This window comes from Helianthus annuus, chromosome 7 (genome assembly GCF_002127325.2).
Source record: "Helianthus annuus cultivar XRQ/B chromosome 7, HanXRQr2.0-SUNRISE, whole genome shotgun sequence".
NCBI lineage: Eukaryota > Viridiplantae > Streptophyta > Magnoliopsida > Asterales > Asteraceae > Helianthus > Helianthus annuus.
In genome coordinates, this window is record NC_035439.2 from 137,748,435 (window position 1) to 137,820,523 (window position 72,089).

The 72,089-nt window shown below is 36.3% G+C and overlaps 5 protein-coding genes and 1 long non-coding RNA gene across 27 annotated transcripts in view; 4 read left to right on the plus strand and 2 right to left on the minus strand.

Annotated features, from left to right (window-relative positions):
- The first annotated feature begins 11,774 nt into the window (after positions 1-11,774).
- On the plus strand, positions 11,775-13,288 carry LOC118480464 (protein JINGUBANG-like). The gene has a single exon (XM_035975331.1). It carries the CDS (start codon positions 11,801-11,803, stop codon positions 13,142-13,144), a length of 1,344 nt encoding a protein of 447 aa, XP_035831224.1. The 5' UTR covers positions 11,775-11,800; the 3' UTR covers positions 13,145-13,288.
- Positions 13,289-24,044: 10,756 nt separating this feature from the next.
- On the plus strand, positions 24,045-26,004 carry LOC110868758 (oxygen-evolving enhancer protein 1, chloroplastic-like). Its single transcript, XM_022118011.2, has 2 exons — positions 24,045-24,433; positions 25,118-26,004. Exons 1-2 carry the CDS (start codon positions 24,200-24,202, stop codon positions 25,871-25,873), a joined length of 990 nt encoding a protein of 329 aa, XP_021973703.1. The 5' UTR covers positions 24,045-24,199; the 3' UTR covers positions 25,874-26,004.
- Positions 25,387-28,101, minus strand: LOC110868757 (pentatricopeptide repeat-containing protein At1g20230). The gene has a single exon (XM_022118010.2). The coding sequence runs from the start codon at positions 28,088-28,090 to the stop codon at positions 26,030-26,032; it is 2,061 nt and encodes a 686-aa protein (XP_021973702.1). The 5' UTR covers positions 28,091-28,101; the 3' UTR covers positions 25,387-26,029.
- A 27,035-nt stretch (positions 28,102-55,136) lies between these two features.
- Positions 55,137-60,672, minus strand: LOC110868756. Of its 22 annotated transcripts, none has more exons than XR_002552727.2 (12): positions 60,023-60,666; positions 59,738-59,793; positions 59,417-59,506; positions 59,262-59,307; positions 59,122-59,177; positions 58,908-59,000; positions 58,700-58,830; positions 57,844-57,907; positions 57,687-57,753; positions 56,753-56,852; positions 56,325-56,374; positions 55,137-56,188 (listed from the first exon to the last, which is right to left on the minus strand). XR_002552727.2 is itself a non-coding variant. In XM_022118009.2 (8 exons), exons 1-6 carry the CDS (start codon positions 60,130-60,132, stop codon positions 58,773-58,775), a joined length of 402 nt encoding a protein of 133 aa, XP_021973701.1. In that variant the 5' UTR covers positions 60,133-60,672; the 3' UTR covers positions 57,225-57,397; positions 57,687-57,753; positions 58,722-58,772. The 22 variants fall into 22 exon arrangements, 2 of the variants coding, with proteins under 2 accessions (XP_021973701.1, XP_021973700.1); XR_002552721.2 differs by having other exon boundaries at positions 59,113-59,177; positions 60,023-60,665; XR_002552730.2 differs by lacking the exon at positions 59,122-59,177 and having other exon boundaries at positions 55,137-55,439; positions 56,059-56,118; positions 60,023-60,664.
- A 6,191-nt stretch (positions 60,673-66,863) lies between these two features.
- Positions 66,864-69,596, plus strand: LOC118480465. Its single transcript, XM_035975332.1, has 7 exons — positions 66,864-67,024; positions 67,806-67,944; positions 68,336-68,603; positions 68,672-68,756; positions 68,859-68,983; positions 69,049-69,130; positions 69,207-69,596. Exons 2-7 carry the CDS (start codon positions 67,816-67,818, stop codon positions 69,319-69,321), a joined length of 804 nt encoding a protein of 267 aa, XP_035831225.1. The 5' UTR covers positions 66,864-67,024; positions 67,806-67,815; the 3' UTR covers positions 69,322-69,596.
- A 295-nt stretch (positions 69,597-69,891) lies between these two features.
- The window catches only part of LOC118480466, a 7,411-nt gene continuing 5,213 nt past the window's right edge, over positions 69,892-72,089 (plus strand). Inside the window, exons 1-2 of the long non-coding RNA XR_004862842.1 lie at positions 69,892-71,741; positions 71,862-72,089. The exon at positions 71,862-72,089 is cut by the window's right edge and continues 5,213 nt beyond it. This is a non-coding gene — a long non-coding RNA (uncharacterized LOC118480466). The remainder of the gene's footprint in view (positions 71,742-71,861) is intronic.

Below are 72,089 nucleotides of genomic sequence, written 5' to 3' on the forward strand. Positions count from 1 at the left end.
ACCCTTTTAGAGGTCTATTACCCACATAAACACCAACACATAACTACCTTTGATTCGACATAAGACTGAGCCATTAAGGATTTATCTTGAAGTCAAACCGTAGTTACGACGGTTTGATTTTTAGCTATATTACTAAGTAAAACTAAACCACAAAGGATTTAAACGACTTACAGAAGCTTGAACACGAAATAGGATGCTAGAATAAAGCTTGGAAGCTCCAGAGATGATCAAGAGAATGTGTTTGAAGTGTGGTGAAACTTATGCATACAATGGGTCTATTTATAGTGTACAACTTGCCTCTTGATCATTACAACACACTAAACAAATGAGTATGGATGATGGGCAGGTGTCACTAGGTGCTATGGGTCGAGTAAGGGGCGCCCATACTTCTGGAAAACCCATTCCTACATGTTTTACCGCTTTAAACAGCCAACAGCCAACTTTCTGTCGCTGGGCATCGCTTACGGACCGTATGGCTTAGGCCTTGCGGTCCGTAAGCCTGGGGCGGAAACCAGCTTACCCTTTCACCCCCTTACGGTCCGTAAGGCAGACCCCTTGCGGTCCGTAAGGGTTTGTTTTTAAATCTTTTTGAAATGATTACTAAATCTTAGTAATTAATAACGAATCTTTGGTAATTAATAACCTGACCTTTCGGGTTTGATGGGGTAACTTTGCGATATGGCCCTCGATTATTTACAACTAAGGGCCTCGTGTTATTTACCCGCATCGTTAAGTCCCCGGTTATCTTGTAAATTATTCGGAAAGTCTTAACTCTCATTATTGACGCTTTTAACCCCTCTCGTACGAATTTGATCATAACTTTCTCGTTTTAAAAAGGAACTTCGCGGAATTTATATATTATATTCTAGTGAGCGTATTTTACTGTTACAAGGCTTTGGGTACGTCAAAGGGTCACTCAGAGGTATAATTAAACATGTTGACACAGTTAACCCCCGCAGCTTGAAATCTCTCACTTTCTTCCGCGTTTCGCTTCCGTACGATCCATGATTTATTCGTTTGAAGGTACGAGCATCTTTTAGGGTCATTATACAGTACACTTACTCTTGTTTGACATTTATAACCCTCGAATTTACATGCTTTCAAGGTTTATCAATATTAGTCCTTTATTAATTATTAAATGCCACGTGGAACTCAAGACACGTGTCAATACATTATTGGACTCAAAATTTCGAGGTGTTACATAAAGCCCTTGGAGTAAGTTTGTACAACGAAAAACCTATCCTAGAAGATTGGAGATCCCATGATCTAGGTTTAATAGGACCACCTAACTGTACGAACTGAGGTCACTGTGGGGGAGTACCTCAACATACAAAGGGAGTTACAAACTTCCTAGTCCATTCCTACTTAAAATCAGTGATATCAAGAGAGGTTAAGCATTTGGCTTTTAATGATTTGTAAATCACCTATGTTAGAGAGAAGTGGGGTCGCTTCGAATGGAATTGGGGGCACAATTCCTAGAGCTCTCGCAGAACCAGGATGGTGTTCCATGACCATAACGGACACAACTATGAGGGGTTAGCCAGACCAGGAAGAGTAATGTATGATGTGTAATAAGGTCTACATATAAAAGGGTTGGTTCTAGGACATCACGTCTACTAACTGCTAGGAGACTAAGTATATGTCACAAAGGAGGGTTCAAAGGGAAACCTACCTATCCTGCATTACTTAACCGCTGAAATCTTATCATGACACATGAGTGTACGGGACGATCTCCATTCATGTGGGGGATTGTTGGAAATTTTATAAATAATATTATATTATCAGTTAATATAATGATTATTTAATAATTAAGCCAAGATGAACGAGAGATCTTGTGCATTAAGTTTGTGTGTTGGAACTATAAACATGTGGGAAATTGAGCTTGTCCCACATAGGTGGAGAGATAAATCTTTTGTGGGTTTATAATTAGAATTCTCTACACGAATGTATTCTTGTGTGACAACTCACACCCAGTGGTTGCCAGGAGGATGCGAAGCACCCGACACGCGCACGCGCTCGGGCTCGGGACCAGGACGAAGGCGATGGGCGCAATGTGGCGCACTTTGCACTTCGCACGCTCGCATCGCCGCAAGCCGCTTGGAGCCACTTTTACTATTTTTTAGATGCGTCTTGGTTCGTGTGGCTTGAGCAAGTGGTCTGGTGACTGTTTAGATTCCTAATGGTTAAGTTGAATTAGGTTCTCATTGAATTTGAGACTTAATTTTTTATTGAATTATGTATTCAATATGACATTAATTTTATTGAATTATGTATTCAATATGACCTTTCATATGGAATTCTAAACAACATTATATACAAGTTGTGTGCTTTGTCTATGAAATACAGAAATATAGAAATTCGTATGGTTTATAGCACACAGAGAGAATTTCCTAACTTCGCATCCATGAGAACTCTTGTTTCAAGTATTTTTTCAGGTGCTTGGCTATCCCCGGCAGTACGATCTGCTCAGGCTGTTGTACCCTGGGAAACAGACGGGTTCACCTGGGTGGCCCGGAATCTGTTTTAAGGGAAGCGTGATCTTCACGTGCCTCAGTCACCATCGTTTTATGTTTTCCTTATTTTGTTTTGTAATATGTTCTTAGTTTAGTTTAAATTTTTTGTATTGTATTTCCTTTCAGTTTGGTTCAGTTCTTCTTCATGTATTGTAATCAGAATATTGATAAATAAAATTCTTATTTTATTTATTTTGTGAACGATTGTCCTACATGTACATTTTGTAACCATTTAGTCATTTTACATATTTTCCTCAAAACCGAACCGAAATCCCACTAATCAAATAGTTAGTGATTTTGTATTATGGTGAACATGTTATGAGATTTATGGGAGGAAGATTATTTCCTTATTCTATTTCTGAATTTTCTGAATTTATAAGTTTTACATTGATTTATCCGTTTAAGGGCATTACAATAGCCTCAAACATCTATTTTAATTCCACAAAAAATAATAAATATATTTGAGCAGAAAATAGATATTAAAATTATTAAAAATTTCTGTTTTGATTTTACCATTTATTTTTCCAAAATTTATTTATTTATTTAACATTCATCTATTCTTATAACAACCTAGTATAATTAATGCATAACACTTTATAAAATGACAATTTTGACACTTAGAAATCCTTATTTTACATAAACATTATTTTATTATTATTCATTGCATAAATAGTAGTTTACATATAATCATAATAACAAATTTATATGATTACTAAAACAACTATATAAAAACATTTTCATTTGATCATTCTTATGAGGCTTTATCCTCCTTTCTTCATACCATTACGTTTCACTTCCTTTTTATTTAATCTTTCATTTATACTTTATTCCCACACTCATATTTTTATGTTTTTACCCTTTTAGGCTATACCTCGTTTGCTCGCCCTACTCGTACGCTTGTTCGTGACTTATCTCGGTTTAACTTCGCAAAATCGTGAGTATACATGATCTCTTTTTTACTTTTACACTATTTGGGATGAAAACATATGCATATATCAAAACACTATAAATTGCACATACTTATTCAGATACATATCCACTTACATGTTCATTGGTCTATATGCTTTACATGATACATATTTGTTTATAATTGTTCCTATGCAAAATTCATTAACCTTGCAAAGCCGCCCTTGACATGTATAGCACCATAGGATTGACAACCCGTCTATATTCCCTTTTAGGCTATACTTCGTTTGCTCGCCCTACTCGTACGTTTGTTCGTGACTTATCTCGGTTTAACTTCGCAAAATCGTGAGTATACATGATCCCTTTTTTACTTTTACACTATTTGGGATGAAAACATATGCATATATCAAAACACTATAAATTGCACATACTTATTCAGATACATATCCACTTACATGTTCATTAGTCTATATGTTTTACATGATACATATTTGTTTATAATTGTTCCTATGCAAAATTCATTAACCTTGCAAAGCCGCCCTTGACATGTATAGCACTATAGGATTGACAACCCGCCTATATTGATCCTCTCGGATCCGTGGTCATTGTTAAGTTTACTTAGACTTAGCATTTCAGTGCTAAGGACTCAATCGTCTTAAATTTAGGTTTGAATTTTGCCTTTTGTACTTATATGTTACATATTGCCATATTAGATATTTTTAACATGTGGATTATGCCTTTTTCATTATGCTATATGTGCTAAACTTGTATACTCGCCAACTTTTTGTTGATCTTTAATTTGACATGTATTCAGCTAGGGCTGTAAACGAGCCGAGTCGAGCTGAGCTAGACCCAGCTCGAGCTCGGCTCGAACTCGATTCGAGCTGGCTCGGCTCGAGCTCAAATTTCAAATCGAGCTGAGATTTGAGGCTCGAGCTCGACTCGATTAGAATTCGAGCTAGCTCGGCTCGACTGAGTCTAGCTCGAACTAACAAAGAACCGCAAAATTTACTACTTAAAAAGCCTTTAAAAATGAATTTCTTCATAGACTAAGGGCCATAATTGCCATTTAATTTAACCATATGGCTAAATATGCAAGTATAAAGAGTTAATTCACTTTGTAAATTGTCTTTATCTTCTTTTATAAGAGAGATATTCCCTTAGTTTTTGTTTTGTAAGCGATGTAGGACAAAAAAATGAAGGATGTAAACCTTATCGAGCCAGCTCACGAGCTCACGAGCCAAGCCAAGCCAGACCAAGCTCGAGCTCGAGCTCCGCTCATTTACAAACCGAGCCGAGTTGAGCTGGCTTGTTTACAACCGAGCCAATTTTGAGCCGAACTTTCTTCGAGTTTTTTTTCGAGCGAGTTTCGAGTGAGCTGCAAGCCACGAGTTTTTTGAACACCCCTATTTTCAGCCGATGCTTGAGACGGTATTGCAAGAATGAGATCACATGGGGTTTTGGACCTAGACTATCAGTTTAATTCAAATGTTGTGTTATCTTTATCTTTAGTTTAACAATGTGTTTTCTTTCATGTATTGTATGACAATTTCAGTGATTAATATATATCATTTTAGTACTATGATGTCTTTGAACAATCTACTACATCTCGCTCTGATATTTCTGCCATCGGTTAGGGTGTGACATCTTGATAATGGTGCAACTAATGAAGGTCAAAGTGAAAATCAATACCAACTTTTGAGAGGGACTGATTGTTCTAATCAGAGTAAGACGGTGGAGGTGGTGGTGGTGCTGGGTTGACGGTAGTGGCCTACCCAGAAATTTTTTTCTGGGGGTGTGGAAAAAATTTAAAGATTTTAGACCCCTAGCTATATAAAAAAATTTGGTTCATAGGGGGTCGGATCGGTTCGGGTCATGTAAAACCAGTAAACATAAACAAATAAAGTTTTGCGGGCCGGATCAGATCGGGTCGGGTTGGGTCAATTTCAATTTTCAAATAATCAAACCCTATTTTCTAACTTCCTATCACATTAACAAACAAAGTTTCAAGTAAAACAGTAAACAACATAAAAACATTTGTAAGTAAGTAAATTAACAACAAAAAACCATCAAAGTTCAAATGCTACCTACTTCTATTTCTCCTAATCATTAAATAAAACAACAAAAAAACTTATCTAAGACATAACTTGGTCTTTAACTAGAAGAATCCGACAAAAAAAGTGGTCCAATCCTTTTCCTCTTGAGAAATCGCATCATAACTTCTCTAGGCATGATTCTTATCACATATATATTTTCTCCGTAAGTTCATAAAACAACAGTAAACAGTTAAACAAAATAAACAATCATGTTCAACCAATACAATAGTCCATAATTTTCAATTTTAATTTTCAAAAATTCAAGCCCTAGTTTTAAATGTTGATTAGTAATCATTTTAAAAAACAAAGCTTAAAATAAAACAACAAAATAATTAAATAAAAGTTTAGAACAACTAAAAAAAACATAAAAAGATCAAACCCTTATATCCTAATCACCACATAAAACAATAAAAAACAATTAATAAAAAAGGATAAATCTTTGTGTTGGGTTGGGTTGGGTTTGGGTTTGGGCTTGGGTAGTTGGGTTAATAAAAATAGATTGTAGATTGAGTTAAATAAAGTGAATAAGTGGTTAAAGAATAATTATACAAATTGTGTTATATACTTATATATTTATAATAATTAGTGTTTAATTTTTTTTTTTTATAAATTCATACTATTCTTTTCTAAGGAGGGCGGTTGAAAAATTTCAAGGGGTGCGGTTGAAAAAATCAAAGGGGTGCGGTTGGGATTTTCGACGAGAATTAGCACTATAAACCTTTTTTCAAGGGGCGCGGCCGCCCACCCACCATCGTGGGTAGGTCCGCCCTGGTTGACGGTGGAGATAGTGTTGGTGGTGGTGGTGGGTTGAAGATCACGGGGGAGGTGGTAGTGGTGGATTGAAAGTGGAGGTGGTGATGGTGGGTTGACGATGGAGGTAGTGGATGTGGGTTGACGATGGTGGTTGGTTGAAGGTGGAGGTGGAGGTGGTTGCGGGAAAATAGGTCTTTATGTGAAATTAAGTTATTTTGGGTTCTTGTTTGGAAATTATCGACTATTGTATGTTTGAAGAGGGACTTTTTACAAAACAAAGTGTTAAATGTCAATGTGAATTCTTGAAAACTATGATTCATGACTATGCAATTTGTGTATGAGTGTATCTATATGTTGTGTTTTTATAGAGAGAGAGAAAGATAAAGGGAGGAAGAAGAAAATGAGGGATCGGTCATGGGTACATTTTATATATATTTTCTTCCTTTTTTAAATTGTTCAGGGGTAATGTAGTCATTTCACACACACTTAACTGAGAACTTAATATATGTTAGTGATACGGACCATACGAGTGCAAAAATTACAACCACTAAGACCAACTGTAATTAGTAGAGCCCTGAAATCAACTTTGCAATATTTGCAAACCACGGAAACAACCAAACATTTAACTCATTTAGAAAAAGAACACATTTAGTATGTATGTAGGTAATCAACACAATTTATACATCAATTTTCTAATTAGCACAACTATGATCTATTTACTTAAAGCATCACATATATAAAAAAAATCTAAATCACATGAAAATAACATGAAAATAAGGATATTGTAACTAACAATTTTATATTTTATAAATTCTATGTTAAAGAATTATCCATAAATATTAAATATTGGGAGTTACTATATTACCCTTAATGGGAGTTATTAATTTATGTCATGTGTTGAATTATAATTGTTTTTTTTTTCGATTTTTTTGTATATGATCCTAACAAATACTAGAATGTTAAGGTCCTGACAAATTGGTATAGTGGCTAATCATTTGCTTTCCCTCCTTGAGGTCTTAAGTTCAATTTACACTAGCATCACTTTGAAGGATAGTGGTGGCGGCAATGAAGTTTAGAACTAAGCCTCTCTAGAGATTGCCAGTTCGAAACCGAGCCGAACCAGGTTTTACCGCAGTTGGCCATCGGGCGGGTGGGTTTTCCCCAGAACTGGTGACTTGGTGGCTCGGGTATGCATCCAACTCTAACTGTTATGGGAAAGGAGACGCATTTGCTCGAATGAGGACATTCTAGGATGCTTATCCGGTGATTTAGTAGGCCGTTCAAAAAAAAAAAGAACTAGAATGTTAAGATAGCAAATGTACTTGAAAGTCACAACTAGCATACATGATACTCTCGGGTATGTCCGATACCAGACAGGTAATACTAGAAAAATACTTGATGAGTATCGACTCGAATATGAGACCTAGTTTTATAACCAGGTATGAAACCAAAATTATTTATGCTTGTCTCATTGTCATCCCTATTTAAAAATAAGGATGGTAAAAAAAAACCAAATTTGATGGAAAAACCCAAATATATTAATATTTGTATAATCTTAAAAACAATCTGATTAGAATCAAGAGGGGTGAATAGGTTCATCCAGTATTTATCTTAGAGCATTCACATTCACCTTCCTAAATTATGTGAGGGGAGTTTTTATTTTATGAAAATTGATTGTAGATGATAGTAAGCAGATGAGAGAAATTATTATGGTTCATCTGTAAATTTAAAGGGATATTGTTCACATTTTATAATGTTTTAATATATTTTAAAAATGGTTGTTAGTGTAAGAGAAAAAATATAATAATAAATGTATTAAAAAATATTATTTAATTAAAAATGAGAGAGAAAAGATTATAATTTTAATGTTATAAGTTATAACATTGATAGTTTTTGACATACATAATTTCCATTTTTTAATTCTACCACTCTCGCCTTCAACATCACCTTCAACATTGTTATTCTTCTTGACAAATAAGTTGCTTTTATCTATCAACTTTTCAAAGTCTTCACGAATATCATAATTTGTCCTATTACTTTTATTTCGTACGGTTTGTTTTTAAACATCTGGTTGACTGGTTGTTTTTAACGAGCTTGATAAATTATCGACGTTCATTTTATCCATCTAAGTTTATTCAATAAATAAAAAAAAAACCAAATTAATAAATTCTTCAATCGCTTTGATCAAAATGAATTGGTTGATATACCGAATTTTTAAGAAAAATTTAATATATCTTGATTGTAACCTTTGACCGTATTATACTTTATTCAATTCCTTTTGATTGTGATACTTGATTACGTGATATGGGGTAGGTTAACCAAATTGTTCAAGTATAATTTCTTCCACACGTTAAATTGATATCCCTGTTGCCGTACTTTTAAATATAAAATCGATGGTAGGTTATTGAATGATTGGGCCTCTAATTATTTTATAAATTGGTTAAATCCTGTATAGTCAGGTCGGTCTCTTCCTCCTCGTTTGGCCTCGGTCTCCAGGAGGACCAAACTGAGACCGATTGGTGTCCAATATGGGAACTAATTAGCAACTTAGTTTGGGTGTCGGTCTATTTGGTCTAGGTATTGGGTTTATGCGGTCTAGGTATCGGTTTTATTCGGGTAACCCAAAATCCACTCACCTTATAACAACTATAAAGTTTATACCAAGAATCTAGAACTTATTGCTACAACAAACTTTAAAGTTGAATTCCAAATTTAAAGTTTGCGTTAATGACTTGTACATCATGTAATTAGAGGATAGGGGCGTCCTCCATCACTCACCACTCACGCATCATTCACAACATCCAATTAATTTTCGCCATATCATCGAGCTTGGAGAATGTGTCCAATAGAGTTGCAAGGCCAATATATGAGAGGGGATCACAGATACCCGACAGTTATGCTCGAAGCGGTGGCCTCTCAAGATTTGTGGATTTGGCATGTTTTTTTTGTGATCCACCAGATTCACAAAACAACATCAATGTACTCCAACAATATCCGTTATTTCTTACTCAATGAAATGGAACTCCACCAAAATGCCCATTTTACATGAACCACTTGTACAAGTGTGGATACTATCTTACCGATGGAATCAAACCTACTTGGTTCATGTTTGTGAATCATTTCCATATCCTCACATTCTAAATAAAAAGAAGTTCAAGAGGCAACACAAGGGGGCAAGAAAAGACGTTGAACATGCTTTTGGTGTTTTAAAGTCAAAGTGAGGTATACTTAATAGACCAATGTATGCTATGAGTGTAAAAAAGATTAGGTATGTCGTATATACATCACATGATTATAAAAGACGACAGAAATGCGATTGCATTGGTACACATTCGGGATCCTCCATTCGAACACGTTTTTGATGATAGTGTTTTTAACGAGCTCATTGATGAAGATACGCATTGGAGACTATAATATGATCTCGTGGAGCATCTTGGAGAACAAGATTTACCCTACCTTTTGACGGATTCCGACGACGATTAGTTAAATTAGTTTTAGTTTTAAAATGTCTTTTTTAGTGTCAGTTTTATTTTATTTTAACGTGTTGTCTTATTTTTATTTTAATGTAATTTTATTTATTTTAAATTAATGTAATGTCTTTTTTAATTATATGTAATTTTATTTTGTTTAAAATATATTTTATTTATTAACGCATAAATTATAGAAATACAAAAAAAAAAAAAGAAATGTACTCCCCACATGGGGAGTATAGCGTTTGGTATGAAAAAATAGAAGGCGAAATGGAATTAACCATTCTGATGGAATGAAAAATACATGTTTGATTTTCATGTGTTAATGGAAAAGAGCATTCCAAAGCAATGTAACTCTTTCCAAATATAACAATTTCCATTCATTGGTAGGGGTGTTTTTTTTTCATTCCCTTATGGAATGAAAAGAAATATATTACTATTATTATTATTATTATATTATATTTATATTTGTATTTATATTAATGTTAATATTAATATATCAAAATTTGTATTATTAATTTTTTTACCATTAATATATTATTATTATTATTGAGCCCATTATACTTTTGTCGTTTTTAATACATTTGTGTTTCGTTACTTCGTCTTTTTTGTTTATCAAATTGTTAATTCACTCTATTCACATATGAGTAACCAAATATCACAATGAAATAGAATTGAATGATTCAATTCATTTCGTCGTCCATTCCATTATTTCATCCATTCTATTATTACCTCATAATGGGAGGGGGGTGGTTCACTAGCGATTGAATTCTATCACTCACAAGCACCAATCAAATTCCGCCATGTCATCGACCATTTTTCCATCACTCACAACCTTTTTTAGTCGGGGTGGTCATCACTCACCACCACACCCAACAATTTCCCCCCAACCAACAATTACACTCACAAAACAAAAAGAATAACACGTTGAAAATATCACGAAAATGGAATTGCGTGATGCTATAACGCGTTATAGCAAGGAGGCGGAGTGGGGAGATCATAGTTCCACGCGTTATAAAATTTCCCGTGATGATATAACAGGACCTCCCCGTTAACCCTAATGTTTGAGTGTAAAATGATAAGTGAAAAGGAAAGTTGACATGACATATGAGTTGATTTGGCTAGATGAACTTCCTATATATTTGAGCACCCTTTCCACCAAACTAATTTAAGAATTAAATACGAGAAGGCTGTATACGGAGAGAGATGTATGTTTCATTGATCAAGTGTGAAAATTGAAATTCAATGAACTATATATAGGAGACATAAACTTAATCAATATATCACATATTAGGGGGACAGGGCCAGTGGCGGATCTAGGATTCCGACCAAGCGGGAACGTTTTATAAATAGGCGGTAACGAAATAGAAAAAACATCAAATTTTTTTAAAATTTACACTAAAAACGTCAAAAATTTTCCGACCAAGCGGTAGCGGAGGCTACCCCTTGGTTCTATATATATCCGCCCCTGGACAGAGCGTCACGTGATGGCATCTCCACCACGCGTGGAACCATCACGCACACCGCCACCGGTCATCTTCACAACGCGTGGAACATATAACGCGTTGAGATTTTCACGCGTGAAGAAGTTGATGATGCAATTCAGTTTTTTTTAATAATTTTGATAATGTATGGTAAGTGATAGACATTTACACTAAAAACCATCACTATTGCTCCTACCCCTTACATCTAGAATATGATAAAAGCTATATAAAAATACGTATTATAAATAAAAAATCATGCACCACCTATTCTACATGCATCTTCATCGCCATTCCTTTTATTCCAACACAGGTTTACGTCCATCGTCTTCTTCAATACCTCTACCATTTTCCGATCATCTTCCTTAAAATCCTCGATCAATTAACCTTTCTGAATTTGAAATCTCCATATTCTATATACAGTTATGATCGAATAATACCCGCCATTTCTTCTTAACAAAAATCAGACAACCAAACCCACGATGAAAAACTCAAAGGCCGGAGACACCGATGCCAACGTCCCACGCCCGAAGCTGGCCGGCAAGTTTACAAACAACACCAACGACCATAACCCGAAAGAAATGGTGGACGAGTTATCCTTTCGCCTAAGAGACATGTCCGACATCAACGTTCCTCAATTAGACGACGACATAGATTCCCCAACCGAGGACGACGCCCCTCAAAGAGATTTATTCACATCCCGAATGTTATTCGGACCATTAGGCGCCTCCACCTCGACTCAAATGTCTCCATTAACCAGGTCTCCATGGGCCTCCTACGTGGAACGCTCAGCAACCGATTCCTCGGATGCAAACACAAGTTACACCGGTTTAGTAGCCTCCCTTGTCCGCGAAGAGGGGAACATATATTCTCTAGCAGCTAAGGGCGATATGTTGTATACCGGATCCGACAGCAAGAACATCCGTGTGTGGAAGAACCATAAGGAGTTTTCTTGGTTTAAATCGAACAGCGGGCTTGTTAAAGCCATTGTGATAGCCGGTGAAAAAATATTCACCGGCCATCAAGACGGGAAAATTAGGGTTTGGAAGGTGTCCATGAAGAACCCGAGTGTCCACAAACGGGTGGGGACGTTACCCGCTTTTACATCCGTTGTAGAAAAATCGATGAAGCCGAAAAACTATAAGGAAGTTAGAGGAAGTCATAAGAACATATGGATCAAGCATTTCGACGCGATTTCGAGCTTAAGTTTTAGTGAGGATCAGTCACTTCTTTATTCGGGTTCATGGGACACGACCGTTAAGGTATGGAGCGTGTCGGATTTTAAATGTTTGGAGTCCATCGCGGCTCATGAAGACGCGATTAACTCGGTTGTGGCCGGTTTGGACGGTTTGGTCTTCTCCGGGTCCGCGGATGGGACCGTGAAGGCGTGGAGGAGAGAGTATGAAGGGAAGAGAACGAAACATTTTTTTATAGATAACATGTTGAAGCAAGAATGCGCGGTGACGTCTTTGATTATTAACAAGGCGGGTACGGTGGTTTACTGCGGTTCGTCGGACGGATTTTTGTACTTTTGGGAGCGTGAAAAGTTGTTATCGCGGGCCGGGAGTTTGAAAGGACATAAAATGGCGGTTTTGTGTTTGGCGGCTGCAGGGGATCTGGTTTTTAGTGGTTCAGTAGATACGAATATTTGTGTGTGGAGGAGAGAGAAAGGGGGCGAGCATAAGTGTTTGTGTGTGTTGAGTGGGCATACGGGGCCGGTGAAGTGTTTAGCGGTGGAGGATGAGCGGGGTATGGGGTCGGTGTGTCGGTGTCGGTGGACGGTGTATAGCGGGAGTTTGGATAAGTCGGTGAAGATATGGAGTGTGAGTACGGAAACCGCGGAAGGTGAGAGGCCGCAACAACCGAGTGGCTCGTCGCGGGCGAAAAGCTCATCGGGGCAAATCTTTTCACGCATGCGAGAGTGAGTTGATGTAATGCAAAAGAATTCATGTTTTTCTCAATAGTTTCGAAATTGATACGATATGATCATTGAAGTCCAAATTCTTGTAAATATAATATTTTCTGTTTAGCATTAGTCAGGGTGTCATGACATCAAAACATGATTCAAGTTACAATGTTACAAAAAGGGGAGGATCACTAAAATGGCTTGAAAAATTATGCATACCCTTGAGTAGGCCTTTTGTGTTTTTACAAAAACATTATTACACTTGATTAAGAAGTTGTTTCAAATTGTTTTAGTCAGCTAGGTAGAAACTTTTACGTGGCACACCCTTCTCTTGAAGATCGTGATTTGACTTGGTGGGGGTCTCTGGTGCAACAGTCTAGATCTTCTGCGTCAATTTCAGAAAGATAGTGAAGAATCTGGCACAGGAGAATGGATTTGTTGCGCAAGGATTGAAATATGTTACGACAAGGATGTTGGATATAATGTTCAATTGTCGATTATAATTAAATGTTGCCGTCAAGGTACGACCCAAAGAGTTACACTTTGGGCAACGAACATTTAACGGACCGGATCACGAAATAATAAGCGTAATAAAAGAAACGGATAATTATTTAGAATAATTACGGAGAGACAGATTAATATTATAATTAATTTGTTAATTATAATTAATATCAGATAATTAAATATGTATATCCATATTGTTAGTTATTAGATAATTAATAATAATGAGATATATTATTTAATTATGAGATAGTTATGAAGGAGTTGTAATTAGATTAAAACTCCTAATGGTTTAAAATAAAAGATATGAATATCTTTAATAACCATATATAAAGAAAAACAAATTTAGATCTCCAGATGAGAGGTACTTTTGACGATATATGGTTTTTGAATAAAAAGAAGTTTTGAGGCTTTCAAAAGTAGAAAAATACCCTAAGCCTTAAAAGGATCTACGACACTTCAAGATTCCTTTTTTTGATTGCCATCGCAAAAGAAAAGAAAAGAGTGAGGAGGAGAAATTCTTTCTATTGATCTCAGTTCTTGTGGTCCGTATTTCTTTAATTACGCAAAAAGGTTAGTAAAGTTTTGAACTTTATTTTTTTTAGATTATGGTTTCGTTTGAAATCGTTTCAAACGAACGAATATGATTTCGTGGTCAACGATCATCTAGCGAGATCATTCGTTGAACCAAGGTGTCTTTCTTGGATGTCACGATTCTTTATTTTATTATAACCTATTTTGATTGTAATAAAATCACTGGTGGAAACGGTTTAGAACCGAACCTCGTGTACATGTTTTCCGCTGCGTTCAGTTTGTTTGACAAATTGATAAAAATTATTTTCTAAAAGTTACACGAAATTCCAACAGTGGTATCAGAGCCACCTTACAAATCAAAGTAGGTTATTTTATACATGTGTTTGTAGATCTTTAAAATAGTTATAGGATTGCATGCTTAAAATCGAGTAGATTTGGCATAGGATCCTGTCACGTATAATAGTTATAGGCAAGTTTTATTAAGGCCAAACATGAACACTTGTCAAAGTTCTCTTTGACAAAATACTTGACCTTAACCTATTTAATTTAGCTTAATGATCGTACGATGCAAATCTAGGTAAAGACTTATTTTTATAACACGCGTACTAAATTAGTTTTTGAAGCTACGCACGTTAAAATTAAAGAAAATATGAAATATTAAAATAATGATTTGAATATAATCAAACTTTAAGCATTAGACAAAAATTGTAACAAACTTTATTGTTAAGAATTTTCGTTTAGAATATTTGAAACAAATTTAGATTTTCTTTTTATTAAAGTTTTTTTTATTGGATTGGATCCAAGATTAAGTGGGAGCACAAAAGGGTTTGTGCTACACTTAATGGGCTCGGTTCATATTCTTGGGCTCGAATGAATCGAACATATTCTGAACCCGGAATTGCATATTTATTTATTTTATTATGCGTTTTGCCATGAGATGTTTGTTACGTACATAAAATTAATAATTAATACACGATCATTAAAACGACAATTTTAATAAAAGGTTTATTAAGTATTGGATAGGTAATTAAAATAAACAGTTTATTTTAAAATACAAAAAATCAAAATTGGTTTTTCAAAAAATTAAAAGTTAATTTGAAAACCATAATTAATAAAAGTTATTAATTAAAATAAATTTGCGACACGACCAACTTAGATTAAATAGGGTATTTAAAATTAATCGGTCGAGTGATTGAAAGGTGTTTCAAGTCGTCACAAATTAAAACGTAAAATTGATTTTTACAAAGGAATTGTATAGCCTATGTTCATGCCATAGGCCGTGCAAGTATTTTAAAACGACCCGAACTGGTAATTTTAAAATATAACCCAAATTAAAATCGATATTCTACGCCACCCTAAATTAAGAACACCCGAACTGATCTATCCGAACCCCTGGTGCTAGTGTTTACCCTGCATCCAGGCCTACGGTTTTGGTTAGGGGTAGTTCCGCGATTTCCATGCTTACATGGGCCGGGCTACAGTTCTGATTTGAGGACAAATATCACCTTTGCGACACGAGAGCGAATGTTAGTGTTTACCCTGCATTCGTCTTCTACGGTTGTGAAAGTGGGTGTAGTTGGGGTTAACGTACCAATGCTTGACAACACTCGTCATGCGACCCCAAACCGAGAATTGTGTAGCTGACACAATTGGTGATCGTCACCTACCCTTCAATCTATGCCAGTGAAGAGTGCTAAGTCCATTCACTGAGTTATGGGGAGATGGGATCTCATCTTAATTCCTAAAATTTTGTAAATCTTGGGTCAAAATTGAATTAGGTTAATGCATGAAAATTACTAATAAAATTTTCTTCTAAATTCTACAGATGTCTACAAACAATTCTGATAACACCAAATTCTCGCTTAAGTCCATCCTTGAAAATGCTAAACTTGATAATTCTAACTTCATGGATTGGTACCGCAACCTGAAAATTGTTCTCAGGGCGGAGAAAAAGGCTTATGTCCTTGAAGGACCAATTCCCGAAGCACCTGCTGCTAATACGGGTGCAGCCCGTAGGACATGGGAAAAACATGTTGATGATTCCCAAGATGTGACATGTCTTAAGCTTGCTATGATGATTCCAGAACTTCAGAAGAATCTGGAAAACTTGGGAGCATATGAGATGAGTGAGCAGCTGGAAAACATGTTTCAGCAGCAAGCTCGTCATGAGCGTTTTGAGGTGATGAGATCTCTCATTACATGTCGCATGCAGGAAGGTACTTCGGTCAGTTCTCATGTACTGAAAATGAAGTCTTTCGTTGATCAACTGGAGCGTCTGAACGCACCCCTTAGTAATGAGTTAGCTACGGATGTGATCCTTAACTCGCTACCCAATTCATATCATCAGTTCGTTTTGAACTATAACATGAATGGGTGGGAAAGAACGATCCCAGAGTTGCATCAGATGCTAAAAACTGCTGAGACAAACATCCCAACTAAGGGCAATCCAGTGCTGGCGATCAGGATCCAAGGGAAAAGGCAAGGCGAGTAAGCAAGACAAGGGTAAAGGCAAAAGGGTTGCCACTCCGAAGGCAAAGCCTCATAAATATGCCAAGTGTTTTCACTCTGATGAGATCGGGCATTGGAAGAGGAATTATCCCAAGTACCTGGCTGAGTTGAAGCTTAAGAAGCTGCAAATAGGAGAATCCTCAGGTATACATGTTATTGATCTATTTTCCTTTTCGAGCAAATCTTGGGTGTTTGACACTGGATGTGGTTTTCACATTTGTAATGATTTGCAGGGACTAAAAAGGATTAGGAAGCTGAAGCAGGGTGACTTAGAGCTGCACGTTGGGAACGGGCAGAATGTTGCTGTGAAGGCAGTTGGAGAATTTATTCTTGAATTACCTTCTGGGTTGTTTATTACTTTAGACAATGTTTTTTATGTTCCTAGTTTGACTAAGAATATTATTTCTGTTTCTGCTTTAAGAGAACAAGGTTTTAATTATGCTTTTGATATTGTTAATGGTAGCATTTCTGCATTTTTAAATGGTTTGTTCTATTTTGAGGCTAAGCCTCACAATGGTGTCTATGAAATAGATACTTCTAACAATAGATCAAATAATATGGTATGCTCTCTTTCCTCTAAACGTGTTAAAACTAGCTTTAATCAAACATATCGTTGGCATTGTCGTCTTGGCCATATTAACATCAATCGCATGAGGAAGCTCCGAACCGCAGGGATTCTAGAATCCATGGGTCAGGAGACTTATGATTTATGCGAATGTTGTCTAAGTGGCAAGATGACTAAGGCCCCTTTTACCGGAACTAGTGAAAGGGCCAAAGACCTGTTAGGACTCATACATACTGATGTATGTGGTCCATTTAGGACTATGTCAAGGAATGGGGAGAGATACTTCGTTATATTTACTGATGATTATAGTAGATATGGATATGTTTATCTTATGAAGTTTAAACATGAAACCTTTGAAAAGTTCAAAGAATTCCAAAATGAAGTACATAATCAACTAGGGAAAACGATTAAGGCACTTCGATCCGATCGAGGTGGTGAATACATTAATCAAGAGTTTGATGAACATCTCAAGAAGTGTGGGATTATATCCCAACTAACTCCACCCGGAACACCACAACTCAATGGTGTGTCTGAGAGGAGAAATCGAACCTTATTAGATATGGTTCGATCAATGATGTGTCGTACAAACTTACCACACTCTTTTTGGAGTTATGCTCTTGAAACTGCTACACGTCTTGTGAATATTGCTCTTACTAAAAAGGTAGAAAAGACACCATATGAGATGTGGCATGGTAAACCATCTAAAGTCTCTTACCTTCGCATATGGGGATGTAACGCTTATGTTACCAGTGAGTCTTCAGACAAACTTGATCCTTGCGGTGAAAAAGTTGTTTTCATTGGATATGCATATCCGGTTGGTTATTATTTCTATAATCCTGCTGAAAATAGAGTTTTCACTAAGCGTCGAGGAACATTCCTAGAGGATGAGCTTATGGCGCGAGGAATTGGAGATAATCTTGTGGATCTTGAGGAAATTCGAGAACCACAAATTAATCAACCAATAGTCGAATCTGCCTCTCAACAAAATGTTGTTGGACCTGAACCTGATAGGATTCAGGAATCTGATGTAACACTAGGCGTCCGCAGAAGTATGAGGGATCGTCATGGACCTGATAGGTATTCACCTGATAGGTACGTCTTGATAATTGATCAAGAAGAGCCCTCAACCTACAAAGCTGCGATTTCAGGTAACGAATCTGAAAAATGGCTCGAAGCCATGGGCGTCGAGATGCAATCCATGTATGACAACCAAGTCTGGGATTTGGTTGAACTTCCTCCCGAATGTTGGACTGTAGGAAGTAAATGGGTTTTCAAGTTGAAAACAGACATGGATGGAAATGTGCAAACCTATAAGGCTCGGTTGGTTGCTAAAGGTTTTACTCAGACTCAAGGAGTTGATTATGAGGAAACCCTCTCGCCAGTAGCCATGCTTAAGTCTATTAGGATTCTACTTGCCATAGCCGCGTATTATGACTACGAGACATGGCAAATGGATGTCAAAACCGCGTTTCTAAATGGACACCTTACAGAAGATGTCTATATGGAGCAGCCTGAAGGTTTTGTAGATCCTAAGAATCCAAGGAAAGTTTGCAAGTTGAATAAATCCATTTATGGATTGAAACAAGCATCTCGAAGCTGGAATCTTCATTTTGATCTGAAAATCAAACAGTTTGGTTTCATTAAAAACGAAGATGAGCCGTGTGTTTACAAGAAGGCAAGTGGGAGTTCTATTACTTTTCTAATCCTGTATGTAGATGACATACTTCTCATTGGAAACGATATCCCAATGCTGCAGGACGTTAAATCCTGGCTTGGTAAATGTTTCTCAATGAAGGATCTTGGAGAAGCTGCTTATATTCTAGGAATAAGGATTTATAGAGATAGATCTAAGCGGCTACTTGGACTTAGTCAAAGTACATATATTGATAAGGTCATTCGACGTTTTTCAATGCAAGATTCCAAGAAGTGTCTCTTGCCAATGGCAAGTGGAACCGTACTGAATAGTCATCAATGTCCCAAATTGGACAAAGATAAAGAGGATATGAAAAAGGTTCCATATGCCTCTGCTATCGGTTCCATCATGTATGCCATGTTATGTACTAGACCGGACGTATCGTTTGCTCTGAGCTTGACTAGCAGATATCAAAAGAATCCTGGTAAAAGTCACTGGATTGCTGTGAAAAATATCCTAAAGTACTTAAAAAGAACTAAGGATATGTTTCTGATATTTGGCGGTTTGGAAGAAGAGATGAAAGTAAAGTGTTACACTGACGCAAGCTTCCAAACGGATCGCGATGATTCACGATCTCAGACAGGCTATGTTTTTACTTTAAATGGTGGTGCTATAACTTGGAAGAGTTCTAAGCAAAGCGTGGTGGCCCAGTCGACCACTGAATCAGAATATATAGCGGCTTCAGAAGCTGCTAAGGAGGCTGTTTGGATGAAAAAGTTCATTGCTGATCTCGAAGTTATACCAAGCATACAGAAGCCTATCGAGATATTTTGCGACAATACAGGTGCAATTGCTCAGGCAATGGAACCAAGGTCGCATCACAGCACGAAGCATATTCTCAGAAAATTCCATTACATACGGGAAGTTTTGGAAAGAGGAGACATCGTAGTAGAGAAAATTGATACTGATCAGAATCTAGCGGACCCGTTTACTAAGCCTATACCTCAAGTGAGACACGAGAAGCATGCTGATTGTATAGGTCTTAGATATGCTAGATAGTGGGTCTGATTTTGTAATTTAGTAATTTGGTGCATTTTGAACTGTAAAAAGTATTTTATGTTTATTTGAATTTAATGGTTCAATGTCTTTTAAACTATTATATCTGTGTTCAAATATTAGTACGTTAAGTATCTATGAATATTGTATTTTAAAATATCTGTAGTCTATCAGATTCGTGAGAACCAATCTGGTAAAAGACTATTGTGAATTAGATGGTTGATCCATATAGTGGATACTCAAAGTGTTGAGAACCATATTCACTGATATGATTAGTTGAATCATATTGGGCGTAACTCGCTTCAAAATGATCTTCATGGATCTTAGTCATAAGACGTTTTGAATAGGTACGATCATTGTATCCTTAGACCTGCGGTGCATACTAGAACTAACTTAAATGAATGGTTGCTCTTTGATTCTATCTAACGTTGTACGTAACTGGCAGTAATAAGGATAGTTTTGGGAATGATCTGAAGTTTAGTGGGAGTTGTTTGTAGCCAAAGGGATCTGTACTTCTATACTTAGAAGAAAAACACTCTGTCGCCTTTCATTGATTTGAACTGGTGTTACACGCGTGGCCACGCTCGAACTAGTAGTAGTTGGATAAACCACTTCAAATCGGGTACGAAATTAGAAATGGTTGAATAATATATGAGAATGAATAGGATCCATGTCTCATGTTCAACAAGTGTTCAATACAGAGGGATAAATGAGTCGATAACCCGGGCTATAGTATTTGCATAACCAAAGGTTTGATTAGTGCAAAGAATTAGTTGACATAAATTTGTCATACCTTGTCGGGGGCAATATGATGCAGCTAGGCACCCACTATTGTCTACATTGAAACTTAATCGGCCAATCGACCAAGTGGGAGATTCTTGGATATAATGTTCAATTGTCGATTATAATTAAATGTTGTCGTCAAGGTACGACCCAAAGAGTTACACTTTGGGCAACGAACATTTAACGGACCGGATCACGAAATAATAAGCGTAATAAAAGAAACGGATAATTATTTAGAATAATTACGGAGAGACAGATTAATATTATAATTAATTTGTTAATTATAATTAATATCAGATAATTAAATATGTATATCCATATTGTTAGTTATTAGATAATTAATAATAATGAGATATATTATTTAATTATGAGATAGTTATGAAGGAGTTGTAATTAGATTCCTAATGGTTTAAAATAAAAGATATGAATATCTTTAATAACCATATATAAAGAAAAACAAATTTAGATCTCCAGATGAGAGGTACTTTTGACGATATATGGTTTTTGAATAAAAAGAAGTTTTGAGGCTTTCAAAAGTAGAAAAATACCCTAAGCCTTAAAAGGATCTACGACACTTCAAGATTCCTTTTTTTGATTGCCATCGCAAAAGAAAAGAAAAGAGTGAGGAGGAGAAATTCTTTCTATTGATCTCAGTTCTTGTGGTCCGTATTTCTTTAATTACGCAAAAAGGTTAGTAAAGTTTTGAACTTTATTTTCTTTAGATTATGGTTTCGTTTGAAATCGTTTCAAACGAACGAATATGATTTCGTGGTCAACGATCATCTAGCGAGATCATTCGTTGAACCAATGTGTCTTTCTTGGATGTCACGATTCTTTATTTTATTATAACCTATTTTGATTGTAATAAGATCACTGGTGGAAACGGTTTAGAACCGAACCTCGTGTACATGTTTTCCGTTGCGTTCAGTTTGTTTGACAAATTGATAAAAATTATTTTCTAAAAGTTACACGAAATTCCAACAAAGGACACTTGTGAGTCATTGCTTAATTAGAAATTGAGTTAACTTTCGTTTTGCTCCCTGTGGTATGGTCATTTTAACGGTTTTGCTCCATAGTTTAAAAATAACTATTTTCCTCCCTGATCTTTCGAGTTTGTCGCCAGTTTGCTCCCTGGCTCTAACTCAGTTAAAACGTTCAATTAAAAGTAGGGGTATTTCGGTAGTTTACCCCCTGACTCTAACTCAATTAAAACGTTTAGTTAAAAATCGAGGTAGTCGTGGTCGACAGGTGGTAGTTGCAGGTGGTGGTGGATGGTGGTGGCCGGTAGAAAGAGTGGTTAGAAAGATGGGGGGGGGGATCAGAAAAGAATTACTTATATACATGTAAATAAACAAGTTATAAGTTTAGTTAGGTAGAAAAGACTTACATACCCTTGCTTTTATCTATAAAATTACCAAAATACATTTCTAGTTAATGGATTTTTTGGATAGAGTTAGAGCATTCACATCCAATCCATCATATTCTCATCCTAAATTACTCTAAAAAACACTACATTTTTTCTCTCATTTTTTAATTAAATAATATTTTTATACCTTTATCATTACCTTTTCTCTCTCCTCCACTCACAACCACTTTCAAAATATATTAAAAAAATTATAGGGGGTGAACAGTGTCTCCCCAAATATACAGATGAACAGTAACATTTTCTCTCTCCTCCACTCACAACCACTTTTTATACTTTTTATATTTTAAAAACAACACACACATAATTTAATTCCTTGGATGTGAATGCTCTTAGAAGCGAGGAGCAAAATGACGATAAGTTAGAAAAATCAGTGAAGAAAATGGCTATTTTAAACTATTAGAGAAAAACCATTAAAATGACTAAATCACACGGAGCAAAATGGACGTTAACTCTCAGAAATTTTTAAAAGTTAAAAGTTATTTTGTCAAATTATATGAATAAGATGACCATATGATGATGACCCCTTATAAAAATAGGTAAGGCTTTGTAAGGCATCCTTACGAAATGTGCAACCAAGGATATAAAATTCAGGGGTACAAGTTATAATAATGTCATAGTGATGGGTCTTGTTTAATCATTCTTTGGTTAATATTTGCAGTTAGTTAATCAGGTCGTTAAAATGGAAGAGAATAGCTATTGGGTTAGGTCACTTTTCTATTCTTGTAAGATTGAAGCACTTCTCCAATCGTCTTCTTTGTAATTGTTTTTGAGTGAAAAAGTGTTAGATATTCTAGTATAATTGGGATTAAGTTGCTGATCAAAAGGAATTATGATATACATCGAATAAGTTAGGAGGTGCGCGAGTGCATGCTTGTTCGAGTTGTTATAATTTCAAGCATTTGGGCGGAGCTCCGAATGAGGGTTCCATGGGGGCAATGCCCCCTTGGCAGGGTCCGGGGTCAGCGCCCTCAGGAGCAGGTCCAAGGGGCAAAGCCTCTGGCTGAGGTCGAGCTGTTGTTCAGTAGATTATCCCTAACAATAAAATTCCCCAACAATAAATGTTTGGGATTGAATTTGAAAACACGAATGTTAATCTAATTTACTTCTATTATAAGATTGTGATCCCATGATTTGATGGTTTAGTAGTATGGTGATTGCCTTATAAAAGTGGTGTGGCTTTAAATATTTGTAAGTTATAAAGAAAAACTGTTTAAAAAAATATTATAGGATTGTGATGAACTTTTGAACATATTTTTTTAGTGGTTAGTAATCAAGGGTGGGTTTGAAAAGAAGTTAACTTTTCTATTTAAATATATGTTATTTATTTTTATAAAGAGGCAGTTAATATTTAATTTAACTAACAATAACAATTAAATAGTATATCTTGCTAAAAAAGATTTAAATATTATACATAAAAACTAATCTACCCTTTGCAAAATAAGATAAAATAAATAAATGATAAAAATGACCGTAATAAAACCCTCTAGGTGTTTAGATAGGAGATCATGAGTTAATACCCGATAAGCGTAATATTTAGTCGTTAAAAAAGGATAAAAAATAACCTTTACCAAATTAATGAAATACCTTATTAAACTATACCAACAGTGAGTAACGTGTCATATCCACACGCATCGTATACATTTATACATGGTTAGTGGCAATGTCTTGTCTTACTTGATTATAAATAAAAAGTAATTTCAATGACTTGGTTTGCAATAAACTTAAGAACATGAAATAAGCAACCATTTTTATTCTCATGGTTAGACATTGATCACTCTGTGTTAAAAGAAAATGAACTTCTTTCTCCTACAAACCACAAATGCCACGTGGCAATACAAAAACCACTAAAAGTAACTAAAATCAACCAATGGAACACCATCTTATCCTATCTGCCTATCTGCTTATCTTGCAACACCCTTGTCCACCAGATACCATTCTTCCCACACACCACACAAATCTTTCCAATCCAACTGTCTGCAACTACTTACTATAATCATAGTTTACAACAACACACTCTTTTAAAACAAAAAACAAGAGAGGGGACTTGTGGTTTGCAAGCTTTACCATAATGGCAGCCTCATTACAAGCAGCTGCTACATTCATGCAGCCTACCAAGGTTGGTCACTCGAACCGGTTGCACCTCAAGTCTTCTCAGAGCCTCTGCAAGGCCTTCGGTGTCGAGCCGGCTGGAGCCAGGGTCACTTGCTCCATTCAGTCTGATCTTAAGGACTTTGCTCAGAAATGCACCGATGCAGCCAAGATCGCCGGTTTTGCTCTTGCGACTTCTGCACTCGTTGTTTCGGTATAATTCCCGGGTTCTTTATTTATTATTGAAAATCTTGATCTAAATATCAAAGTGAATATATTGTTAGGGATTGTTATATCATGAAAATGTTCAAATACATAATGGTTAAGTGCTGAACGACAGAAAGGTCTGAACCACTAAGTGCTGAACCAGTAAGAGGTATTAAGAGCCAGTATAATGCTTAACCGTTCAGATGCAAATGTCTGACCAATTCAGATTAGAGGTCTTAACCATTCAGACTCAGTATAATGCTTAATCATTCAGAGCAAATGTCTGAACCATTCAGACATCTGCTCACGAAACAAACAGTCTGAACCATTAAGTGCTGAACTAGTAAGAGGTCTGAACCATTAAGAGGTAAACAAACAGCCCCATAGTCTCCTAAAACTAGAAAGTCATAGGAAGGGTATCAAATGGAATCCGATTGAACTAATTCTAGCGGCATTGAAACCATTTCGTCGAACTCTACGATCTTAGATTTTAGATTTCGCTTTTGGATTTTTAGCGTGTAGATTTTAGAATTTTCGTTTACGATCATTCTGTCTTTTTATTTAACATTGTGCTTTTTTTTTCTTTCATCATCTTTTTTGCGATTCACTGAGTCTTTTTTCCTTGCCATTGTGTTATATTTTGCGATCCATTGTGTCTTTATGGGGTTTTCATTGTTTTATATAATAACAGGGAGCAAGTGCTGAAGGAAGTCCAAAAAGACTAACTTTTGATGAAATCCAAAGCAAGACATACATGGAAGTCAAAGGAACAGGTACAGCAAACCAGTGCCCAACCATTGAAGGTGGAGTCAACGGCTTCGCGGTCAAAGCCGGCAAGTACAACGCCAAGAAATTCTGCTTTGAGCCGACATCTTTCACGGTCAAAGCCGAGGGTATAAGCAAGAACTCTGCACCCGAGTTCCAAAAGACCAAGCTAATGACCCGTTTGACATACACCCTTGACGAAATCGAGGGCCCGTTGGAAGTGTCATCCGACGGCACCCTCAAATTCGAAGAAAAAGACGGTATCGATTACGCTGCAGTGACCGTTCAGCTTCCTGGTGGTGAGCGTGTGCCGTTCTTGTTTACAGTCAAAGAACTTGTGGCAACCGGTCCACCCGAGAACTTTAGTGGGGAGTTTCTAGTGCCGTCTTACAGAGGCTCTTCTTTCCTTGACCCAAAGGGCCGAGGTGGGTCCACCGGTTATGACAATGCGGTTGCGCTTCCAGCTGGCGGGCGAGGAGATGAAGAGGAGCTTGCTAAGGAGAATGTAAAGAATGCTGCATCTTCAACAGGGAAGATCACCTTGAGTGTTACGTCGAGCAAGCCTGAAACCGGTGAGTTGATCGGCGTGTTTGAGAGCATTCAGCCTTCTGATACCGATTTGGGCGCCAAAGCTCCGAAAGATGTGAAAATTCAAGGTGTGTGGTATGCTCAGTTGGAGTGATCGATCAAAGAGCGTTTTTAACCCGAATTGTATTTCGTTTCCTTGGACATGATTTTGTGCTCAATCATAAAAAGTGGTATTTTATATTTTTATTGCTTGAATATTATATAAAATTCTTCCAATCAATGTAATCTCAAATGTTGTAGCATACAACTATCACCAAAAATCTTTACATGAACAATGTCCATTTCTAAAATGATGAAACCTTAATGAATCTCTAACGACAATAGTCACACCGGAAATTTTTGCCATAAACTTGATGGCGTTATGGCAATCCCCGCAAATCCTCAAATTTTTAAACACAGTGATCGACGATTCGCCGCTCAAATTTAGCAATCCAAAAGCCACTGCAAGCTTCTCACTGTGATTGCACAACGTGTCTTCTTTCTCCTCGCAATCAAGATCTTGAAGGACAAAGTCTGTGTCCGGCAAGTACCCGGCTTGCCTTATTTTTTCACTCGTATTACTCAAGAACGTGTATATATCGTCACTGTGTTCGTTGCTCTTATCACCGGCCACAAAAGTGTGTACCTTGTTCTTGACTCGTACCCAACTACAACCGGGCTCTTTTGTGATTCCTTTATCCCTCATTGACTTTCGAGTTTCTGACGCTTCTCCCCATAGTTTAGCGTTAACAAAAATGTTAGATAATAAAACGTAATTTCCAGCATTGTGTGGCTCGATCTCAAACAAACGGTTAGCTGCGATTCGTGCCAAATCAACGTTCTTATACACTCTGCACGCGCCAAGCAAGGCACCCCAAGCGGAAGGGGTTGGTTCGATTACCATATTTTGTATGAACTGATACGCCTCTTCTAAACGACCCGCGCGGCTCAGAATGTCTACTACACATGAGTGATGCTCGGAATCTGGTTCAATCATATGAACCCGCCTCATTGAGTTGAAAATAAACAGACCTTCGTCTACTAACCGTGAGTGGCTACAACCGGAAAGAACCCCCGTGAAAGTAACTGGATTCGGTTTGACACCTGCGTTTAGCATTTCGTTAAAGAGCGCCAACGCTTCGATTCCATTCCCGTGCATTGAATTTGCATAAATCATCGTGTTCCAAGCAACGGTATCTTTTCTCGATATCATCTCAAACACCTTTCGAGAAATTTCAAGTTTTCCACATTTAGCGTACATGAAGATAAGCGCGGTTAACGCTGTCGTGTCATTTAAGAAACCATGCCGAAAGATAAAACCGTGAATCTCCTTACCGCCTCGCAAGCTTTCTAAGTTCGTACACGCGGTCAACACAGCTGTTAACGTAATCTGATTCGGGTTGAACCCCGCGTGTTGCATTTCGGAAAGTAATTCTAACGCTTGTTGTGTTCTCCCCGCTTGCAAGCACCCGCAAATAACCGCATTCCAGGATGCGTAATTTAACTTTGAGCGTTCAACTTTCATCCTTTCGAACGTAGCAAGTGCTTTCGCAGGTTCTCCGTTCTCGAAATATGCTGATATCATCACATTATGCGACACGATATCTCTGTTAACCATTCTGTTAAACACTAGTTCGGCTTGTTTGATGCGTAAGCAAGTGGCGTACATATCAACAAGCGCGCTACTAATAAACATATTCTCCGTAACTCCATTTCTTACGACAAACCCGTGTATCTCTCTACCCAAATTCAAACACTTTAACTCAGAGCAAGCCGGGAGAATCGAAGAAACTGAAACCGAATTCGGTCTCACTCCATCTAAAACCATCTCTCTAAACGCTTGGATTCCCAATCCGGGCTTCCCACAACTAACATAACAAGAACAAACCGAAGTCCAAGAGATCACATCTCTAAACCGCAGCTCGTTAAACACTCGTTTTGCACCTTCAAGAAACTTACACTTTCCAAACATATCTATCATGGCATTGCCCAACACAAGATCCTGATGAAACCCAAACGCGGTCGCATCTTTATGCGCTCTTTGCGCCTCGATAAGATCTCCATATGTGGCACAAGCCTTGACAAATGACAAGAGTACAAATTTATCTGGTTGGATTTCTCGGTCCCTCAATCGGGTGTAGAGGTTTATAGCTTCGTTCGCGCAACCCCGTCTTGTGTAAGCGGATATTAGCACTGTCCACGAGCGCAAATCTGGGTCGGGCATTTTATCGAACAGTTGGTGGGCACGTGTTAAATCACCGGACTCGCAGTATGTTTTGATGAGTTTGAAACTGAGTTGGGCCGGGAGGTTACTGGGTAGCCTCGGCAACATTTGATGCAGCAAATGAATACAAGTTTCACCCTCTTGGTGACGAAAGGTCTCGTTTGATTTTAACAAGATTAACGGTATTATATGAACAACAAACGGTATTATACTTATATATCTATGCACACGCCTTAAAATATTATATGATCGAATAAAAAAAGCGTTATAACAAAAAAATTAGAATAGATTGATGGAAGTCTTACATTGGCCTCTAAAAAAGAAAAGAAAAAAAAAAAACAAGTGTAAAATTACTAAAGAGTAAATTGCCATTTTAGTTCCTGAGTTTTGTTCAAATTTGTCATTTTAATACAAATAGTTTTTTTTCGCCACTGAGTCCCTGACTTTTCCCTTTTGTTACCATTTTGATTACAGACCCTAACTCCATCCAAAAACCTCATTTTTAACTAGGGGCATTTTGGTGATTTTCATTTTAAATCTTTTCAATTGTCGTTTTGATCCAATTCTAAAAAATCAAAAAAATTCTAAAAAATCCAAAAAATTCTAAAAAATAAAAAAAAAAATCATAAAAATAAAAAAAATTCTAAAAATTCTAAAAAAATCAAAAAAATAAAAAAAATTCTGAAAAATCAAAAAATTCTAAAAAATCAAAAAAAAATTCTAAAAAATCAAAAAATTCTAAAAAATCATAAAAATTCTAAAAAAATAAAAAAAAATCTAAAAAATAAAAAAAAATCTAAAAAATCAAAAAAATTCTAAAAAATAAAAAAAAACTAAAAAAATAAAAAAATTCTAAAAAAAATCTAAAAACTCAAACAAACATATTTTAAAGTTTCAAATTCAAAAAATGCCGATATATTCCTCGTCCAGACGGATATATTCTCAAGTTTTATCTATTTTGTTGAGTGAATGAATGGTCATAATGAGATAGAACCACCAACTAATGAACATACATGTTATGTTTTAGTTTATAAAATTTATATTTCATGATATTTATATTTAGTAAATTATATCAATTGATACTAAACTAAAGATGAAAATATTATTGTGATAAATAGTTTTGCTATGAAAACATATATAAAAAGGCCAAAAGGGTGATAATTAATGTGGAAATGTAAGAATGTTTGTGAAAGATGTCAACTTAAAATGAGATTTGTTTATTTAATGGATAAATGGTTCTATCTCATCATGACCACTCATTCACTCAACAAAATAGATAAAACTTGAAAATATATTCGTCTGGACGAGGAATATATCGTCATTTTTTGAATTTGAAACTTTAAAATATGTTTGTTTGAGTTTTTAGATTTTTTTATTGTTTTTTAGAATTTTTTTGATTTTTTTATTTTTTAGATTTTTTTTATTTTTTAGAAGCTTTTTTTGATTTTTTTAGAATTTTTATGATTTTTTTTAGAATTTTTTGATTTTTTTAGAATTTTTTTTATTTTTTGATTTTTTTAGAATTTTTATGATTTTTAGAATTTTTTTTATTTTTATGAATTTTTTTTATTTTTTTTATTTTTTTGGATTCTTTTAGAATTTTTAGAATTTTATGGATTTTTTAGAATTTTTTTGATTTTTTAGAATTGGATAAATGGCAATTGAAAAGATTTAAAATGAAAATCCCCAAAATGCCCCTGGTTAAAAATGAGGTTTTTGGATGGAGTTATGGTCTGTGATCAAAATGGCAACAAAAGGAAAAAGTCAGGGACCCAGTGATGGAAAAAAAAACTATTTGGACTAAAATGGCAAATTTAGACAAAACTCAGGGACTAAAATGGCAATTTACTCATTACTAAATTAGCTCTATACTTTTATCCAATGAGATTAACATAACTAACTATTAAGAAACATAATTTTAATAATCTATATATGATAAAATTCAAAGTGAATGAAATTCGTGATTTTTTTTATATTTACACGGGGTGAATCATAATTATAATATTAAATAAAAAATATGTTCATAATATGATTAAGTATATATAATATAGAGTAATATGCAGACCAAATAGGAAATAAATATTGGAGTTTGTATAGTCATTCATTATAATATGATATGTTATTTGTTTTAGGATTTGTCATAGGAACTTAAAATTTTGTACCACTACTAATATTTGTTGTGACATTTTCTTGTTCAAAGGTAACGTGTCTGATTTTATCTGATAATAGATTATTCAGAAGGATTAATTTTGGCATAATAGTATATTTTCTACCATCTAAATATAGTTTCCTTACTTTCGCTATCACCAACATTAATATAAGGCATGCTCGTATTCAAAGTTATAAACCAATATGAATTGTACGGAATAATTACTTTTATCACAATTAGTAAGGAAACCAATAAAAACTATTGATAATGTAATATGTCTCATACAATTTGAAAGGTCTGAAAAAGGACTTCTAGACAGATAAAAGTAACGTAAATAAATAGACGAAAATTGAATCAATAAAACCAATTAACTATAGTTGAGAAAATACTATATATAGTATAATAATTTACATGTACAATTGAACCAATGAAACATATATATAAGTGAAAAAATAAAGACATGAGACACTATACGACAACTAAGTAAATCTAAATTTAAAAAAAAAAGGTTATGACATTCCGAATGTAAAGATACCTTTCACACACCTCTATATCTTAGTTACAGTAGGAAAAATATGTATATTAAGAGTTTACCTTGTTTTAAAACACATATATCTAGAATTTTTTAATTAATTTAAAAAAATTCTCATTTGATTAAAGGTAAATAAATTATTATTTATTTGACATGGTAAACTTATCTAAAAACCATGATGTATTCTATGTGACATAGATAATATGATAAAGAGTAAAATAACATACCTAGTATGTAGAATGAAGTGGGGTTTAATTCTAAATATTGGATGTAATATATTGAATATTAAATAATGATTTTTTCTATTCTTGACAAAACTATTTAAAATTTATCTATAAATTATTAATGCCCTCATTGAATGACATGTGTTCAAAATCAGGTTTATAAGATTTGTCATCAACCCGGTTATTAAAATTAATATATGATTCATTCATATGGTTTCAAACCACTCAATATTAAAAAACTATTCTTGTTGGACCGTGTTGAGACCCTAAACAGTCAGTAAAAGGCAGTTCATCATTGAATACAGAGGCGGAATCAAAGTAAACAATGTCACACAGCTATATCCTCTTAATTTCCTCTTTATAAACACTTTCTGAGTCAAATACAACGATTTCTGATAAAATTTTGGCAGCACCTCGACTCTAATTCCGCTCCAAAAGTTACAGAATGAAATCTCACAACAACTATATATAGTAGTGCTGATTCCGCTCAAAATGGTTCGAGCGGAACCCCATGAGATTACGAGCGGAATCACCAGGTTTGTTTTGGAGCGGAATTACCTATGAAACTTCAGGAGCGGAATCACCTTGGATCTTGATTTCGCTTCAAATGACACAAGTGTCATTTGGAGCGGAATTACATGTTAAAACCACATTTTGTGATTTCCAACTCCGGACAACCTATCTAGACCTAAGACTCGATAAAGACGTAGTTGACAGACATTCAGTGCACCAACAGACTCCCCCTTGGATGTTGACGAAGTCTTTGGCGTCGAGTCTTCAGTCTTGGTCTTTTTCCAAACTTTGTCTTCTCATTGTAAACTCTCTCTTCACAGGTTCAGAATCTCAACCTGACTCCATCTTCAGTCTCCCCTTTGACTGTTGATCCAGACTCCCCCTTTCATAGACTCCCCCTCTCAGTATGCTGGGATCTGGGATCTTGATCTGGTTCAAACTTTAACACTTTGTTGTCATGGGGATGATGAAGTCCAAAACCTGTTACTCAAACAATAACATTACAATCTCTCTTTTACAATAACAAAAACTCAATAAACTATCAGTTATAGAAATCCACTCAAGTATTCATGTCCAAGTTAATGACCCTGATTACTCAATTAATCTACCAAGTTCAATTTAATGATCTTAGTTGATCTGACTCTTGTTTAAACTTTTCAAACTTCATCTGAAAAATAACAAGCATCAAATTAATGAACTTGTTTTGACTTTTTCAACAACCCAATCTACATCAAGATAAGCTCTCCTCATTCTCCAGTCCAGAACTTTTCCTGCATCTGCTTCAATCTTTCAAGAATCCAATAATCAACTCTCCACTTTGGTTTGTCGGAAAATAAAGCAGAAATAAAATCTTTTTGGATTTTTAATAAAGTTTCTAAACTAGGAAATGAAATACAGAAACTTAAATTGTAGAATGTAAAGAAATTAAACTATTTACAAACATATTTTTTGGTGAGCGTGTCAGGGAATCATATCAGCTTATCAGACAAGTTACTAGTACCATTAAGCTTCAATTTCATACTCAGAATTAAACAATTCACGTAGATTTTTGATATACTGATCCACTTTAAATTCTCACACAATTTTCAATCTATTTAGGATACGATTTAGATGTTTTAGGAACTTAAATCATTCATGTGTCCCACCTCTTGAATATACTCCCGTATCCAGAATCCCAATATTCAGTCTTACAGGTGAGTATACCACAGATGATATCTGTAAGGGGTTAAATGCGAGGGCCGTGAGAGCTCAGGTCGATACTTCCGTATACGTAGAGAGATGACAGCTTCGATTTTTCGGTGTGTCCCCTTTAGAGGATCTTTTGTTTCAACATCAATGATTATCAATTTTATTGTTTAATCAAGTTGCTGAGAGCGATGCTATGTTTCAAGCATTTGCGGAAAGTATTATTCGAGGACTAGGTCAGAATTTCCATTCAGCAGAAGTCCCGGGATAATACCCCAGATATCACTGAGTATAAAGACCTAGTATTTCAGAAAGAGGGACCTTTCAAACGAGATTTCAGGGGTTACCTATATATCCAAGTAGTGTTCCCCATGAATTTCGCAAGTTTGAAATTTTAGGTTTATATTCCGAACAAATCTACTAAATTTGCGAAAACCTATCGACACATCATCAGCGAGACTGTTTAACTCTTTTAAACTTTACAAATCTTTAGCATACTATAACTGTCAAACTGATGTACTATCATTTTCCCTTTTTACACAAACTCTTTTTCAGTTTTCTATTGTTTTTGGATTTTGAAATTTTACTGTTTTTGTCTTTTTAATTTTTTACTGTTTTTGTATTTTCTGAAAAAATATATCTACTCCCCCTAAATACCAAAACAAGTAAAAAATCGACAAACCATTGCAGATTGTTTCTCATCTTCATCTACAACAGTACCATCATCAACGCCAATAATGCCATCCGACACCCAAAAAAGCTTCATACCGTTCAGTTTTAAAAGATATTTAAAACGTGTTTTGTCAAAAGCTTTGGTATGTAAATCAGCTTTCTGATTGTCAATGTGGACTTTCTCTATTCGAATCAACTTCTTCTCGAAGCAATCTCGAATGAAGTGATGTCGAATTTCTATATGTTTAGTTTTAGTGTGATGTACTGGATACTTTGTTATATTTATTGCGGCCTCATTATCAACAAAAAGAGGTGTGTTAAGAAACTGCAAACCGTAGTCGCGCATCTGTTGCTGTATCCACAGGATCTGAGAGCAGCAACTGCTAGCAGACACATACTCCGCTTCACATGTAGATAGTGCCACAGACGTTTGTTTCTTACACTGCCAGGTAACCAAGCGAGGTCCAAAGAACTGGCATCCTGCAGTTGTTGATTTTGCATTGACTTTGCAACATCCGAAATCCGAGTCGGAATACCCTTCGAGCGTAAAGTCGCCTTTTCTAGGATACCACAACCCCAATGTAGGAGTTCCTTTCAGGTAGCGTAATATCCTCTTCACAAAATCATGTGCGAAGCTCTTTGGATAGATTGATATCTTGCTGCGAGGCATGTTGGGTACATGATATCAGGACGTGAAGCAGTTAAGTACATCAAAGAACCTATCATGGAACGATAGAACGTTTCATCAGCCCTGTCTCCGGTGAGATCTGGGTGAATCCCATGATTTGTTGCAAGTGGGGTAGCAGCTGGAGTAGAACTTGACATCCCAAATTGCTCTAGAATATCATGAACGTACTTCGTCTGGTGAATGAAAATTCCCCCAGGTAGTTGTTCAACTTGTAGTCCCAAAAAGAATTTCATCTCCCCCATTGATGACATTTCAAATTTTTGCTTCATCACTGATTCAAAATCTTTGCATAGATTCTCATTTCTTGACCCAAAAATTATATCATCCACATAAATCTGTACGATCAGAAGATGTCCGTCGACCTCTTTAGTGAAGAGAGTGGCATCCACTTTTCCAGGAATGAAGCTGTTGGCTAGTAGGTGTTGAGACAAAGTCTCGTACCAAGCTCTCGGGGCCTGGTGTAAACCATACAACGCTTTGTCTAGCAAATAGACCTTGTTTTTGTGGATTGGATCGGTAAAGCCCGGTGGTTGTCCGACATATACCTCCTCTTTTACCTTCCCGTAGAGAAACGCCGATTTTACATCTAGCTGATATACTTTGAAATTCTTCCAAGATGCAAATGCCAGGAAAATTCCGATTGCTTCTAGTCGTGCCACAGGAGCATAGACTTCAGTAAAATCAATCCCCTCCTATTGACTAAAGCCCTGAAACACAACTCCTTTGTCGTATCTCTTACATTAAATACCCATTCGTATTGATTTTCCTGTGACCATCCGGCAAATCCACTAGCTTCCACACTCCTAACTTTTCAAACTGACTCAATTCTTCTTGCATCGCATTGACCCAAGAATCTTTAGTAAGCGCCTCTTTGTAAGTTCGCGGTTCGATCTGCGAAATAAAACAATTTAATGAAAAATCAGTTTGTAAAGGTGCTACTTTGTAAGGCCTCTTTGTAAGGCCCTGGTCAATTTGACGTCTCTTTGTAAGGCCCTAGTCAATTTAACGTCTCGTGCGAACACCCGATTGCAACTCTCCAATGATCAACTCCTCTAGATGGTATGAAAGAGTTCGTGGCATTACTTCGCTTGGAACATCTACATCGCCTTCCAGATTAGTAACATTCTGATTTGCACCTTGTTCACCAATTTGGTTTGTTTGACTTGACTCCTGAATCTGCTCCCCCACAGAATCTGAATCACCATGATCAAATATCAGCATATTCTCAGATTCTTGATTATCATTCTGATCCGACTGATTATCTTGAGCAACTTCATTCTGTTGGACATCATCATGTTCACCAACATTGCTAGGACCTGCTTCATCGTCATTTGAAGTTTCCCGTGGTCGTCTAGAATACTCAGCTGGGAACCTTTGTTGCGACTCGTACTCACGCAAAATATCCAACTCATCAAACAAATTTTCTTCTTCCTCTGATTCTTCTCTCATGTCAAACGAATCCCACAACTTGTCATAATGATAACGCCATGAATCTCCTGGATTCTGCGATGGCATTGTATAACCTTGACATTCAACATTTTCAACTTCAATAATCCGCTTCTCGCTTGGAACGAAGACACGTCGCATAGGACTCGCATAACCAACAAATATACCCTCAATGCACTTCGGACCAAACTTTCCATGAGGCTCTATAACAATACAGGGTGACCCGAATGGTTCTAGATACTTCAAATTAGGTTTGCGGTTATTGATCAACTCAAAGCATGTTTTGTTGAACTTCTTGACAGTGAGAACTCTGTTGAGCGTATAGCATGCGGTGGAAACAGCTTCAGCCCAAAAATTTATCGGTAACTTTGAATCTGCAAGCATTGTTCTAGCCGTCTCGATTAGCGTCTGGTTTTTGCGTTCTGCGACTCCATTCTGTTGCGGAGTATACGGAGCACTAAACTCATGCAATATACCTCTTTCTTCACAAAATTCTTCCATCCTATTGTTCTTGAATTCAGTACCATTATCACTGCGAATTCTTCTGATACGCCTCTGGTATAGATTCTCAATCTTCTTAAACAACGCCATCAAACTGTCATACATTTCATCTTTTGACTTCAAAAACGATACCCACGAAAATCTGGAATAATCATCAGTAACGACCAAACAGTAGTAATCTCCTGTAATACTTTTGACATTCATAGGACCAAACAAATCCATGTGAAGTCTTTCCAGAGGTCTTGAAACTGAATTGACTTGCTTTGTAGGATGTGACTTTTTCTTCTGTTTGCCTTTAACACAGCTAATGCACCCCCCTTCCAGATGAAAACCTTTGACGTGAACTCCTGTAACCAAATCGTTGTGCAACAAGTGATTCATTTTTCTTAGATGTATATGCCCCATCTTGCGGTGCCACAATCTCGATTCTTTCTTAGTTGCTCTGGACACAAAACAATGAGCCTAACCCGTGGTTGTAGTAGCTACGCTCATGTCCAACACGTACAAATCATTGACTCTTGGTGCTCTCATGATAATCCATTCCTCAGGGATAACAAATCCTGGCTTCAAGATAAAAATTTCTTTGTCAGTGAAGTGAGTAGTATACATCCTGTCACAAATCTGTGAGATACTTAGCAGATTATTCTCCAGCTCCGCAATGTAATTAACTCTTTCACACGTCACAATCCCGTTGGATAACGTTCCTTCACCAATAATCCTACCACCTTGATTACCCGCGAATCCTACGTAACCTCCATTTATATTTATCACATCATACAACAAAGCAGTCTTCCCTGTCATATGCCTAGAAGCTCCACTATCCATGATCCATCTCGAAACGAGTTTTGGAAGATCCTTCACATATGAAAAATTGACTTAAAAACTTCAATAAAGATGCCGATTCATGCTTCATGATTAAGGAAGCTCCGGCAAACACTACACACACTTATTTAGATTTGGAAGCTACCCAAGCCTGTTTTGACTCAGGTAACTCAATTGGAATGTGAGATTTTGTAGTGTAAAGTGGCGGAAAATTTTTGTTGTTCATTTTTAAACTTTCTTTAGACCCAACCTCAACCTTTTTATATAGGAAAAATTCATCTTTTTGTGGTTGACCTGATGGTTGGTCTTTCTTTTGAACATTTTTCTTTTCAGATATTTGCATTTCCTTTTCAAGTTTTTCATAATAATCCAAAGGTACATCCATCTTCACCGTTGTGGTAGAAGATGATTGTTTTTCCAACTCAGAAACCTTTGGTTTTAGAACACTTGTTTTCTTTTCAGCAACTTTCGGCTTCCATGTTTGTTGAGCTGTTGCAACCCGTTTGTAAAACTTGTCATTTTTAGTTACCACTTTCGTTACGGGTTCAGTTTTGACTTTGGTATTTTCATTTTTCAAAATCTTTTTCTCAACAAGCAATCGAGCTTTTCTTTTCGGATCATCTTTCTTTTTCTGAATCTTCACAGCTTTAGTCTTAGGCTTCAGGTTGGTACACTTTCGTGCAATATGTCCAACTTGATTACATCTGAAGCATGTTCGAGTGTCAACGACTCGACTTGTGCCTTCAGACTGATACTGTGAAGCTTTCTTCTCAAAGAACTCTTCATTTGATTTCGAAAAGATTTTCGACTCTTCATCAGACAGTGAACTTGAACTGTTCAGAAACACTTTCTTCTCAGTAAACTTCTTGTTTTGAACATTCTTTTTCTGATAAGACTTACCACCCTGATAACCACCCGACCATCTGTTTCGTTTGTTGTTGTAAAAACGTGGTGGAACAACAGGTTTCTTATAGTAAGCTTTATCTTTTTCAAAATTCATTTGTCTCTTTGTTTGACTCAAACTGTTCACTTCTGACAACTCAACTTCAACCAATTTGAAAACATTTGTTAACTTTTTCACATTAACATTCTCAATGGGAAACTCAGAATCCGAAAACAACTTATCAGATCCCGACATCTTGTACATGACAAGAGTAGGTTCATCATTTAAGTTGTTTTTGGACTTTTGTTTCGGAATGTATTTGTCCAAGAAACATCCATCATCTACAGCTGAATCAGACATCAAAACACTTTCAGCTGTGCTTTTAACAATCTCAGTCTGAACACTATCATCAGATGATGTAGAAGAAAATGTAACATCAATTAAATCAGGAAGTTTAACTTCATTCTCTTCTTCAATTTCAACCAAACCAAATTGCTTTTTCGAATAATTGTCTAGAACAGGTGGTGGAACTTGATGAAAGCCCACCCCGGTTCCATCAGAGTAAACATCTTCGCCTGCTTTGTTTTTCCCGATGGGTTTGGGAACAATGTGTTGCAAAACAAAGCTTGCGGAGTTGTAACTCTTAAGCTTTATATAGATTCGCTCATTTTCAATTTCAGCTTCTTGAACTTTAAGTCTCAATTTTGCGATTTCATCCAATTGTTGATTGATTAATTCTTCTTTTAACCGAAGCACTGTTGTTAGTTGAACATTTTCTTTATAAGTTTTACCATTTCTGTCATCATTATCTTTCATTGTGCTCTTAAGCTTCTCAAACTTTTCAGTGATCTGACGATTTTCAAGAACTAACCTTTCATTTTCATTCCTAACCTTTTCTTGGTCAGTTTTATCATTTTCAATTTTGTTAGTTAATTCTCTTAATCGTTCAGTTGAAGCTTTAACCATCTTATCACGATCAAGAATTTGATCCTCAACGTTTCTGACTCTCGCAGTCAGATCCTCAATTTTCTTACCGTTGAGATAAGTGACTGTGCTACAAACTTTTCATTCCTTGATGCAATTTTTGCAGTCAACATCACCACTAACTTTCTTACCTGACTCAGTCGTTGACGTGTTTGAACTGACCTGGCTTTTAGACTCAGAAACGGATTTAGAATCTACCTCAAGCGCCTTAGCAGCCAGCACCTTGTCAGCCATCTTTCCCATGTTTTCAGCATTCAACTCCTGTGTCGTGTCAATGATTCCATTGTCAATCTTCTTTGATTTATCTTTCTCTTCTTTTTCCTTCTCTTCTTTCTCTTTCTCTTCTCCGCTTCCCCACCATTTCTTCTGCCAATAATCATCTTCATCTTTAAACTCTTTGATTATGGCTTCCACATCAAGAGTGTTATGGTTAACAGCAATGTTTCCATATGGGTCAAGATAACATTCCCTATCTAGATCCCATCTCTTTGCTCTTTTTGCTTCCGAATAGATACCAGATATTCTGATCAATCTGTTCGTGGCCAACAACTTTCCGTGATTATACTTTTGTTCTTCAGTTCTGTTGTCTTTCCAAGGAATAAGTTCAGTTTTTGCCATGAAAGCATATCCAACCGCATCCTCTTCAGGTAACAACTGACTCCAGTCGTAACCTTCATCGTCGTGAATTACATCAAGAGCTCTAGATTTTTCTTTGTTATCTTCAATCTGCTTCATTCTTGGTGGCTCAGATTTATTCTGATGATAAATCGCCCTCTTGTAGTAGTCTTCTCTGAACGGGTTCTCAGACTCATCAGCATACATGTTTCGGCATTCACGCTTAAAGTGACCTTTCTGCTTGCACTTGAAGCACATCACCTTAGACTTGTCAAACCCCAACTTGGTAGATGGTCCACCAATTGACTTCCTCCCGGTTATCTCCATGAAACGCTGTGCTCGACGAACAGCACTGGCCATGCACCACCTTATGTCAATCAGTTCCATTTCTTCAGGATCTATTTGATCATAGTCCTCTTTTTTTAGGTTGGTGTTGCCAATCTTCCCTGCTACAAGGCTTTCATACGATTCCAGTACCGACGCTAGGAAAACCATCTGTTGTTTAGCAGACTCCTCGCTGAAGTTCTTAGCCTTCTTTAAGTCTACAACGATGTTGCATTGAAATAAGTTCTTTGCATCAGACTGGTTTGAATTTGATGAAGAACCATTGTGGAATCCACTGCTTTGACTTTCTTTGCTTGTTGTGGATACATTTTCAGCAGAAAACGCAGTCTTGGGAGATGTGTTCTTTGGCATCATGCTCTTTGGATAATACAAATCCAAGTTCTGCTGGTAAGACGAGTGATTGACTTTGTGTGTCTTCTTTAACTCCCACTCGTGACTCTCCAGTCTCTCAATCAACAGATCCACCGTAAGCTCTGCAGGCTTGATCGTATTCTTCAACATCAACGCATAATATTGCAAATCCATCTCATCTGGTAACGAGTCAAACAGCTTGTCAACTAGCTCTTCTTGAGAATAGGTAATTCCATTTCTCGCCAGTTCCAGCTTCAGGTGCCCAAACCTCTCAATCATTTTACAAACTGACTCATTCTTTAAACACCCAAACAATTCAAACTCTTTTCTAAGTAGTTTCTTTTTGTTTTTCACAATTTCTGTACTTACTAAACATTTGGTTTTCAACTTATCCCAGAGATCTTTAGCACTAGAGTATTCGATCAAAGATATTATATCTTCTCGAACAGATTGAAACAACAACGCAACACATTTCTGCTCAACAACAAACGATTCTATCTCCTCAGATGAGACACTATACGACAACTAAGTAAATCTAAATTTAAAAAAAAAGGTTATGACATTCCGAATGTAAAGATACCTTTCACACACCTCTATATCTTAGTTACAGTAGAAAAATATGTATATTAAGAGTTTACCTTGTTTTAAAACACATATATCTAGAATTTTTTAAAATAATTTAAAAAAAATTCTCATTTGATTAAAGGTAAATAAATTATTATTTATTTGACATGGTAAACTTATCTAAAAAACATGATGTATTCTATGTGACATAGATAATATGATAAAGAGTAAAATAACATACCTAGTATGTAGAATGAAGTGGGGTTTAATTCTAAATATTGGATGTAATATATTGAATATTAAATAATGATTTTTTCTATTCTTGACAAAACTATTTAAAATTTATCTATAAATTATTAATGCCCTCATTGAATGACATGTGTTCAAAATCAGGTTTATAAGATTTGTCATCAACCCGGTTATTAAAATTAATATATGATTCATTCATATGGTTTCAAACCACTCAATATTAAAAAAACTATTCGTCCAGCACCAAGCCTTTTACTTATTACGTCGAGTGATGTATTAGCATATATTTTTGTTTTCCTTTTATAATCTATACTTTTATTTTAATAATTTTAAATCAAAATTAAATCCTTAAATTATATATTAGATTTAAAACACATTTTAGACTTTAGATTTACAATCAAGATAAAATTCTAATATAGTATTTAAATCTTTTTAATTTGAAATTTAAAATTTATCTATAAATTATTAATGCCCTCATTGAATGATATGTGTCCAAAATCAGGTTTCTTTTATTATAGATTATAGATTATAGATTATAGATTATAGATTATAGATTAGACTATGGGGTATGGAGCGAGTGTTGGGGTGTGGGTTGGGTACAAATGCCTAAGTCACCACCTCGGGTGGGCTTGGGTTTCGGTGTGGCCTCTTGGGCGGGAGTTTCATCCGTGGCCGGCTCTCATTGGCTGGGTTGGCTAGGCCATAGCGGCTAGGTTTAAATTTTAAAAAATAACCGTTTGGCCAAGCCAAACGGTTCACCCAAGTCACTATAAAACCCCCCAACCCCATCGCCTGTCCACATCGCTATCCCAAACCTTCACTCCACCTACCCGAACCCGCTACACACACTTGATACCGGCACAACGCGATAAAGGGCCGCCAACCCGGTGAGACCTGTTACTGGCCGGAAGCTTTCTGTGACAACCCTCAAAATCCCATGTATTCTGTACAATTCATTAATGATAATTAAAGTGCTTGACGACTGTGTGGAAATATTTAACTGCTCTCTGATTTCTGTGTTATATTTACTTGTGCGTGTTAACATACTAGTAATATGCAGAAAACCTGACTAAATGGTCCTGAATATTTTCCTATATGTTAGAAATTTATTTCATTACAAAAATATATAAATAAGACACTTTACGGTACAATTAAACACTTTAACGGAACAGTATCCGACCGAACAACCGGACATTACCCGGGACACCAAATTTTTGTCAAACACAATGTGTAATTATTTTTAGCTAGTCGTGGTCCCCGTTTGACATAATACCCACTATAAATCAAATAACCAACATATATTATTAAGTTACTTACATGATAACTTACAATTCCATTCTAGTTACAATTTTTGCAAACATATCCCCCCCCCCCCAACGATTTTAGTTTTCTTGTGGACCCACCAAATGATCTTCACCATGCTTCATATATTCTACTTGATTTTATTTCATTTCTTTAATGGATCCTTGCTTGTAGACATCACCATAAAATATGAAGCAATCTTATATGTAAGGAACTCTAAGATTCATCATCATTCACTTAGATCACTCTCTCTCATCACACCTCCCTCTCTCTCATTCGGTCACCATCACCACCATATCTCCACAAAGATTTTTCTTCTTATTTTATTTGATGTCTTGCTTGAGGATATGAATAAAATATATTGAGTGTAGATTATAAGTATGGCAAATGAGATTTACAAGATCATTCTTCTCACACTTTACTCAACTTCACCCCACACTATCTCACCCTCTCCTCCCTCTCGGCTCACTTCAACCGCCACCACCATCACCATAAGAACATCATCGTCGTCAATTTTGAGCTTCATCTAAGTGCTAGAAGGTGAAACTAAGATGCTTGAAGTTGTGGATCATTAAGGAGCTTCATACATTGCTTTTTCACCATCATCTTCTTCATCTTTTTCACTAGAGATTCTCCCCTAGCCTTGTGCTAGTAGTAAGACACTCTAACACTCTTGATCTACATATTTTTGATGGTTAATAGATGATTAATGGTTAAAAACTTATGAAACTCTAAAAGAACTTACATTAGTCTTGGATAAAAGATGAATAAGATGAATAAAGATAGGTGTGTAACTCATGTAGATCTTGTGTGATTATGATTAGTGGTGGATTATTTGATGTTTTGCTGATTATTATTGATGTGTGATGTTGTTGTGGTCACTAAACATAATTAACGGGATCAACCGAACACAAACTAGTAAGCTAGAGACCAAAAACAACAATCTGTCCATACTTTACAGCCAACTTCAGTTGGCTGTAAACAGGTCATAAACACTACGAAAAAACTGATATTTTGACTCTAAAATGTGATATTAGGAAATACGGTTCTAATGGCACCGGAATCATAATTTTTGGACTTCGTTTACTATTTTTAAAAGGTCATTTTGTAACAACAGCTCAAGCTGCATTTTTGCTGCTGAAAATAGGTGTTATGTTTTTGGTCATAACTGAAAAAATATGATGAATCAGCTCATGGAACTCATACAGTAGATGACAAACTGATGTATCTGTAATTACCCCACTGGAATTTCGTAAATCGGACACTCGATGAATTTTAAATAAATTATCTCGTGGACTGTGGTCAGAAAAATATAAATCTGAGTTCAGTCCGGAAAATGAATTTTTTTAAAATATTGGTAATGAACCGGACCCCGATATTTTTACACAATAAAATCTGGAACGTTTAGGACATTCTATAAAAATTTGGGAATTTTTGGAATAATTTAACTATTTTATTAAAATGTCCGAAAACAGCCGGTTTTGAATATTAATGTTGAATTGACATAAGTTGTGACTTGCGTGTCTAAATGTCGAGTATGCTATCGGTGAATGATCTAACATGTTATATGTGTTACGTGCAATATCGTATGTTTGTTTATGAGTGGGGAATGTATGGGAAGTTTATATGGGCATAAATCGTTAAAGTGTGTACCTGTTATGTGGTCGAAGTAATGTGCAAATAAACCATACGTAGGATACGTGTTATGCATGAGAAACTGATTGTTATCCGTACCTTATTAGGACGTGATTGACCAACCTTGACTGTTAACTATATTTGAGAATCTAACCGAGCAAACCGAGGTGAGTTCACACTTTTCTACAAAGCATGGTAAATTCCCGGTGGGAATGGGAATGGGTACAGGAATAGGGATTCCTCGTCCTTTGAGACGTGTTCAGGAATGTAAATTCCTCGTCCTGTTGGGACGTATTAGACTTACTGGACTAGAACTCTATCAGCGAAGTCCCTCCCTTTTTGTATCGACTTAATCGCCGAGGCTATGGCGAGCGGGTCATTAGTTAATAGCGCTATTAGGTTTAACAAACCTCACACCGTGCCAGTCGGACGGGCGTGTACTAATGGACTATGGCACGTCGGTGGTGATAGAACACGGACGCTAGGGCACAATTGATTTTTGTTAGTAGTCGATATGATAAACGAGTCTGGTAGTTTAAAATACTGGGGTAGCTCCCCACGGCCAAAGAGCCGGGCTGGATAGCTAGGGAAGGTGGACATGGGATGGTTAACTAATAAACGTTTTCGAACTATGGGTTAACCCCCACGGCTGGATAGCCGAATGAGATTAAACTATGTTTTTGGAAACAACTCTAAAATGGACAACCAACCGTGAACTCACTCAACTTTGTTGTTGACTTGTTATTACATGCTTTGCAGGTCATTAGATGCTATGGAGCTTGCATATGGAGGTGGTCGTTGTGGGATGCGAACTGATATGTCCCGTATTTAATAAATAAACTTTATGAACTTATTAAACCTACGTTTTGGACTTTAAACTTATGAACTATGGACTTATGTTTTGAACTTATGTTTTATGCTTCCGCTGTTAACCTAAAATCGGTTTAATTCCTTTTGGTCACCAATCGTATTGTGTTTGGTTTTATTTACTTAATTATGTTGTTCAATAGGATTGGTGGCTCGATCCTGGTCATGTCACGCCTCCAAGCGGTGATACTCCGCATGGTGGATTTTGGGGGTGTGACAGATTGGTATCAGAGCCATTGGTTATAGTGAACTTGGTTTTAAAAAGGGAAAAGATTTTGACAAAACCAGACTATAACCTGTACAGTGCTCAACGATCCACAACGACGCTTCGCTCCACGTGCAAGACTCGACACAATAGGTGGTATGATATATGTTATATTGTCGGTTAGATAGCTCACACTGTGCATTAGTTAACGTGATAACTGCTACTTGAACCTTGTGTGCTTACTCTCTACTGTCGTCCCACACTTACGCACTTTCACGACACTTTTCTCACTTACGTTGCTTCGTGATGAAGATCATGAGCGGACGCGGAGGACGTATCAACCTCATTCAAGCCCAGTTGACGGCTCTGATCAACGAACGAGTTGCTGAGGCACTCGCAGCTGTTCCTGCAGGAGGTCTAACCTGCTACTTCGACCTATCTTAGGACGTTTAGATCTTACCTTCGCAAACCTACCCTCGTGCTTAACCTTGTCATTTATTCTCGCACCACAGGTCAACATGCTCAGCCTCCTGTGTGCACATTCAAAACCTTCATGGATTGCCGACCTAGCACTTTCAGCGGCACAGAAGGTGCTGTAGGCCTTCTTCACTGGTTCGAGAAGCTTGAGTCTGTTTTTGAGATGTGTGAATGCCCCGAAGATCGAAGGGTGAAATATGCTACTGGAACACTCGAAGGAGCTGCATTAACCTGGTGGAAAGCACAGGTTCAATTGCTTGGGTTGGCGGTTGCTAATGCCATCCCATGGAACGGTTTCAAAGAACTGATTAGAGAAGAGTACTGCAGTCGTGATGACATCCATAAGCTGGAGGTAGAATTTTTCAATCTGAAGATGACTGGGTCTGAAATCGAGGCATACACGAAGAGGTCAAACGAGCTAGCCATCCTGTGCCCCACTATGGTGGACCCTCCCTACAAACGCATTGAGCTGTACCTTAAGGGCTTGGTGCCAGAAATTCAAAGCCACGTAACCTCGGCTAATCTTGGCACCATTCAGCAAGTCGTCAAGTTGGCTCATCGCCTCACTGATCAGGCAGTTGAGTAGAACAGGCTGCCAAAGCGTATTAGCGCTACTACTTCTGATGCTCCCAACGACAATAAGCGCAAGTGGGATGGAAATCTGGGCAAGGGTTCTGTTTCAGCTCAATCTCAGCAGCGAAAGACGGATGAGTACAGGAGCCCCAGTCAGCAGTCTTCTGGGAATCAAAGTCAGGGTGGATACAAGGGAAATCACCCCAAATGTAATCGCTGTAACTTGCACCACAGTGGGCCATGTGGTAAAGGCAACTGTCATCGATGCAACAAGCCTGGTCACATGGCAAGGGACTGCAGGAGTCAGCATCCAGCGAATCAGAACCGGCAGCAACAGCAAGCCCCACCCAATTAACGCCAGCAGCGGCAACAACAAGGTAACAACAAAGGATGCTTTCAATGTGGCGCTGAAGGCCACTTTAAGAGGAACTGCCCCCAGCTGAACCAAAACCAGAACAATAACCAAAGAAACGGGAACCACAATGGAAACAACAACGGAGGCAACAATGAAGGCAACAATAATGGAAATGGCGCCCAAGGTCGTGTGTTCGTGATTGGTCAGAGAGAAGCAAGGAACGATCCCAACGTTGTGATGGGTAAGTTTCTTCTGGACGACTTCTTTGTTACTGTTTTGTTCGATTCGGGTGCCGATACTAGTTATGTGTCCGTAAAAGTTAGCCAAATGCTTAAGCGCACTCCAACACTTCTGAACACCAAACACATGGTAGAACTAGCTAACGGTAAAAGTCTTGAAGCCACACACGTAGTTAAAGGTTGTAACCTCGTCTAAGCTGGTCAGACTTTCTCTATCGATCTTATTCCTATCACACTGGGTTGTTTCGACGTTGTTATTGGGATGGATTGGCTATCTCATCATCAAGCGGAGATTGTTTGTAAGGAGAAAATCGTCCGTATTCCTCGTTCTGGTGAAGAACCTCTCATGATTCATGGCGACAAGAGTGGTGCTGTCGAAGGCATCATCTCTTTCCTTAAGGCCCAGAAATGTTTGCGAAAGGGCCACACTGCCGTTTTAGCACTCGTTACTGACACATCGACGGAAGAGAAAAGAATTGAAGACATCCCTATTGTGCGCGATTTTCCTGAGGTATTTCCTGAGGAATTACCTGGTCTTCCGCCCCATCGTCAAGTTGAGTTTCAAATCGAGCTAGCTCCTGGAGCCGCGCCAGTAGCTCGAGCACCATATCGTCTAGCTCCATCAGAACTTGAAGAACTGTCCACACAACTACAAGAACTCTTGGAAAAGGGTTTTATACGTCCTAGCTCTTCGCCCTGGGGAGCTACAGTACTATTCGTGAAGAAGAAAGATGGTCTTTCAGAATGTGTATTGACTATCGCGAGCATAACAAGGTGACTGTGAAGAATCGTTATCCTCTTCCACGTATTGACGACTTGTTCGACCAGTTGCAAGGGTCGAGCTATTACTCCAATATTGACTTGAGGTCGGGATACCATCAGCTGAGGGTCCGAGATGAGGACGTCTCCAAAATAGCATTCAGAACTCGTTACGGCCATTACGAGTTTCTGGTTATGCCATTCGGGCTGACGAATGCACCAGCGGTCTTCATGGATCTCATGAACCGAGTGTGCAAGCCTTACCTAGATAAGTTCGTTATTGTGTTCATCGACGATATCCTGATCTATTCTAAGAGTCAGGAGGAACACGAGCAGCATCTACGACTTATGCTGGAACTTCTTCGAAAAGAGCAGTTGTATGCCAAGTTTTCAAAATGTGACTTCTGGCTTCGCGAAGTCCACTTTCTAGGCCATGTGGTAAACAAGGATGGAATTCATGTGGATCCATCTAAGGTTGAATCGATCAAGAATTGGCCTGCACCCCGCACACCAACAGAGATCCGCCAATTCTTAGGTTTGGCAGGATATTACAGAAGGTTTATCAAAGATTTCTCCAAGATTGCGCAACCTCTCACTTCACTAACTCAGAAGGGTGTCACCTATCGTTGGGGTGATGCACAGGAGTCCGCATTTCAGCACTTGAAGGATAGACTTTGTAGCGCGCCTATCCTCTCGTTGCCTGAAGGCACAGACGATTTTGTGGTTTACTGCGATGCTTCCATCCAAGGACTTGGTTGCGTGTTGATGCAACGTGACAAGGTCATTGCCTACGCATCACGCCAACTCAAGGTTCACGAAAGAAATTACACTACTCATGACCTGGAGCTGGGAGCAGTTGTTTTCGCGCTTAAGATATGGAGACATTACCTGTACGGTACCAAGTGCACCATTTACACCGATCACAGGAGTCTCGAGCATATCTTCAAGAAAAAGGAGTTAAACATGTATCAACGCCGATGGGTCTAGCTCTTGAACGACTACGAATGCGCTATCAAGTATCATCCGGGCAAAGCCAATGTTGTGGCCGACGCCCTTAGCCGAAAGGATGCTATACCTAGGCGTGTACGTGCGTTGCAGCTTACCATCCAATCTAACCTTCCCGCTCAGATTCGCGATGCTCAGGTTGAAGCATTGAAGGCAGAGAACATCAGAGCTGAGTCCCTAAGAGGATCGAGGCAACGGCTAGAACAAAAAGAAAACGGCGCCTACTATGTTAACGGACGCATCTGGGTTCCACTTTATGGAGATCTACGCGAGCTCATGATGGATGAAGCGCATAAGTCTCGTTATTCAGTACATCCTGGTTCGGATAAGATGTACCACGACTTAAAACTACATACTGGTGGCCTGGTATGAAAGCCAGCATAGCAACCTACGTCAGTAAATGCTTGACTTGTGCCAGGGTAAAGGTCGAATACCAGAAGCCATCAGGCCCACTCCAACAACCAGAGATACCTAAATGGAAGTGGGAGCAAATTTCCATGGATTTCGTTACTAGCCTGCCCAGGTCTCAACACGGAAACGATACCATTTGGGTGATCGTGGATAGATTGACCAAGTCTGCACATTTTCTGCCTATCAAAGAAACGGATAAGTTTTCTACTCTAGCAGACATCTACTTAAAAGAAGTGGTATCAAGGCACGGAGTGCCAACCTCCATCATTTCTGATCGTGACGCGCGTTTCACCTCTGAACTGTGGCAAGCTATGCATAAGTCTTTTGGCTCACGTTTAGATATGAGCACCGCTTATCATCCACAGACAGATGGGTAATCTGAACGCACCATCCAAACTCTTGAAGACATGCTTAGGGCATGTGTAATCGATTTTGGTAACGACTGGGAAAAGCATCTCCCGTTAGTGGAGTTTTCATATAACAACAGCTACCACACCAGCATCCAGGCCGCTCCATTCGAGGCATTGTATGGACGAAAGTGTCGATCACCTCTTTGTTGGGCAGAAGTTGGTGACAGTCAAATCACTGGCCCATAACTCGTAGTAGATACAACAGAAAAGATTGCTCAGATATGACAGCGAATGGCGGCAGCTCGTGACCGTCAGAAAAGCTATGCCGATAAGCGAAGAAAACCACTCGAGTTCCAGGTTGGGGATCGAGTGCTACTCAAAGTCTCACCTTGGAAAGGCGTAGTTCGTTTTGGCAAACGAGGCAAACTCAATCCGCGTTACGTCGGGCCATTCGAGATCATTGAGAAAATTGGCAAAGTCGCTTACAGGCTGAACCTACCTGAAGAACTCAGTGGAGTTCACAACGTATTCCATGTGTCGAATCTGAAGAAGTGTCTGTCAGATGAGACCCTCATAGTTCCCCTCAAAGAGCTCACAATTGACGACAAGCTGCGATTCGTTGAGGAACCAGTAGAGATTACAGATCAAGACGTTAAGATTCTCAAGCACACCAGAATACCTCTCGTCCAAGTTCGTTGGAATTCCCGTCGTGGCCCAGAGTATACCTGGGAACGAGAAGACCAAATGAAACTCAAGTATCCCCAGCTGTTTAAGAAAAATGCAACCACTACTGAGGCTGAAGCTACCGCAGAATTTCGGGACGAAATTCCAAATCAACTGGGGGATGATGTGACACCCCAGGAAAATCAGGAAAACAACGCAACTCAACTAGCTTCCTCAGTAACCACGCGCTAAATTTCGGGACGAAATTCTCTTAACAGGGGGAGAATGTGACAACCCTCAAAATCCCATGTATTCTGTACAATTCATTAATGATAATTAAAGTGCTTGACGACTGTGTGGAAATATTTAACTGCTATCTGATTTCTGTGTTATATTCACATGTGCGTGTTAACATACTAGTAATATGCAGAAAACCTGACTAAATGGTCCTGAATATTTTCCTATATGTTAGAAATTTATTTCATTACAAAAATATATAAATAAGACACTTTACGGTACAATTAAACACTTTAACGGAACAGTATCCGACCGAACAACCGGACATTACCCGGGACACCAAATTTTTGTCAAACACAATGTGTAATTATTTTTAGCTAGTCGTGGTCCCCGTTTGACATAATACCCACTATAAATCAAATAACCAACATATATTATTAAGTTACTTACCTGATAACTTACAATTCCATTCTAGTTACAATTTTTGCAAACATACCCCCCCCCCCAAACGATTTTAGTTTTCTTGTGGACCCACCAAATGATCTTCACCATGCTTCATATATTCTACTTGATTTTATTTCATTTCTTTAATGGATCCTTGCTTGTAGACATCACCATAAAATATGAAGCAATCTTATATGTAAGGAACTCTAAGATTCATCATCATTCACTTAGATCACTCTCTCTCATCACACCTCCCTCTCTCTCATTCGGTCACCATCACCACCATATCTCCACAAAGATTTTTCTTCTTATTTTATTTGATGTCTTGCTTGAGGATATGAACAAAATATATTGAGTGTAGATTATAAGTATGGCAAATGAGATTTACAAGATCATTCTTCTCACACTTTACTCAACTTCACCCCACACTATCTCACCCTCTCCTCCCTCTCGGCTCACTTCAACCGCCACCACCATCACCATAACAACATCATCGTCGTCAATTTTGAGCTTCATCTAAGTGCTAGAAGGTGAAACTAAGGTGCTTGAAGTTGTGGATCATTAAGGAGCTTCATACATTGCTTTTTCACCATCATCTTCTTCATCTTTTTCACTAGAGATTCTCCCCTAGCCTTGTGCTAGTAGTAAGACACTCTAACACTCTTGATCTACATATTTATGATGGTTAATAGATGATTAATGGTTAAAAACTTATGAAACTCTAAAAGAACTTACATTAGTCTTGGATAAAAGATGAATAAGATGAATAAAGATAGGTGTGTAACTCATGTAGATCTTGTGTGATTATGATTAGTGGTGGATTATTTGATGTTTTGCTGATTATTATTGATGTGTGATGTTGTTGTGGTCACTAAACATAATTAACGGGATCAACCGAACACAAACTAGTAAGCTAGAGACCAAAAACAGCAATCTGTCCATACTTTACAGCCAACTTCAGTTGGCTGTAAACAGGTCATAAACACTACGAAAAAACTGATATTTTGACTCTAAAATGTGATATTAGGAAATACGGTTCTAATGGCACTGGAATCATAATTTTTGGACTTCGTTTACTATTTTTAAAAGGTCATTTTGTAACAACAGCTCAAGCTGCATTTTTGCTGCTGAAAATAGGTGTTATGTTTTTGGTCATAACTGGAAAAATATGATGAATCAGCTCATGGAATTCATACAGTAGATGACAACTGATGTATCTGTAATTACCCCACTGGAATTTCGTAAATCGGACGCTCGATGAATTTTAAATAAATTATCTCGTGGACTGTGGTCAGAAAAATATAAATCTGAGTTCAGTCCGGAAAATGAATTTTTATAAAATATTAGTAATGAACCGGACCCCGATATTTTTACACAATAAAATTTGGAACGTTTAGGACATTCTGTAAAAATTTGGGAATTTTTGGAATAATTTAACTATTTTATTAAAATGTCCGAAAACAGCCGGTTTTGAATATTAATGCTGAATTGACCTAAGTTGTGACTTGCGTGTCTAAATGTCGAGTATGCTATCGGTGAATGATCTAACATGTTATATGTGTTACGTGCAATATCGTATGTTTGTTTATGAGTGGGGAATGGATGGGAAGTTTATATGGGCATAAATCGTTAAAGTGTGTACCTGTTATGTGGTCGAAGTAATGTGCAAATAAACCATACGTAGGATGCGTGTTATGCATGAGAAACTGATTGTTATCCGTACCTTATTAGGATGTGATTGACCAACCTTGACTGTTAACTATATTTGAGAATCTAACCGAGCAAACCGAGGTGAGTTCACACTTTTCTACAAAGCATGGTAAATTCCCGGTGGGAATGGGAATGGGTACAGGAATAGGGATTCCTCGTCCTTTGAGACGTGTTCAGGAATGTAAATTCCTCGTCCTGTTGGGACGTATTAGACTTACTGGACTAGAACTCTATCAGCGAAGTCCCTCCCTTTTTGTATCGACTTAATCGCCGAGGCTATGGCGAGCGGGTCATTAGTTAATAGCGTTATTAGGTTTAACAAACCTCACACCGTGCCAGTCGGACGGGCGTGTACTAATGGACTATGGCACGTCGGTGGTGATAGAACACCGACGCTAGGGCACAATTGATTTTTGTTAGTAGTCGATATGATAAACGAGTCTGGTAGTTTAAAATACTAGGGTAGCTCCCCACGGCCAAAGAGCCGGGCTGGATAGCCAGGGAAGGTAGACATGGGATGGTTAACTAATAAACGTTTTCGAACTATGGGGTAACCCCCACGGCTGGATAGCCGAATGAGATTAAACTATGTTTTTGGAAACAACTCTAAAATGGACAACCAACCGTGAACTCACTCAACTTTGTTGTTGACTCGTTATTACATGCTTTGCAGGTCATTAGATGCTATGGAGCTTGCATATGGAGGTGGTCGTTGTGGGATGCGAACTGATATGTCCCGTATTTAATAAATAAACTTTATGGACTTATGTTTTGAACTTATGTTTTATGCTTCCACTGTTAACCTAAAATCGGTTTAATTCCTTTTGGTCACCAATCGTATTGTGTTTGGTTTTATTTACTTAATTATGTTGTTCAATATGATTGGTGGCTCGATCCTGGTCATGTCACGCCTCCAAGCGGTGATACTCCGCATGGTGGATTTTAGGGGGGTGACACTTTCGCTAGCTACCAGCACAACGTGGGGAACGATCGACACAATTTAAACGCATGCCAGCACAAGTGGCGCGAGCTACGACCGAAGCTCGACGTTGAAAACCCTACTACGATAGCGTCCCGGGCGGTGATATAAGTCACGAAGACCGGGTGGCGGTGGCCAACATCCAGTTCCGGGGCAAGGAACGGAAGCCGTTTGATAAGCTCGCCATGTGCGAAATCTACCTAACTCTTTAGGCTTTTTTTTTTAATTTTGTAATCCTTTTTTTTGTAGAATTTTGTAATTTCGAGGCACTTTTAATAATAATTTTAGGCTTTTTTTTAATTCTGTGTGTATTTTGTAATTTTAGGTTTTTTTAAATTTTTATAAAACTGGCCAACCCACGCGGGCTAGCCATGCCCCGCCATACCGACCCAACACGTCACTTACAAGCGGAGGGCTCGAAGTCCACGTGTCAACGCATGCCCCAAACCCCCGCCCCACCATACCCCACGGTCGAAAACACCAATGCCTTTCGCGCAACGCACGTCATTTAAAACACTAGTTTTAATAAATATTGTTTTCACCAACACTTAAAAAAAATTCTATATTAATTTTCTTTTTTAAACAACACATGAAAGATATTTATCTTTTAAAGATAGCAGATCATGTACAAGAGAGATTTCGTGTACAAAGTGTAGGTGAAAAACTCAGCCATGGATCTCTCAAGATCAATTACTCAAAACAAGGTGGTGACATTTTCATAAATATGAGGTTTAAACAATTGAAGAAACAAGTAGATAAAGAGTATTCTAGTCCTTTCTCACTTGAACTCACCCTGATTTTCAAACGGCTATAACTTTTCATACATTAATATATATATATTTTTTTTAAATTACACTGTATTAACGAGCATTTCATTCTTTTTAATTTGAGCAGCCTATTGCTATAGTTTTCTTAAAAAAAAAATTACATGCTTTTCAATACCCATTACCGGATTTGAATACCCAATACATGACTACGTGATTTTGAATACCTATTACGTGATTTCATTATAATAACCACATAATGTCGTGTATTAGAGATTTAAATCATTTAATCACGTAATACAGTATAAACAATCAAGTTTTTATTATAGAATGTGTAAGCACGTAATAAACATAATGGTAATAACATCAATTATAACAAATTATATTGAATGCGTAATCAAGTAATAGATTTATATTGAATGTGTAATCACGTAATGGTTTATGTTGAATTTGTAATCACGTGATGGATATTCAAAATCACGTAGTCATGTACTGAGTAATTAAAATCACGTAATCATGTAATGAACTAATGGGTTTTCAAAATCCTGTATTTTTTTAAGAAAACTTTAGCAATAGACTGCTCGAATAAAGAGAATGAAATGTTTGTTAATATGATGTAATTTTTTTTTAATATTAACGTATAAAAAAGTTATAGCCGTTTGAAAATTAATGGGGGGAAATTGTTCACTTGAGAAAGAACAAAAATACTCTTTATGCCAGTGACACTTGTCCTCTTCTAATTCTCGTGTATGCTTCGTACTTAACTAGGTTATAACCCGAAAACTTTCCGGGTAGGAAAATTTAATTTACAATAAATAAAAGTATATAAATAAGATTTTTAACCTCTAAAGTATCCTCTTTCCCTTATCTCCACCACAAATTTTTAATTCTGTTTCTTGAAGTTTTTCTAGTTGCAAAGAGCCATAAAAACATACAAAAGCAAGATGAGTATATGTAATGTTTTTTTTTGTATATATAAAGGATAGGTTATAACCCGGGAACTTCCCGGGCAGGAAAATTTAATTTAAACTAATCATAAATGTATAAATGAAATAACAATAACAATACTAATAAAAAAACGAATACCGATATAGGTTCCGATTATAACAATACCGATAGCGATCTCAGTATCTACTTAACTTGGTTCATCACGCTATTATCTTGAATAAAACTAATTTTTAACAAAGTTTATACAAACCATGGAGAAAAAAATTACCACAGAGAGAGAGAGAGAGAGACGGTGACCATTATCCGATGACAAATTTAAAGTGCGCCAAAACCATAACTGAGTTTAGTCCGACAGTATATAAATCGGCAAAAATGTATAATGTATAAACATCTCATATGATAAACATAAACATAACCTTGTTGCGAAATTTGTTCTTAAATGAAGTTGTTATGTCAGGTATTACACTTAAATACATCACTTACAAAACAAAAAATTTGAGACCGCAACTCCAATTAACTATAACATATTATAAATTTAAAGCCTATACTTGATTTCATCATTTACTAAAAAGATAACAATATAAAGAAAAAAATAAAAAGACCTTTATACCAATGATTAATTGGATCACATAAAACTTGAAAATATTTGAGATGGTCCAAACAATATCAGAGCTGACTCGTATCGTTTTTTCAAATGAATTACTTTGCATCTCCTCCTTCAGTTTCGAGACACACTCAGAATTAATAGTCAAAGGGCAGATTGGGAATAGATGTTCTTTGAGAAGCTTCTTCATGAGTGTAACAGCGCCGCCTTTGCGGTTGTCGATCCGCCGACCCATAGATTTAATAAACCATCACATATACAATTAAAATTAAAAGTTGATTTTTAAAGAACACAGTGATAAAAATCGGAAATTGAAATCTTTGATTGTGAAAGAACGATTACAATTAGCGTCAATATAGGCTTGATCTCCAATGTTTAGGAAAGAACCCTAATTTGATAATAAAACATCGCCACCCTAATCTAACAAAGTTTATTAAATAAACCCATGTCTAACTGATTACCCATATAACAACCCTCCCCACTAATACGGTTTCCCATGTTGCTAACTTCTAATTGACTGGGTTAGTTGGATTATTTGTCAAATCCTTTAAAATTTCAGATCCACGTTCTGGGCTCCTCCAATTCGGCCCAAACAGATTCAACCCATTATGATTTGAAGTGGTGAGGTTTCTATCACACAACTTAGGCCTTTTCTTAGGTTTTAATTTTAAAACTAATTACCTATCATCAAACAAACTTAAATAAACAGTATCCCCATTAAAACATGAAAATCAATCTCAAAAAAAAAAAAAAAAAAAAGAATTTCAAACATGTCATTATTAAAATAATTCTAAAAATATTGAAGTTTCAGAAGAAACAGTCTTACTTTCATTTATCTTTCACGTGTGTCTTGCATCAGTTCCAATCCTTATAGCACATCATATAACTTTAGCACATCAATAACAACCATTATTCAACCACTAATAACCTAAAACCACACCTTACACACCAATAACCTAACACATAAAATCAAATATATCACATACAAATCCAATTAACAATCATAAACATATTCAACAGTAATAGTAACAGTTATTTGTCCACAACTGTTATCATAAATGTAATACACTTAAATGTTAAATGAACTCATACCTTTAGATCTATCTGGCGGTAATAATGTCTCCTTGATTCATATTCAATCCCTAAAAATGTAAGAAACAATTGTTAGTATTAATTTTAATCAAAAGGGTTGCTTGATTATTCACGCACATTGTCTTTTTTGGACCAAAACGTCTCAATACACCTCGCACTTTATTAAACAAAGAATTATGATTATAAAACACTATTGCTGAAATATTTATCAAAACCTTGAAATATGCATAAAAATAGACTTTATGGGTCTTCCATTCAAAAGTATGACAATATGACCCAATCTCCTTTTACCTACTCTTTTAAAGTTTTAATGACTTGCTAAAATAGTTTTGAGAAAAAGTAAACCAAACACTTTAGGGTCACCAGAGAGTCAAAATGTGGACTTTATTAGGATGCAGGGAATTGCGAACATAATATTGTATACAAACCTGGGAAATCCCTAATTGTAAGAAGAATGGTTAAAGAAGTCATTTGTGTGGGCCTTGGCTGGTTTCCACTTTCCCAAATTATTTACAGCTTCACCATAACCTGTTTAACGCAAAACAATTTTAACATCAGTAGAACCATATTTACAACAATAAGTAAGAGCAATGAGAAGCACAATGAAATCAGGCCATTGTTTGATTGACCCTTGTTGAGCTTAGGCTTCTTTAATCATCATCATCATCATCATCATCATCATCATCATACTAAGTATATCCCACCAATAGCAAAGCTAAGGTAGGGACTGAGGAGGTTAAGATGTAGACCGTCTTACCTCTACCCCGTAGGAATAGAGAGGCTGCTTCCAGTGAGACCCCCGACTCGATAGTAGTTTTGTATCAAGCCTTGGACATAAGGCACATAACACTCAGCAACTGAGACAAACGCCGATTAGTGCATGTACCCCTTGTCTTTCGGCTATCAGCGCCACCACATGATGCATGATTAACCATCCCCTCTTTTAACGTTATTTTCACGAAATTAGTAAAACAACGTTAAAATTAGAGCACTTTCACTTTTGCCCCCGAGCGCCCACACATATATGCATTACATGAGCATACCGCAAGCGAAGCATAACCCTCTAAATATACCTGATATTAAAATTGTAGCACCTATAAATTTCTATATGTACAGTAGCTACATGTTCTAAGAATGCTTATGTGAAATTTATTTTGTAATAGATTATTTAAAAGATAGAAATAACGATTATTTTATAATCTATATTAAAAAGTAACTTTTAAATATCACGTGAGATACCACTTGGAATACACAACTCTAAAAATTTTCAAAAACAATTTACTCTAAAATTGAACCTATTTTTTTTTTTATAAAGAAAATTGAACCTAATTTAAAATGGAAAAAATAACAAATGAGGTATACCTGGTGATTGCTAAGTGCAACAACGAAGGTATTTCCAAGGATGATAAAAGGTGTGACAACTAATCCTCTACATAATAAAAGGTATGAATGTTAGTTAAGTTACTTTGAAGTAATATACAAAGAGAAAAACATGCTGCAGATTGTAAAACACACATACTTTATAGCCACTGCTTTGTTCAACCCAATGTAGGCATGTTCCATGTTTGACACATTTTAGGGCTCTACTCAAATCAATGTTGGAATGATTAATCAAATATAACACAATTAATTAATTATAAATTGAATTAGGTATGACCAAAAGGAAAAAAGAAAATCACTGGTTTATAAAGTGTTTTTTAGCTTTGTTTTGCATTTGACCTGTGTGCTTCATGGGACAGGTGGATGATTAGGGGCGGTTCTTAGTAGAGCCGTGGCAGGGCCATAGCCCGGGTAAGTTTTTCGGCCGTAGTGCTAATTTTCCGCATTTCGATCGAAATTTTTTATATATACTATGTTTGGCTCGGGCTTGTCCGAGTTTTTTTTAGTGCCCGTGTCTTTCGGCCCTTGTATGTTCAATGGGCAAGATCCGCCACTGTGGATGATATTTTGAAGGTGATCTAAATATGCTACCTTTAGAAGTAGATATAATGTTAAATAAATAAAATATTATGAAATGCTATATGTCTTGGGTAGGTCTGGTTCACAGTAAGAATTTTCTTACAACTTCAAACATCAAAAACATATCAACTCACATAAAACTTTTGTAAATATATGTGGTGATAAACCAAACAGTATACCTATTGTAGAGTTGATTTTCTCCTATACTTGTTGCAAGTTTGAGGCAATGAATGCCAACACAGGTCGTGCCTTATCACCTCATATTAATAATCAACACTATCTAAACACATAAAACTTTTAGTAAATATTTAATTGAGCCGTTGTTGGGAAACTATAACGACCGGAAACAGTTGCAATCATGACTGCAGAAACTGATCTAACAACAAATGGAACATGCAAGTGAAGAGGGGACTAACCAAAAGTCAGCCGGAGCATCACCGTAAATCTAACGCCATCGCCGGAGGCGGCGCCTTGGTCTTCAAAACACCATCATTGACGCTTTATATTCGCGCGCAGAATTCCTTGATAAATCTTTTTTTTCTTGAGCCTCCAGTAACAAAAATTGGATTTGAGTGAAACTCATCATTTTCATTTAAAGGTTCTAAATTCAAGTCATTAAGGTACCTGCGGGATGACTGCATGATGGTTACATCTTTTAGAGGTAATTTTTTTGCTCGAAACGAACCGGGTCGGGTTGTCCAAATCCTTTTCTCATGTCTTTAACAAATGCATAAGATAGAAATACAAAAACTAAATTAATTCAACGATAGAACAATTGAATTGAATGAACATGCTTATGTTATTCTTAAAGAAGTCATGAACTACAAACCAATTCTACATTTATAATCAAGAATCGAAAGAAGAGTGGCGATTCTAAAACACATAGTACATGGGCTGCATAAAAATAAACCTCTTCAGATACATAAAAATCTAAATAAAAACAACGAATGACACTTGTAAACTATCAAAACAACGCACCTCAGTCAGATTGACAGGTTCAGATAAAACAGCATGAGTATCCTTCCTGCATAAGAGTTTAAATAACCATAAATAAAGCTCTATGTATCAAGAAACAATACAACAAATAAGATGTATTCGATCTATTCATAAAAGCAAAAACAAAAATGACACACTTTTGAAGCCTATCAAGAATGAACACCAACAACTTTCTATCTGGCAAGGTTGTTGTAGGTCCAGGCTCTAATGGTGACCTTGCACATAAACTAAAATCAAATATTAGTAAACAAAACACCCCAAAATTACCTCAGATTAAAGAATATAATAAAAGGGCTTATGATTAAGACCATGTTCAAAAAACCCCATAAAAGGCCTCATAGCCAATTAGACTGCTAAGAAGTTAACACCAATAAAAATGAAGCCAAAAAATGTAAACCAAATCAACTGAATGAAAGTTATGAATCAATCATAAAATAACATAACGGTTCGCCACTAACCAATTATCCAGCAAACAAACAAACTGGAGCTATCCAACGACAAAATCATTTGTCACCTGCTAATAACAAAAAAACCACAAAATTAAAAAAATACCCACAAACAAAAATAAAAAATAAAGGCCAACACTAAACTTTATTTCAATTTCAGACATTGTTAGAAGTCTACAAAAGCATAAACATGTGCATCCAACAAATAACCCTAATTCAACACACAACATAAACTATCAACAATAAACTCACACAAATTAATAATGAAATGTAACAGAAATTAGGGATAAAACATACATCAGCGCCATCATCGAAGACGGATTTGCAACTGAATGCGATCTATCTCTTTCTTGTTTGCTGTAGAATGTGATTATTGGATCTGAGAAGGAAACAAAAAAGCAATTCATGTGATTAGAATTATAAAACAAACAAATCAAATCCAAAGAAACATACCATTGCTTCGATTAATTGGAATAACTTCTCTCAAAAAGAGGATACAACAATGGTTTCGGTCAGGGTTTGCTAAAAAGGGGAAAGTGAGAATGAGAACTATTGAGATGAAAGGTTATAAGGGATCTGACTGAATAACCAAAATCAAGATTAGCTGATGGTCGATCTTTTACATGATGGTTACATCTTTTACAGGTATTTTTTTTTTGCTCGAAACATAGTGTTTATTCAAGAAAAACGAAATTAGATTCAAAAAAATAAAAACATCAAATTCAAGATTCAGGAAGGAAACATGCCTGGACGCCATGGAGTTTACATCAAGACTGATGCTCATCTTCATCTTTAGATCGGCAAAGAAGAACGAAGAATACGATGAACTTGTCAACTAGGGTTTAGAGGGAATAGGAAAGAAAGTGGTCTGAATTACAGGGTAGTGCCTTTTATATAGATCCGAATGAACGGGTATAAGATAACCCGAAATCAAAACGGATCCCGCGTCCAATGTATACTTCTTTGTGTATTGAGCTTTGAGAATGAATTCCCTCCTAAAATCACACTCTCCTCAACCAATGGATGCCACATAAACAAAATTGCTTCACCATTCAATGACAAATAGCTCAAATCATCTCATTTATTAATGTAAATAGATATATAGATTATTGTCTTATACAAAATTCAATTCAGCCTCATCTTTTAAAATTATAGAAGATTGGACTTTTTTTCTTTGTTAAAAATGTGGTAATTTGGCCTAAAAACTTCGTCTCCTTAATTTTGATTTTTTGAATGGCTTTTATTTAGGTTAATTATACGAACGAGAATTGACCTTGCTACGTTGCAACGTTCGGATCCAAACCGGTAAAAAGCGAAAAAACACCATGAATTTAAGTGACTCACGTGACATAAAACATAGACGAATTTGAAATTATATCGACACGTATTAGAAAGTTAAGAGAGTCAAAAAAGATATTATGAAAAAAAGGGTAAAAGTGATAAATTTAAAACTCAAGGGTACCATTTCACTAAAAGACAAAAAAAGCCAAACTAAATTTGCTCACCAAAGTCAAAACCCAGAGAAAGAAAACCGGTGATGGTCACATTCAAAAACATAAAACCTTTGTGGCCAAAACAAAAGGTTTGAAAGTCAATCATAGGACATGTTCAGTGATAATTTGAATCTCAAAGGTACCATTTCACTAAAAGACAAAACTAAATTGACTATGTTTGACCACCATCCAAAGTTTGGTGGCCATAGTCAAAACCCAAAGAAAGAAAAGGTATGGTGGTCACATTCAAAAACATAAAACCTTTGTGGTCAATGACCACCATCCAAAGTTTGGTGGCCAAAGTCAAAACCCAAAGAAAGAAAAGCTATGGTGCTCACATTAAAAAACATAAAACCGTTGTGGTCAAAACAAAAGATTTGAAAGTTTATTGTAGCTAAGGACTTGTTCTTTTTATATATAACTAGATTTTCCCTCGCGCTTCGCGGCGGAAATGTGGTTGTTTTTCCCACGCATCGCAGCAAGAGTTTGGACATTATTAGTTTCGCTTGCCAAAAAACATCAAAGGAAACACCAATACAGTACTAGCAGCAATGTTGTTCACCCATAAGCGGTTGAGTTCGTCATGATTGTTCTACGTGTTATAGTTAAAACTATTTATGTGTTATAGTTAAATCTATTTATACGTATGTAAGTATCCTTTATTTAAATTATTTTTCTAACATAATAAGTCTTAAAAGTAACTTTAAACAATTTGTTTAACGTTTGAAATTCATATAAGTTTTTGAAAATATTATTGTTAGTAGCATGCCTATTTTAATAAAGTTATATAAATAAAGTATGGGTTAGATGTTAGCATACCTCAAAAAGGGGTAGCGGCGCAGCTTGTTGCCCGTTTACCAACTATCTCGATGTAAAGTCGGTAATTGAATCTACTTGTGTTAATTTAATAAAGTTATATAAATAAAGTATATATGGATACCATGCTCAAGCATTTATAGCCTTTCAACGCATCATCAAAATTAATCTGAAAATCGTTTCGAATTATATTGGATTAAATGGAGTATTACAATTTTCTCTTTCAACTTTTGGTGTCTACACCAAATCTAAATAACCTTCCAATAAAAATAAACAAAAAACAAAGCATTATAGAGATGGCAACTCATAGCTGGTAGTCACTCCTCACCAATATTTTGCTTTATTCTACTAATTATTAATTGAAAACTGCCGAACCATAAAACAAATCCAATAAATCTCTACAGAAACCACTTTCTCAAGCACCTTCACTTCTACCACCAAAGTACCACACCACCGTTGTCTTTCTTTCTATATAAAAAAAAAAAAAACCAGACACAAACGCCACCCTCATGACCTCACCCTAACTGCAACCACTCTCTCTCTTCTCTTGAAGAGCTTACCATTTCACCCACTCAAGCCGCCGTAGTAGTTAAGGTGGTGGATGGTGGGCTCTGTACAATTTCTGGCGAGATTAAATGTGGATAACCGGCAACCACCGCCGAAACCTAACAGTTAAACAACGTAGCTCTATCTCTCTCTCGGAGCAAACAACACCACCACAAATCGCCAACAATACCAACCAGGATATCCTTCAGATCCCTCTCCAAAGATAATAAATACTGTAATTTGTATTTTGGGATTGCTTATTTTAACCCTTAATATCTCAGAACTATAAACCCATGTGACTGTAGAAGAAATATGCAAAAGTGAAACCGAGGAGAGGGCGAAAATGAAACTTTGAAAAGTTAGGTGGCTAAAGTTAAGAAGGAGACACATCCCTGACGCAAACCATCGATGTAAATTGATATATATAATAATGACACACATGGTTTATTTGTATTCTAAGTTTGGTAACCGACTATTATAAGTTACATTCTTGATTCCTGCTTTCAATTAAACATACTATGAATTCTAGATTTTTTTTGAAAAAATCGAAATTTCAGTTACCTGTTTACTAGCTTTACGATAACCACATTAACACTCTCAAAACATGAAATTCCCCAAATGCCGCTGGAACTATCCTTTCTTCCTCGCATAGAATTATCACCGACTAGTGCAACATCTGACCTCACCTAAAAGATTAAAACCTAAACCTCACCAGATCTTGCCGGAAAAACGGAACTAATGGTGACGGGTTTCTCGTATCCTATTCCTATCCTAACCTGACCAACCTATCAATTTTCAATAATTCTTATATCAAATTCTAGAAAAAAAAATCTAAATAAAACTGTATATTCGGATTTTACTAAATATTAGATATTATAAATTACATATAAAAATTTAATGTTAAATACAAATTTAGAAAGTGAAAAAAAGAAAAAGAAAGAAGAAATCAATTTTTGAAAGGACTACACTTACCTTTAGACCATATGTAATGGGGCTTTATAAGGGTATGAAAGATTTTGATAATGTCCTTACACCATTACTCATGGGCATTATAGGGGCATGAAGAGTGAGGGGCATTTCTATAATAATGCCCAAAGAGAAGAAAAATAATGGAAAGTAATAAATGAAATGGGCATTAACCATTACACCTTTTTTAAAAGGGCATTATGATGATGATGTGGTGAAAAATGCCCCTTAGTGGGCATTAACCATTACCTATGGTCTTATTGTATATATATATTTGTTCTTTAAACAATCCAATTTTGTATGAAATTTTTATCGAGTACTGGTGAGTATAACTTGCTGAACATGCAAATTATAATTAATAACGATGAATAAGAAATATATAGCCAACTTAACATTGTTACATGTTTAAAGTTTATGTCAATGAATATAGACATGCCTCTTTTTATCAGAAGATATAAAAGACTACGAGTTTAATAAGAATTTTAAATGTAAAATTACAATGATATTATAATCTAATTGAGTTGATCTTGCAGGTTCGGTTCTTCGTGTTATTAACAAGATCTAAGCGTGGTTACAGTGTCCGGCCACTTTTTGGATTTTCAGATATATTTATATAAAGGTTAAATCTATACGGGGATGCCAATGTAGCCCAAACCCAAAAGCCCAAATAGTCGATATAATAATTTTGATTGATTATCCGACGAACATGTTCAATTGCTATGTTTGTTTAAGCAAAAGTTCAATTACTTTCTATATACAACGAGATTCACTATTGAGGTGAAGACCCTCTCTTATAAAACGCTATCATAATGGACTCTTGATCTTACTGGGCCATGTCCAAATAAAGGTACGAACGACCGCTTTGGACGGAAGGTCCACTTTATATCATACCACTTCATACATATATAAATTATAATAATCATAAATTTGATGTGTATGTATATATACACTGAAATACGAGTGTACGATATGAAATTACGCACGTTATAAAACTCAAAACCCTAATCACACATGTTGAAAAACGATAATCACGCATATTGAAAAATCATAACTAATCGATGCATGTTAAGACACGTTATTGAGTAATAATTATATATAACCCTACAAAAAGTAACTTGGGGTACCTTATGGTAACTCAAAAGTTATGTCTCTTTACATCACACTCTTAACTAATACCCTTGCCTTAATAAACACATAACCCAAACCAACATATCCCAATATACACACCCCTTAGGGCACTCGGGGCGTATTCGGTGAAGCTCATCGGGGAGGTGAGATCCCGATCGGCAAAGCTCCGCCAGCCCTTCGGGAGAGGAAATCGGGGAGGAGAGATGGTGGGGAACCGGTGGCGGCTCACCGAGAGAGAGGGAGGAGAGAGAAGGCAGCTGTCCAATCAGGTATTTTCTTTTTTTTTTTTTTTTTTTTTTTAAAAAAAAACCAATTCACCTAATAGGGGAGTGGCGCCATCAAATGGGGGTGTTAGGGGAGTTTAAGAGGGGAGTTGACGTGGCACACGGGGATTGGTTTGGCGTAAGAGAGGGCACTCACCTATTAGGTGTGCACCCCCTTCACCCTTAAATATTACCATTTACCTCCCAAACCAACATGTCTCAATATACACACCCTTTGAATAATACCTTCGAATTAGTTAACACTTTTAATCTAAAATTAATTGAATAACCTTTTCACAATTTCTGAATCCACGTGACGATGGGATGCGTTGATAACGGCAATGGTGTATTAATTAAAATTTAAAATTAAATTAATTAAATAACCCTTTTAAAATAACAGATGTGACGGTATGAATGATATATTGGATTTTATATATCTACAATATAATATAAGAGTTAATTACACAAATGAGTCCTGTGGTTTATACATAATTTCGCCTTTGGGTACTAACTTATTTTTTTAACATGTTTAGGTTCTATGGTTTCAATTTTGTAACACCTTTGGGTACTAACACCAAAATTGGTTAACTAATGACTAAAATACCCTTGCATTTTTTTAAGTTTATCAATGTAACACATTTGGGTACTAACACCTAATTTTATTTAAGTTTAAATCAATTTTACAAAATCTATTTATTTTTTTTATTTTCATTATTTTATTATTTTATTATATCTCTTAATTAACATAAACTCTATTTATTTTTTTTATTTTCATATTTTTATTAAATTTCTTATTTAACATAAAATCTACTTGTTACACCAGTATTTTTTAAATAGATTTTTTAAATAAAATCTACTAGCTATATAGTTTTATGTAAATTAAATTTTCGTTTTCAATTTTGGATTGAAATGATTGATAATAATAAATATCTTTCATGTAAAAAATTTAAGCCTTTTTTTAACTCGTTTTTTTGTTCATTTACATTTTACTATTTTAGAAAGTATTTAATTTACATAAACCTATATAGCTAGGTATTTTAGATAAAACTATATAGCTAGGTATTTTAGATAAAACTAAAAAAATTTAAGCCTTTTTTTAACTCGTTTTTTTTTTTTGTAAAATAGATATTTAATTTACATAAAACTATATAGCTAGTAGATTTTACTGGTGCAACTAGTAGATTTTATGTAAATTAAATATCTTTCTAAAATAGTAAAATGTAAATGAACAAAAAAACGAGTTAAAAATGGCTTAATTTTTTTTTACATGAAAGATATTTATTATTATTATTATTATTATTATTATTATTATTATTATTATTATTATTATCCATCATATATATCCAAAATTCAAAACGAGTAAGGTTTACATTATTTTAAATTAGTAAGAAATTTAATTTACATAAAACTATATAGCTAGTAGATTTTATTTAAAAAATCTATTTAAAAAAATACTGGTGTAACAAGTAGATTTTACGTTAAATAAGAAATTTAATAAAAATATGAAAATAAAAAAATAAATAGACTTTATGTTAATTAAGAGATATAACAAAAATATGAAAATAAAAAAATAAGTAGATTTTATAAAATTGATTTAAACTTAAATAAAATTAGGTGTTAGTACCCAAATGTGTTACATTGATAAATTTAAAAAAATGCAAGGGTATTTTAGTCATTAATTAACTAATTTTGGTGTTAGTACCCAAAGGTGTTACAAAATTGAAACCATAGAACCTAAATCTGTTAAAATAAAAAGTTAGTACCCAAAGGCGAAATTAGGTATAAACCACAGGACCCATTTATGTAACTAACTCATAATATAATGTGAGGGTAGAATACTAAAAGGAGATTAGTTTCCTATAGAGAGAAGATGATGGCGTACAAAATCCCACCGCCGGTTATTATTTATAAGGGGTGTTTTGAAGGGGCACGACTATTCCTTCACCGGTGGTGTCTCCCATAGTTTTTTCAATCCCATTTATTCTCAACAACCGTTCTCTTCTCAATTTCTTCAATCTCATTTTCTCCATCTTCTTCTTCACAGTCTCACCCGCTATTCATTCAAGAACATCTATTCACCCTTCAAGGTACATGTTTCTTGCTTTTGTTGATTTCATGGTTGTACTTTTCCCCGTATTGTTTCCTAAACAGGATATATGTATCATGTTATCCATCAATTGTGTGGTCTTTGCTCTACAACTCTCACTTCATATTTATCTTCTATTATTTCTCCTTTGAACACAAGGTTTCTTTTGGTTTAAATACTTATGTGTAAAGATCAATTACTAAACGCTCTAAATATTGTTATTTGAATCGAAGTCGTATACTATGCTGATGCCTAGACACATAATTTGCGATTGGGTTTTTTAGTTTCTACTGTAAGTGTGATTTCTACTGATAATTCTAATCACTGTGTTAATGTGTTTGTATTATAGATTAATAGATTTGATGATTGATTAGATCGTTTTGGTTTGATCATATTTGTTTTTAGTCTTTAGGTTTCGTGTTTTTTAAGTTAATTGACATGCATTTGGCCACATACAATCAAAATCGTAAAGTGATTTTTATACCAGAACTATTAAGATCATTATGTGTAACTTTAATAGTTTTAAACAATATAACATGATCTATGTGTCCTTTGAAAAAGATTGGGAAATTAAAGGCCTTTACTCTGTTTTATAGAATGCGATTTTGATATTTTTCCTTACGTGGATGTTTCTTTAGTTTTTTAACTTCATTCTTTGTGTTGATTTACAATTGGATCTCATTTATTAAATTTGGTTTTGCGATTAAGTTTGCATACAGATGTGTCATTTCTTTGTCGATTAAGTTTAATCATCATTAACTCATTTTATCTTTGCATTACAGGACAGTCAACATGCCATTCGTTGAGATATCAGCGATTAGACCACATGATAATGCAAAGCCCCTTCAAATAAGAGTAATAAGAAAGTGGATACCGTACGAAAGTAGACAAGAGCTTTGCTATCTTTTTGTAGTTAACCATGTAAGCTCTGTGTCATATATTTTAATTTAGAGTAAATTACTTTTTGAGTCCCTGTGTTTTAGTGGTTTTAACCACTTGAGTTCAAAATCAAAAAGTTTAACGCCCTGAGTCCCTAGCTATTTATTTTATAACTTTTTGAGTCCAATTTTGTTCATTTTATAACGATTTGAGTCCAAAAAATTGGACTCAACAGGCTAAAATTTGGACCCAAAAGGACTCAAATGGTTAATAAAAATGCTTATAGGGACTCGGGTCGTTAAACTTTTTTTGCTTTTAGACTCAACTAGTTAAAACCACTAAAACACAGGGACTCAAAAAGTAATTTACCCTTTATTTTACTACTATTAATGCTATTGTTTTTCATACAAGTTGAACTGTTTTTTTAAATTAGGGAGATGCAATAGAAGCAATAGCCGATCTACATCATCAATCCCATTTTGAGTCACGTATAACACTACATTCTTGCTACACTATCACTGATTACCTATCAGACACTACAAGATCGTCCATGAATGTTGTACCCCATACAAAATGTATCAGACTTGGTCTACGAACGTCCTTTTCGCAATTTGATGACGACACCATCCCCTACCATTACTTCAACTTTGTCAACTACGATCGTTTAAAGCCCCTCATCGACAACCATCTTTTGCTAACAGGTATCTATTATTACATTAGCTTTCATTATCAAAATAATTCCTTTGATTAACCACATTTTTTTTTGTAGATTACATTGGTCGTATGGACCGAGTATCACCTATCCTTAATATGGCAGGCAACAAGCTATTAAAAATCAATCTTCAAGATCAAAGGTATACATAGAATTTTGGTCATACGAAAATAGTATCACATATCCTTACAAATATCCTACTTTACTAAACTCTCTGTTTTCTAATATCAATATGTCTTTGCAGCGGGAACTTTATTGAGGCCACCTTATGGGAGCAAATTGCATTTTCCTTTGACAGAGAAGATGCTTTACAAAAGCCTCAACCCGTGATAATAGCTATGACATCAATGAAAGTCACGGAGTATAAAGGTATACATAAAATTTTGACCATTCATCTACCATCACTTTTGCATAAACATACACTGTAATATCAGGAACACTTCAATTGGGATATACCAACGCAACTACTATTGTCATCAATCCAGATATAGAAGATCTTGAGAATGTCATTACTAGGTATAAACATACATTAACCTAATATATTTTTATTACTTAATAATGCTTTATAATATGTGTAATACTATATTATTAGGTTTGGAATTATTAGAGATCGCTCAAGAACATACCCATCTACTTCAACATCGATCATGTCTTCAGAGGATGTATTTGACCCAACCTCATCCACAACTTCATTAAACCCAAAATAATCAGACTTCTTCACATTCACAACTCTAATCTTCACTTCATATTCTCCAAACTCACGTCCAAGAACCCTAATTCTTCTTCCACTCATAACTTCTTCAATCTTTCACCAAATCGAATGATTCTTGAGCCTACTTTGTGTAGTTTTTTGAGAGCTACAAAACCACCATAATAGTTTTCATCAAATTTTGCTCGTTTGCAAGACTTTTGAGCTGTAAATTTCGGGTTTTGAAGGGTGTTCTTCAAGTTGCTTGATTTTCATCTTTTACTAGTTTCTCTTTTTCTATAACATTAAAGGTATGAACTTTACTTAAATTTGAGCATGATTATCATATGGTATGTTAATTTCTTTCGAAATTTAAAACTTAATTGTTTAAAAGTAGGTTGTTTATGATATAATGGTGATATGTTAGCTTGGTTCTTGTGTAAAGATGCAATATGGTTAAGATTGAACATTGAACAAGTGTGGGGATGTGATTACACCCACTTGTTCATATGTCTAAGCATGAGTATGGGTTGAACATTGTTAAAATATTATGAACTTAGTATTTACTATGAAAAATTGATGTTTAGATGAATAAAATATCCTACTTTGGAAGTTTAAAATTGGCTAGTTTACATCTAAAAGTTAATTGAAGTTCAACATTGTAACTTATGCTTAAGTTTGAGTTGGTTTGATGTTAGGAGAATGTATTGACTGTTTTGTTGTTGTGTTTTGCAGTGATGGCCGGCCGTAAGAGAACCAAGACCTTTGATGAGGGAACTTCTTCATCCGGTGGTGTACCGGTGAAGTGGCAGCAACCGTGCAGCCTACTGGACATCGAGGATAGATTATTCCGTCAGGATTGGGATTGGTCCCGATATAATGATGCAAATTTTGGGGCTCGATGAGAAGAAGACCAAAGCAAGTCATTGCATTGTTTCAACCATAAACAAAGAGAGGTTAAGTAGTGGAGGTACAAAATGGCGCAAATAAAGAGTACAATAGACAAGGATTATGTCTGTGAGTGATTGGTAAATTCTGAAGAATTCTGACAAATCAGAATTACACAGAAATTTGAGAGATTAGGGTGGGAACGCGTGCTTGATTGGTGTGAAGACGCGACCCAAAGGGTTTATCTGAAGGCAGTTACAGATTGGTTGTGAAGACGCGACCCAAAGGGTTTATCTGGCATTCACATCTGGTTCAAGCGGATCCGGTTAACCTTATTGAGTTAACTTTGCCAAATTACACAACTGGCGGGTACAACTGGATTCATTTATCGGTTGAAGGCAAGATCTTGTAGGACATTTTGCTAGAGAATGTTATGGTCGGATTAGGAGATCGAGGAAAGTTTCGGGTTTGGGATCTTCGGGTGCTTCATTCACTTCTGTATGGGGAGACGAAATAATCATGGCGGCATATCACCATGATGAATATTTGGGATACTCGGAACTATTTTAAGCGAAAAATGATTTCATATGTCCACTTAATCGGTGCCGTGATCGTGCAACAAAACCGTTTGCTCGAGAATTCACTTTGGATGGTCAAACCCATTGATGACTTTGATTTTACGAAAATGAGGAACGGGTCACATATTTATGTGGAGGCGGTTGGTCAAGGATATAAAGTTGTAGATCAGGACTTGGGGATCCAATATGTGTATCCCGAGCAAGGTAGTGATGATGAAGATATGGAAGAAGGGAATGAAGAAGAAGAAGCGGAAGAAGAAGCGGGGCAAAGGCCCGGAAGGTAAAGGTTTGCGAGGCGCCAGAATGAAGCATCAAAAAATGTGGCACAGTTTATGGTGAATAGGCGGAGGGTAGCCTATGAGAGCTATAACCTTGGACAACAAGATATTTATGACAACGTGTCCACGGTTATGGGAGACGCAAGGGAGAGAGAGAGAGAGGAGAGAAGGAGAGAAGGTTAAAGGCTGAGGAAGAATGGAGAACTCAGCAACAGGAGTGATGGGCTATGCAGCAATCCCACTGGGAACAACAAGAACTCCACCATGTGCAGGAGTTGTCTCGTCGGCAGGCCTGGGAGGAAGAACAAGAACGCATGCGGTTGAGTAGAACCAGCTGGAAGACAGGCGTTGGAGGACGATGGGCATAGCCCAACAAATGGCAGTTAATAACGTCCATATTCTTCATGACCAGGAGCGCTATCAAAGGGATTATGAGGCGGGGCGACCTTTTCAGCAATTTACCCCGTGGACCAGATATGAAGATCTTCCCGTCCCGACTGGATCTTCTCAACCGGCTCCTGGATGGCCCCAAGGAGTCGCATCTAACTTTCTCCCAATATAGTTTTAGCAACCAGCCGAAGGGGAACAAGGGCCCCTTGATGATTTTCACAAGATGATGTCGGCCCTAACCGATTACCCCTACCAGCCATACCCGCCAGTGGATCTGAATGAAAGATATCAGAGATAAGGGTGAGGTATGCTTTTTGTTGTTGTATAATTTTTAGTTATTTCCTCTTATTTCATTTTGTTTTTAGTGTCTTTATTTAGTATAATATTAGCTTGCATTTTGTTTATTAGTTAAATGAACTTTGTAGGTGTGTTCCCTATATAACCTCACGAGACCTCCTCGTCCCCCGAGCTATCGGGAGGTTTAAAGGGCTTGCGTGCATATGCTAAATGACGCCGTGATTCCTACGAAAGTGAGTTAGGTTTGTTGTTGTTGTAAATTTATTTTCCACAAGAAAAATCAAAGTTAAATAAAAATATGACTTGGTAAGTTCTTTATTAAAAATGGTAAAAAATGGTTAACTAATAAGTTTTGA

Bases quoted from the DNA above. Each gene is read 5' to 3' on its own strand.
- LOC118480464 (XM_035975331.1), top strand. From the start codon at position 11,801: ATGGTGGACGAGTTATCCTTTCGCCTAAGAGACATGTCCGACATCAAC.
- LOC110868758 (XM_022118011.2), top strand. From the start codon at position 24,200: ATGGCAGCCTCATTACAAGCAGCTGCTACATTCATGCAGCCTACCAAG. The intron at 24,434-25,117 runs GTATAATTCCCG...ATATAATAACAG, and splicing joins CTTCTGCACTCGTTGTTTCG to GGAGCAAGTGCTGAAGGAAG.
- LOC110868757 (XM_022118010.2), bottom strand. From the start codon at position 28,090: ATGTTGCCGAGGCTACCCAGTAACCTCCCGGCCCAACTCAGTTTCAAA.
- LOC110868756 (XM_022118009.2), bottom strand. From the start codon at position 60,132: ATGAATTGCTTTTTTGTTTCCTTCTCAGATCCAATAATCACATTCTAC. The intron at 59,308-59,416 runs GTGTGTCATTTT...ACTCTTATGCAG, and splicing joins ATTCTTGATAGGCTTCAAAA to GAAGGATACTCATGCTGTTT. The intron at 58,831-58,907 runs GTACCTTAATGA...TTGTTACTGGAG, and splicing joins ATCATGCAGTCATCCCGCAG to GCTCAAGAAAAAAAAGATTT.
- LOC118480465 (XM_035975332.1), top strand. From the start codon at position 67,816: ATGCCATTCGTTGAGATATCAGCGATTAGACCACATGATAATGCAAAG. The intron at 68,604-68,671 runs GTATCTATTATT...TTTTTTTTGTAG, and splicing joins CAACCATCTTTTGCTAACAG to ATTACATTGGTCGTATGGAC. The intron at 69,131-69,206 runs GTATAAACATAC...CTATATTATTAG, and splicing joins CTTGAGAATGTCATTACTAG to GTTTGGAATTATTAGAGATC.